Consider the following 60788-nt stretch of genomic DNA (forward strand, 5'->3'; position numbering starts at 1 on the left):
GCCAGAACTTAATAAACTAGTTTTTGCTAGAAAGAAGGGAACAGAAAGGGCATTCCAGGCAGGTGACCATCAGTGACCTGGGTGCAGAGATGAGCCTGGTGGGTATTGGGCAAGAAGGAAAGAAGCAGTGCGTGCACAGTGACAGTGTGTAACCTAATCTGATTTGAAAAGAGCTTAGAAGAATCCTTTCTTTCATTCCCATCTACAATGGATTATCTTAAACAAGGACCTTTGTCCTTTTTTTTTTCCTTGCTTCACCAGCATATACAGACAAATAGAATTTCAGCCAAAAGCTACAGGTCCCCCCTAGGGCTTCCTGGTTGGCATCTGCTGCATCTATCTCTTCCCACCACAACCTGGACTGGGGCAAGATGTGGAGGGATGAATATCACTTAACACACATTAGAGCCAAAATCCTGATAACCAAGTAGACACTAAAGTGTTATTCGATAACTTATGCCATAGGCTACCCACGTCCTTAAGACTGATTTCCAAAGATAAGAAAATAATAAAAACAAAAATAGCCTCAGTTATGAATGCTACCCCAACCACACTTTCTAGAATTTGTTTCACTTTTTTTTCAAAAATAAATAGTTATTTTTATTTTATAGAAGAACCCATCTTTAAGAAGAAAACTCATGATTTTGCTATTTGGGGCAACATTGCTGAAGATATAAAGGCATTTCGTTTAACAATTACTCCTATCAAAAGATATCTTTAGGGCTTCCCTGGTGGCACAGTGGTTGAGAGTCTGCCTGCCGATGCAGGGGACACGGGTTCGTGCCCCGGACCAGGAAGATCCCACATGCCGCGGAGCGGCTGGGCCTGTGAGCCACGGCCGCTGAGCCTGCGCGTCCGGAGCCTGTGCTCCGTAACGGGAGAGGCCATAACAGTGAGAGGCCCGCGTACCGCAAAAAAAAAAAAAAAAGATATCTTTAAAAAAACATTGTTTATTACAAAATCAAGAAGGAAAACTGAGAGGAGCAACGAATAGGCATTTTCAATTTGTAGATGTCAACCATTCATAAGCAGAAGAATCATAATTTGATATTAATGAAAAGGTTTGTTGGTCTACTAAGGTTAGATGACAAAGACTTCTTTGGACAACTCTGTATATCAATTGATGATATATCAAAATAGTGCCAACAGATGAATCAATGAAAAAGAAAAGTTAAAATAGGTTAGCCTCAGCACTGGAAATCCAGCAAGCTCACGAATTTGAAAACAAAACCCACCAAGGTTCATCTTCTCCTTAAACAAATTTTTCCTTGTCAAATGTATAATATAATTTATTAAGAGAATTTTATTAACCTTTAGGCCCCTAATAATTGAAAGTTAGAGGAAAATATTTTAGTATACATTTAACTTTCTATACTAAACAAAACGTTTTTAAATAAAGACGTTCAAAAGGAAAGTTTAGACTGTAAATAGCCTGGCACTTATAGAACATAAACACAGAAAGTTCACATCTCAAACCCTAAGCTACTTATGATAAACACCTGTATAAAGAACAAAAACATATCATTTTACCCAGTGAAAGATGTAAGATACATCGCTGAGGCTATTATTTATGCCATATAGAATTTAGGTCCTTGGACCAGTCAGAAAGAACACATAAAAAAGTAAAATATGCCTCCCTAAACTTTTTATTTTAAGAATGTAGAGTTTTGCTTGTTTCCTCTGCCTAAGATAGTTATGTTCATTTGTTACAAGGTCACAGGAATGTAAAGGGAAGTATCAAACAACGGTTATAAACAATCATGGTTAGAAAAATAGAATTGAAACCACAAAATAAAAACATTGGTCCCTAATTTCAGCTTGTAACCTATAACTGTTAGGAAAAGAGAAAAAGACAGAAATTTTTCAAATAAATATTAAGAGTTGGTGAATTTTAAGAGAAATGCCATCCCAAGATATTATCTAAGTACTAAAAATGAATCAGCACAAGTGAACAGTAACAAAGCAGTAGTATTATGGCGCCACCCACTGGCTAGAAGTCCTCATAGCAAACATGAGACCCAGTCATAAAATAGAAATTATTGGAACCGGAAGGGAAATAACATTGATAATTCTAATTCATTATAGCATCAGGATCTTCTAACAAAACAGTACCACCCATATTATTTTATTACCACAAGGACAAAGAATAACTCTTAAATATATTCACAAGAGTGAATTTTATTAATTTTGAAATGCAAGTCTACAATCTCCAAAGGCTAAGACAACCTCAGAGTCAAAACAATTAGCATATAGAATGCCATTTTAGCTCTGTAGCTGAATATATAAAGACACTCTTAATCAGAAGATGCACACTTGCATTTCACTGCTAAGAAAGAAATTATAATATTAGTAATATATTTAAATGTTAATGAAATGGTGTTAGCCCTACTTTCACCTTTACCAGGGAAGTAACAAAATACATGAAACAAAGGATACGTCCAAAACACTGGACCGAAAAACATGTTTCCAAAAAATTTTTAAGAAAGGGGGTAAGGGGACAAAAATCCTAAAAAAAGACCATTCAGATAAACTAGTAAAAATAAATGTTTTCTTTAAAGTACCACAGCACCTTTATAGTCCAAAATATATTTACATTAATACTATCTGCATTTTATCCTATGACATCTTTTATGTTTTTCCAAACAGTTATTTTCTTCCATGCTAACATTCTTAAAACTTCAGCATAAAAAATATTTGAGTCATTTCTCCTCAAGTACAATCTTCCCTTTAAGACTCAGAATAATACGTAAAAGCTTGACATCAGTTTGTAGCCCATAGGACCCTAGTGAATGTTGATCTCTAAAGGCCAGACTTCTGAATTTCTCTACAGACATGGCCTGGTCTTCCTAATTAGAAGTCATGAATACGCTCCAGTCGATACAGGCATCAAGTTTTTTGGCTTGATGATAATTATCACCTGGTCTGCAAAAGCCAAGGTCTTCGCTCGCTCATAGATGGTTGATTGCAGATAAGAACATAGTGAGAAAAGTCAAATTCCCACAGACGTAAATTGCTAACACTGCCTTTTTAAAAGCATAACCCTGAAAGAAAAAAATTGAGATATGAAAAAAAAGAATAACTATCATTAAGTTTTGTGTCAATAAAGAAGAAAAAAAGACTTACTTCTGCTTCAGCTGTAGTAAGTGACTGGAGGATCTGAATTCTATCATCATCCAATATTTCATCTGTCAAGAATAAGAACATAAGTTTGTAAGGCCAGTGGGTATGCAGATAAACTAATTCTCAAAAAAAAAAAAAAAAAAAAAACCTGATTTGTAGCGTTTGCTGATTTCCAGGATGTTCATTCTCCCATTTCAAGTGACCAAATGTTGCAAACTTCTTGAATACTTAAGGCTCTCACAAATTAAGTCAAGCTGGCTACAGCATACACTTGTTAAAAGACTTTCTCCTAGTCAATAAACACCATACCAAGCTCCTAACAATCCAAGTTTTAAGTACATATGTATTTTAAATAGCAAGCCATAATCTAGCGATCAAAAGTCCTTTAAGACTCAAAACCCATACAATATTGTAAATCAACTACACTTCAATTAAAAACATCAAAAAAAGACTCAAACCCTATGTATGTGACCCTATCAAGAACCAAAAAATGGTAGGACAGATATTTAGTACTCAGTTCCTAAAAGCTGCCCAGGCTCCTAGATTCACAGCACACACACTAGACAACAAACAGGTTTTGTTTTTAGAAGGCCACCTTTACTTACTTGAGGGGCTGAGAACTAGATAGGACACAAAAGACAGACTAGAAATCAAGCTAAAATATCACTGATTCTCTACTAATCTCTTCTAATGGCTACAGGTATCTTACCCTGCCTAGAGGTGAGACCAAAACAGACCTTGCCACTAGAGAGCACCGGCAAAATAAATCCTTCCTATCTAGCGCGCTGGTTAGCTAGCTACATATGATGTATAGGGCAACCTAAGTGACAGCACACAGGAAGTTTGTCAAATAGGTAAAATTTGTCTGCAGCTTTGCCCTGTGTTGACCATGGGCATCTCTTCTTCCTCCATCTCAGGGGTCTCTCAGCTCCAGGCATTCAGGGCTCTCAGTGTATTCTAGCCCCAAGTCAGACCAGCATGAAAAGTAAAAAGTACCTACAAAGAAGGCCTCTTCCCTAAAACCTCTTTCCCTTGCATTTTACTCACTGATTCTAATACTAATGAATATAAAAAACAAACGCCGAAATTTTCCACTATTTTTACCACAGACTGAGTAATCAAAAGAGAAACTTTTAGTAAGCTACCATGTAAGGGTCAACCATTAGTGTCAAGAAACTAATTACACTCCAACAGTTTGTATAAAAGTGATTCTACATAACACTGCTCTTTCAACAGGTTACCTTTTCTAGAGAGTCGGTAAGTGTGCACCTCCAGAACAATCTCTGTCCCAACATGCCAGGCTACAAATCCAATCATTGCATAGGTTTTCCATGGCCCAGGAAGATTCAATCCTGGTAAATCCATTCCCAGGAACATTGTTGCCACTACATTCATAAGGAATAAATACATATACTCAAAATGCAATTCAAGAGGTAACTGTGTATGCATGTATGCATCTGTGCTAATTATATCAAGTAAAATATACTAGAAGAGTTTATGATATCAATTAGATTAATATTTAAGACCAAATAGTTAATTTAGTCTTTTTTTTATTTTAACACCAGAAAGGCTAAGATGGGAAATTATAATTACAATCTACCAATTGTTAAAAAAGAGGTACCCAAACTTTTCAAAATGTTTTAAGTCTGCAATGTAGGAAGGGAGAAATGTAGGGGAACCATTTCTGATTATACCTCCCCTTCCACGAATTTCTATAGACTGTAGAAATGTGAGGGTAGGAGGTGTCAGCTTAGGTATTTATTACATAAAGCATCAAAGTACACTGGATAATCATACTTGACTTTTGAAAAACACCTTTCCCTGGAAGGTACCATCCCCAATGGAGAAAACCTGGAGACAGAGGGCTGGGACCCTGTAGCCCACTTCAGCCCAACCCACGACTGACCCTCAAGTTGAGCTGCTTAAATGTTTGGTCATCAGCATAGCTTATTCTGTTGGCAAAGGCAAATGCTAAAAAAATGTCTCAAAAGGAGAGTTTTAAAGTCATTTTAAAAACCTTGAAACTGAAGTAATGGCTTAAATAGTTACCTCTAGAAATTACTTTCTGGATTTCAACGTTTGACTGATTTCTCCTCAACAGCAAATTACTCCAATTACTAATGCATCTAAAAATCATTTAAGCCAAATTACAACTTGCAATATAAACAACCTGCAATTATATATGAATAAGTAGCATCACAATTACTTACCTGCTATTATTCTAGCAGCTGTTCCCATACTCCAGTGAGTCCACCTAAACATTTGCCTTCTACCAAATAAAGAACCAGTCAGTATTCTTGAAAGTGATGGAACTACAATTAATTCCCAAGAGAATAAAAAGCATGTAATTTCCCTATTGCCTAGGAATTAGATATCTGAAATACATTTTAAAACCTTTTAAAGTAAGTATAATTTATCACTGAATTTTATAAGATGCAAAAAAGAAATTGGTTTCCCAACTAATGACATCTACATTAAAAGCATTTATAAATAAAGACTTAAGTACCTTGGGTCATGTAAAGGTGGTCTGAAGGCTGCCAAAAGAAGCTGAAGAACTGCTAAAATCATCACTATACAACCAAGGTAGGGGTGATAACCTGCATGCTGAACAAAGTTATATCATTTTAATGGTCTCAATCTTGCCCATCGATTAAACCCTCAGGTTAAAAATAATACACACAGATGTATTCTTAGCGTTTTTCTGTAGCTTTAAACATTTAATGATAGTTATAATAACAGGCACCATTCACTGAGTGTCTATACCAGGCACATACTTTATACACATTATCACTAATGTTCACTATGATGCTTGACAGTTAGTTATCAATATCCCACTTCTACAAATGGGGAAACTGAGGCTCAGAGATATCAAGTAATGCATCCAAGGCCACACAGTGTGTAAATGGTTGTGGTGGAATCCATGCACAGAATGCTGCCTCTTCCTATCAGGATGTTAGATGACCACCAACACCAGCACAGCCATCTGAAGCCCATCTAGGACTAGTTAGTATCTGCATGTCAGGAACAACCAACCCAGTGTATTTTAATTACTTGTTCAGACCTCTATGTTTCCTGGAGCTGAAGGTTCTACTTGATTCCTTGTAACCCATATGCTTAACAGAGCCTTAGTCACTCAATAAATGTTTGCTGATCAAGAGAGCAACCTGCACAACCACTGTGTTAAAATCTCATCTCCTCTGTTCAGAACAGAGGTCTAAGCCAAGAAAAATCATCAACACAATACCTCAACAGTTTCGGCTACACTCCTCCCTCAGCGATGTGTGCGTGCTGAAAACAGCAGACAGTTGGATTAGACCACTTTGCACAATTATTTCATTTAAAAACTTAAGAGAAGAATTAAGAAGATGCTCTAATACGTTACACGTTTAAATAGAGGGACATCACAGTCTGTTGTCACTGATTCCCATGCTTGGGAAGGCTCTAAAACCTGTGATCTAGAACAAGGACATAGTGGTTTCCAAGCCAAGATAGGAAGATTTTGCAAATTAGGAACTAAAAGTTGACAGAAGAGCACTATAAAACTTTCAAGTCATGGACTCAGTTATACACAGATAAGTTATAACCTGGACCCTGGAGATGGAAAGTGCCTCTCTCTAATAAAAAACAGTAACAGCAGCAACAAAATTCTTATATATTTAGAATGTGCTGGGATTATCCTAAGTGCTTTCAGTTAATTAACTCTAAACCCTCAGAAAGCCTATAAGATAGATACTCTACTATCCCCACTTGAGTAAACTGAGGGACAGAGAAGTTAAGCAACTTGCCCAGGGTGTCCCAAGTAATAAATGATGACATGAGGATTTGAATCCAAGCAGTCTGGCTGTACAACTGTGCTCTTAACCTTTTTACTACCATAGTCATAAACTGCAAAGACTACAAGCTACAAAGTTTACAAAATAAGTATTAAGCTTGTCCAAGTACCTGGATAAAATAAAGTTTCAATATCTTGAGTCATCTCAGAAAATCTTCATATTTTCCTTTAAAAAAAATTAGGTTGACCATGGAGTTTCCTTAGAAAACTGAAAATAGAGCTACCATACCATCCAGCAATCTCACTCCTGGGCATATATCCAGAGAACACCATAAATCAAAAAGATACATACACCTCAGTGTTCATAGCAGCACTATTTACAGTAGCCAGGACATGGAATCTAATCTAAATGTCCATCAACAGAGGAATGGATAAAGAAGATGTGGTACATATATACAACGGAATATTACTCGGCCATAAAAAAGAATGAAATAACACCATTTGCAGCAACATGGATGGACCTAGAGATTGTCATACTGAGTGAAATAAGTCAGAGAAAGACAAATATCATATGATATTGCTTATATGCGGAATCTAAAAAAAGGGTACAGATGAACTTATCTACAAAACAGAAATAGAGTTACAGATGTAGAAGATAAACTTACAGTTACCAGGGGGTGGGGGAAGAGGGGTAAACTGGAAGATTGGGATTGACATATACACACTACTATATATAAAATAAATAACTAATAAGGATCTACTGTAGAGGACAGGGAACTCTACTCAGTACTCTGTAATGGCCTATATGGGAAAAGAATCTAAAAAAGAGTGGATATATGTATATGTGTAACAGATTCAATTTGCTGTACACCTGAAACTAACACAACATTATAAACCAATTATACCCCAATAAAATTTTTTTTAAAAAAATAGGTTGATCAATCTATAAACTACCTAAAAAGCAGAAAAGAGGTTTCCTAATAATATTGTGACCCAAGAGTCATCAATCTTAGCCCTTGTAGCAACAGCCCAAACTGAAATATTAAATTTTAATATCAAATTCTGACTGGCTCTTAAACTAGAAGAGTATAATGGAAGCACAGGCTCTGACCTTAGGTACATCTCCAATTCTCAATAAGCCTCATTCATTCATTCCATAAATATCTACTGAATATCTCACGTACCAGAATCTGTTCTGGGTGTTAGAGATACAGTAGCAAACATACCAGTAAATATCCTGTCTTCTCATGGAGTTCACATACTAGTGTGAGAAGACGGACAAAGAAAACATATAATATTTAAGTAAATTATCTAAAACGACATAAGGTAAAGATTGCTTCAGGAAAAAAAAATGAAGCAGAGCAGGGCTCTTTGAGAAGCTATTATTTGCGCAAAGACTTGAAGAAGGTGAGGGAGTAGAGGAGGCATGACCAAGGCAGAAGGAAGAATCTTTGCAAAGACTATAAAGCAGAATAAATAAATTAATTAATTTTTTTAAAAAAGACTATAAAGCAGGAGCATACCTAGCATTAGCCCAGTGTGAAATGAAATGAGCTATTGGATGAGGAAAAGAGCAGATCAATTCAGAGAGTAACTGGGAGCCAATCATGGAGGACTTTGGTTTTAACTTTGAGAAAAACTGAGAGGCATTAGAGAAGCCAGTTTGGGGCACAGGAATGACATCATCTGATTTACATTTTTTAAAAATCACTCTGCTTCTTGGTTGAAAACAGATTGTACACGAGCAAGGGTTGAAGTAAAGAGACCAATTAGGTGCCAACTGCAAAAAAGTCCAGGCAAAAGATGATGGTGGCTCAAAGCCACATACTAGTGCCAGTGATGGTGAAAAGTGTTGTATTTGACATGAAAAGCCAATGGGATTTCCTGATGGATTTGACATGGGGCGTGAGAGCAGAGTTAAGAATAATTCCAATGTTTTGGCCTAAGAAGGGAACTGCAAACAACTAATATGGGGATGGCAGCACATGGAGCAAGATTGGGAGGAGAGGTCAGGAACTCTGTTTGAGGTGCCTTAGACATGCAAGTTGAGTTCCTGAGTAAACAGCTGTTTGTGTGAGTCTCAATCAGGGTAGAGGTCCAAGCTGGAGATACACATTTGAGAATAAGCCTCAGTTTCTTCATTTGTGACATGGGATTATTATCAATAACAACTTCATTTGTAGTTTAAATTTGATAACACATGTAAAGCACTTAGCACAGTTTGTTCAGTAGGAATGCAACTGATGTTAGCTTAGTGATAGTCATAGTATTAGTTAGAGAAAACCACTTACAGTGTTCATGTTCCTCAGATATAATGCTTTCAATTTGTACCATTCTATAGCAAGAAAATTTATTAAAGCTATATAGTGTATATTTAAAATTTGAGGCAGGCTAAAAATACATTCCATTACCAAGTAATCTGCACTTACATTCTCACTTCATCCCTGACCACCAACCATGTGAAATAGTCATCAGATGATTCAAAAAGGAAGGAAAGAGGGATACATGCAGAAATATCTTTTTACCCATCATCTGAGAATAAAACAGCAATCTCCTTTGGCACCAAAATGAATTTTAAACGTATAAATAGAATAAAAACATACTTTTTAAGATCTACTTACCCAATTCCAGCCTCCTCTGTAAATAAAAGGCAGAAGAAAAGCAATGAAAGTGAGGGCAGAAGTAGTAAGCATGAGCATTCGATGTACCTGCAAGGATGAAATCACAAATGAGAAGAGAGTTAACTACATAAGAGAAAGGAGTTGACGTCACTATGAAGGTCACGGGATGAGATTCACAGAAGGCATGCATTCAATTGACACCTAGCCACAATTTGTGGTCAGTTAAAAACAAAAATCTTACTATTCCACTGAACTTTAAAGAAAAGCCTAAGCTGCCAACCTCATCATTCTAAAGCGTCTGCCAAGAATTCACCTGCCCAGAACAGCAGGAATGGATATTTCACACACACAGAGCACTTACTTGCCAAGTCCATCATTTTCTTCCAAACACATTTATTAAGTTCCACCACCAAGCACAGTGCTTGGATGCAAGGAAACAGAAAGTACTGTTTCCTGGGGAGTCTGGGATCTAATTGAGCAGATAAGAGAACATATTTGAAATGTGTAATTCATTATCCAAATGAGGAGAATACCGAGAGTGAAAATGGGCACTGCTAGTTGATTATGTGAGGATAACTGGTGCAAACAAAAACTATCCCAGAGAATGTAGGACATATAATCACTATATACACAGATAGATAGATACACACACACACACACACACACACACACACACACACACACAGACATATATGGGGTGTGTGTGCATATATATATATACACACATCAGCAGAAAGTAGAACATAGTCACCCTATATACATATAGACACCATAGTTTTAAAGACAGTGGAGGGTTTGAATTGGTAAAGAGGAGACATAAAGAGTTTTCCAGTTGGGAATATCCACATGAGAAGAGGGGAGAGAGAGAGAGAGAGCAATCAAAGGCAGAGACAGGAGCAAGGATGTAGCAGTCATTACTGAGAACAAATAGAACAGATTAACACTGCCAGCCAAAAGCGAGAAACAATTTTAGATAAGGTAAATCTTAAAAGCTACAAATTTATATAAAGTTTCAAGAATACCTCTTATAAAGTCAAAACTGTTCCAATAAGCAGTATTTTTTTCTATAAGCAGACATGTACATTCTATCTCAACACATAGTCATTGATCTTCCACTATATGTGCAAATATCTATACTCCATGACAAATGAAAGATAAAGGTTTGTTTTGTTTTGTCTTGAGGGGTATTTATTGACTCTTGCTCATGTTTCTATTAAAAGACTGCCTCCTCATCCCACGGGAAGGGACAGCATTAAAAGGGACACTTTTAATTTCTCTTCCCATCCACACAGGAGATACATGATCTTGACTGGTGAGCTAGGGACGGCCTAACATTCACTGGCCCATCAACCAGAGGACAGACCACTGCTTCGCAACATAGTAAGCACCCACTATTTCTTCCTTCTTCTCTGCTGTCTTCCTCAACCCATCTGTACTCAACGCAGTGGGTAAATGTTCTTCTAGTCTCTTCTTCTGCAACTAGACATGTAACTCAAGATCGTTTGGGTCCCAAAATCCATGTTCCAAAGAAACGCACATGGCACTGATACATTCTCCAATCCAGCCTGGCCCTTCATAGAGCTGTCTTTATTTTTTTTCCCATCAAGTACCTTGTGTCTATTCTCAGTTGGTTAGGAAACCAAAGAGCAAAAAGAAATTATGAGGATTCCAAAATTACAACTATAACCATACATAAACAAAAAAAAAATCCGCTTACTTCATGTGTTTTCATGTTGCAATGTTCAAATAATATGGAAATTGCATTAACCTTTTTCTCCACCTACCTGAAACCAAGCTGCATCACCAAATAAAGCCTTTAACCAAACAGGTTTGAAGAACCGGGCAATCAGTACACCTACGCTAACTGTAGTCATCCATGCCACAAACATTAAGGCACCTACAGGTGAGAAAATGCAACGGTTGACAACACAGTCTAATTAAGCTGTCTCTTAAATGACCAAGCCAAATGCGTAGAAAATGTAAATAGCCAACAAAAATACATTCAGCTGACATAAACATAACCTAAATATCAATGCTTTTACCACCACCACTACTACTTCTAATAGCTAACACTTCCAAAGCTCTTATTTCGTGCCAAGCACTGTCTCTGAGTGCTTTATGTGTATTAATCTAATTGATCTTTACAACAATTCCTATAAAGTATAATTATTATTCCAGTTTTGCTGTATGGAGAAGGAAAGCACAGAGAAGTTAAGTAACTTGCCCAAGGTTACTGAGTTGGAATTTGAACCCAGGCTGGTTTGAATAACTGTGCTCTTAATCATTATACTGTCTGAAGTTATACAGCCTTTCTGAACTTATCTCAGAATCTTCTCACATTTCACTCCAAAAAATAATGGAAAACAAATAGGCACATTATTTCTGAATCCAATTACTGTTCAACTAGAGCTACTGGTAGAAGCAAAATAGCAACAATAAAGAAAGCTCCAAGCTTTATTGAAACTCTCACTAGAATGGATAACTCTGGAGAATATAAAGGAAATATATCAATTAAGGAAAGTTCCCACCAATATTAATACACTACAATAGTATAGTATAGTATACACTTACACTATTTCCCTATTTTTCAATCCCGTTTTTCAATAATCAACTGGACTACTTTTCAAATGGAATCAACTTTCACTTGTAGAACCAGAGTACATCAGAGCCTTACTTCTAGGCTACTGCTCTTCCAACTTGGTTCCCTTCATCACTTTAAGTATATAATACCTAAGTATAGCACTGAGTTCTTTGTATACCCTCAAATACTTGTACATTGATCAGTTCTTCAACAAAAAAATTGTATTTTTGAAACCAAACTACTATTACATTAAACAATCACAATCACAAACCACTCTTTTATTAGCAATTTTTAATAAATGGTATAATTAATGTCTCATAAAAGTTAAATTAATTAACCCAATGATACTCAATCCTGGCTGCAATTAGAGATGACTATCGTACTTTTTTAAAATTACAGATGTCTTAAAAGCTCCTCTGGTGATTTTAATGTGCAGTCAGGGTTAAAACCACTGAATTATCCCTACTCTTCATTTTTAATAAAAATTATCAAACATTAAAATAGATAATGCTACCTGCAAATGTTATTGTTTATGCTACCTACAAATGTTATTGATTTATGAACGTTTGCTAAATTATGCCTGGTACCATTCTCAATCTAGCCAGCACTAAATTTATTCCACAAAGTTAAGTATATTCCACAAAGCACTAATAATATTACACATGTAACTTACCATGAACCTTCAGAAGGAGTAAAGAATGGGATCCTCCTATGTTCTCTGGATAGCCTGTCACATTGTATTTGTCATATGTAATCAAAGGTTGCTGAGAATGCTTATGAATCCGACCTGAAATTTAAAAACAAAAAAAAAAGAAGAAGATGAATTACTTTCTCAGGAGAGAAGGAATGGAGAGACAATGGCATGGCATGGAAACAAAATTTCTTAAGGTAATAAAAAATAAATAAATTTCAATAGACATGATATATATATATACTATTATACATTGATATTATATTAGTACACATGTATTAATATAATATAAATATATGTAGTATTAGTATATAATAATATTCATTATGTATAAAATTAAATCTGTGCATGTATAGAATTATCCCAATTAGTCTGTGTATATGGGTATGTATGGGTGTGTGTTCATTCTGGGGATCTATCTTACAGAAATATTTACCAAAGGTATATTTTTAACCAAAGGTATATCTATAAGCATGTTAATAGATACTTTCTTTTTACACTGGCTAAAAAAAATTTAAAGAAGCTAAATGTCCATCATTAGGAGAATGAGTAAATAAATTATGGAAAATACATTGTTTTTAGAATACAATGCAAGTGTCAAAAAGAATAAAAATAATTAAGAAATTTGATATGAGATATATACGAATCTTTGTTTCAAACAAATAAGTGTTAGACCACAGACTACACCTCAATGATTTCCAAAAAGAAAGATTTATATAGGTTATATTATCTATCTAAAATGAAACAAATTAACAACAGAAAGCTAGGAAAAAATGGTCCAGCTAGATATTTAAGAAACTCCTCTTCTAGGGCTTCCCTGGTGGCGCAGTGGTTGAGAGTCCGCCTGCCGATGCAGGGGACATGGGTTCGTGCCCCGGTCCGGGAAGATGCCACATGCCGCGGAGCAGCTGGGCCGGTGAGCCATGGCCGCTGGGCCTGCGCGCCCGGAGCCTGTGCTCCACAACGGGAGAGGCCACAACAGTGAGAGGCCCGTGTACCGCAAAAAAAAAAAAGAAACTCCTCTTCTAAATAACCCTTGGGTTAAATAGGAAATCAAAACTTAAATCACAAGTCTTCTTAAAACGAATAACATTGAAGGCACTTCATAGCAAAACACATGTGATGTAATTAAGGTACTATTCAAAAGAAGTTTTTAATCATCTTAAAAGCATTTCCTGAAAAAAATATTAGAAGACTTTAAAGTATTGAAATAATCATTTAAGTCAAGATGTGTTTAAAACAAAGCATAACCCAGAAAACCAAAAAGGAGGATTGATTAAAAATAAAGATAGAAATTAACAAACCAGTAAGTCTAAAAATGAGAAAAATCAATTCTGTAAAAGGCCAATAAGATCGATTGATTTTTTGACAATCTGACCACAAGATAAAAAGAAATATCACAAACAATATTAGAAATGAAAACAGTGACATAGCTGCTGATACCGAACATATTCTTTTTTTTTTTTGCGGTACGCGGGCCTCTCACCGCTGTGGCCTCTCCCGTTGCGGAGCACAGGCTCCAGACGCGCAGGCTCAGCGGCCATGGCTCACGGGCCCAGCCGCTCTGTGGCATGTGGGATCTTCCCGAACCGGGGCATGAACCCGCGTCCCCTGCATCGGCAGGCGGACTCTCAACCACTGCGCCACCACGGAAGCCCCGAACATATTCTTTAAAATTATGTGAAAATGCTATATACAACTTTAAGTCAGCCAAAAATATTTCAAAATCTAAATAAAATGGATGAATTTCTGAGGAAATCTAGAATTACAAAAATTGATCAAAGTAGTAGTAAGTCTGGAGAATTATAACAATAAAAATTTATTTTATTAGTCAAATAGTTCCATTCCTAAAGTCTCAGGCTGTTATGTGGATGAGTTCTATCATACCATTTAAAAATTTTTTTAACTTTAAAAATTCATATTTATTTAAACTCTTCTTGAGTTCTTTCTATGAGATTATCATAACACTGAAACCAAAATGAGGCCAACATGCACACACACACAAACGCACAGAATCCTATGACCATACACCAAAATCATTTATGAATATAGATGTGAAAAGCTTAAATAAAATATTGGTGAATTAAATCAATTATGCAATAATAAGAATAATAAGACATGACTTTCATCCCAGGAAAGTGAGGATTGTTCACCATTCAGAAATCTACAAAAGTAATGATAAACTTCAGCACACATCCATGACATGAACTCTTTGTAACATTAGGAACAGAATATTTCCTAAACACAATAAAATATAACCACCAGAAAAACACGACACTGAATATCAGAAGCATTCCCATCAAAATCAGGGATAAGATAAGAATACTTACCATATCACCACTGCCATTCCACATTTTTCTGGGAGAAGTAAGCAATGCAGTGAGACAAGGAAAGAAAGAAAATGAGGGCTACTATGCCTGTCATTATTTGCACAAGATATGATGTTTCATCTAGAAAATCCAAGACCATCAACTGGAAAACTAGGTGGCTACATTCAAGATAAGCATTCAAAGATCAATAACTTTCCTATACACCAACAAATTTAGAAAATGTAAGAAAAAATAATCCCATTCACAATAGTTTGTATTAGAAATCTATAAAATACATAGGAACAAAGTAACATAAATAAATAAGCCCTACAGGAAGATATGAAGAAAACCACAGGATCTGAATAAATGAAATATCCCAATATACTCCTGGATAGGAAGACTCAAGGACGTTGATTATTCCACAAATTAATCTAAAATTTCATTTCAATTCCAGTCATAACTCCAATAGGATTTTTAATGAAATTTGATAAATCATTTCTGAATTTTATCTAGAAGAGCCGATACACAAGGAAGAGGCAAGAATTCCTGAATTCCTGAAAAAGAAGGCTAGGAGGGGTATCATGCTTTATCAAAATTCACAACCTATTATTAAGCTATAGTAATTTCAACCAGTGCAGTAACAGACAAACAGATCACTGGAAGAATAAACTATAAACAATTTGATTTACTGAAAGATTTTTAGTGTATAATAAAAAGGCTTTTGAAACAGTAGAGATAAAATGGACTATTCAAAAACTGGTGTTTGGACACCAGGTTATTCATTTGGTGAACTATTATATCATGGCTTGTTATTACAGAGAAGATCCGAGGTAAAGCAGAAAACGAGAAGAGTTTTATAGCGTGAACACCTAGAGACCTGTGTCAAGAAGAAAGAGACAATAACTATCAGAAGCTACAAAAATGTCAAAAAGAAAAGAATGAAAAAAACTATTGAAAATGACAAGAAACGCACTGAAGAATATAAAAATACTGTATTAGTAGAGTGGTAGTGATAAAAACCAGACCACATTCCTAACAGCCTGAGAGTCAAGTTGGAAAAAAAGTGTTTTTAAACTCTGATTCACCATGGAGCCATGGGCTAAGATGAACTTAACCTTCATTAAAGCAGAAGTCCATCATAATTTTGAAGTTCCACTGTACGGCTCCATTATAATTTAGATGTTATGCTCTAAGGAACGTTGGGTTCATGTGTAGTACACGGCTCTACAGTATTATTCCTAAATTGTCAAAATAACAGGTCATGTGATAACAGGGTCTCTACTTCATTAATTATTTAAATTGGTAGATTTCCAAATTGGGAATTACTTATTCACCCAAGTGAGTTCTATCTTTCAGTTCAAACACTCAGCATTTCACATGACTGCTTATTTCATGATAGGATAAAGTCAACTTTCTGGGGGCAAAACAGCAGTTACAAAAACGTTTTAAATTTGTTTTACTAAATATGACAGTACTTTCAACTCTCAGTTATCTTTAGTTTGCTTCTGACCCCTCTTCCTAGGTGACTTCTCCCATTGTGGGCCATTTCTCAACATTTTCTTTTTAAAGGAAAATACATATCTTGTTTCTTTTCATTGATCAGGTCTGTAAATGTGTGCTGAAAAAAAAATCAGAGTTTATTTATAAACAGAATAATTTACTCACAGGGAAGGTTTTTTTCCTCACTGACTTTGTGTAATGCATTAATTCCATTTGTCACCAATGGATTTCACCAGCCTTGTTTACAAGGGAATCGGGTAAAAATTTATACTGTTTTGTTCGTTGCATTTAGTAGACATGAATGTTCAATAGTTATTAAATTGTGATGTAAAGAAATGTGACAATATTCAGGTATCTGTTTTCTGAATGTTTCAAATTCCAATCTATGAGCATTGTTGACACCCAGAGAAGAGAATAAAATTACCTGTGAAAGGGTGAAAAAAAACCTCAGCAGTTAGAAAAAGAACAGAAAGATAATTATGTGCTAGCTTACAGCAAAAATAAGGGTAACATGAAAAATTAGTAGAAAATGAAAACCTGAAAAGTTATCTGAAATCTGAAAATGTTAAGCAACTTCCCTTGTATTTTAGTTTTGATCACTCTTGCTGAATCACTTTTGCATATTTGGATGAAGAAAGTAGTTAATTTTTCTATTTTTACTAATAATGTAGCATCCTTCAGAGCTTGGCATAGTCTTTAAGAATCATCTGAAGCATCTGACTCACCATGGTGTTCCCTCTGACCTTCAGACTGCCAGTAAACAATGCCTCCTGAGAAACAGATTTGCCCAGGACAACCTCATTCTACATTAACATGGGTTACAGAGATTATATGACTGCTTTGAAAAATGGTTTCAACCTCACAAAGTCTCACTGCTTTTAAGCAGTGCACAGCATATAAATGATCCACATACATATGATTAGATATCAGAAGCGACAGTTGATTTATGTGGTGACTGTACTTTGTTCCCCAATACAAGGCAACTAGAAAGTGAATTCCCTGAAGCGGTAACGTTTAGATTTGGTTTTTTGAGGTTTTGTTTTGTTGCTTTGCACTCCACCAGTTTAAAAAAAAAAAAAAATGGGTTTCCCTCGTGATGCAGTGGTTAAGAATCCGCCTGCCAACGCAGGGGACACAGGTTCGATCCCTGGTCCGGGGAGATCCCACATGCCGTGGAGCAGCTAAGCCCGAGCGCCACAACTACTGAGCCTGTGCTCTAGAGTCCACGAGCCCCAACTACTGAGCCCGCGTGCCACAACTACTGAAGCCCGCATGCCTAGAGCCCGTGCTCCACAGCAAGAGAAGCCACGACAATGAGAAGCCCACACACCGCAAGGAAGAGTAGTCCCCGCTCGCCGCAACTAGAGAAAGCCCAGGAACAGCAACAAAGACCCAACACGGTCAAAAAAAATAAAATAAATAAATTTTTAAAATTTAAAAAAAACAAAAATGAGTCTGTGACATATGTATATTTATGTTAATAAACGTATTTTTGTACTATTGTTTTAACACATTATGAACACTATTAAAATAGAAATTTTTAGTGAGATAAAATAAATCTAAGAAAAAAGTTCTGGTATTGTTTTCTGTATCCCCTGGACTACCTTACAATATGTACACCTTCATCGGAAGAACATTGTCCTAGAGCAGTAAGTTATTGAACCACAGTATACAGAACAATTACCTGAAATGCTTGTTAAAATGCAGATTCCAAGCACAAACAACAGAGATTCCGTGAGTGTGGGATGGAGCTAGGGAACCTGCCTTTTGAGCAGTCATTCCAGATGGTTCTGAAGCAGGTTATTTGAGCCCCATGCTTTGGGAAACACCACAAAACACAAGGTAGAGATTCTCCCTACCATGCCACGAGCATAGCAACACCAGCAGGAAAGGGAGATAAAACAGTGCTCTTTTCTGTATATGAATCGTCCACAAACTAGGTTTTTCCAGGAAAATGTTAGAACTATTACTTAACATATTGTTTCTATCAGAAAATGCATTCCAAATTCTACAATGCTGGCCTAAGAAATTTTTGGCATCACCATACACCCAAAACCACACATAATTTATTGCACAACAGAATTCACCCATTTAAATGACACTGCTTTTCTTTTAAAGTATAAACTTTTTAAGTATAAACTTTTTAAGTATAAATTTTTTTAAAGTGCAAATGCAAACTGTTAAAATCTCCTAGCAATTTGTCATCCATTCAAGTCAGTAATCATTTATGGAGCACCTATAACATACTGGGCACAAAAGGAAGCAGTTTGATATGATGAAAAGGGCACAACTCCTGTAATTGCAACAGAGTTGGGTTTAATTCCTGACTCTGCTACTTGTTTGATTTTGAACAAGTTACTTCACCACTCTAGGCTCCAGTTCTCTTATCTCTACAATGGGCAACATAATATCTATTTACAAAGCCTCTGTGAGAAATAAATGAGATATATGTCATATACAATAAGTGACAGCTGCAATAATAACAATAAGACAATAACCTGCACTTTAGAAGTATTTGTTTAAAAATGCAAATATTTGACCTTCTCCTTAAAAATTCATTTCCCACATTTCCCATGTTAGAAAGTGAAACACTTGGGCTCTGAGGTCAAAGAGTTCAGGTTCAAATTCCAACTCTACCATTTACTTGTCTGGGCAAATGACTTAACCTCTCTAAGCCTGTTTCCTGCCAGACAAAATAAGGTTAATAATAGTACTTATCTTATTTAGGTTTCTATGAAGATAAAAATGAAAACCTTAATGATAGTGCTGAGCCAGCAACTGGCACTCATTAAGTACTAAGTAATTTTTGTTCATTATTATCATTTAACCAGGAAATTATTTCCAGCTACATTTGCTGTTGCTGGTGCAAGTAAGAATACATGATTTGACTAAGATAACCAAACATATCATCCACAACTAAAGCTGCAAATATTCCTAAATTTTCTCTAACGCTGAGCTGATATTTTGTCCTGCTTTAAAACCTTTTGAATCCATACTTTACTTATAGTACAAAATTTAAACCACATGAGAGAATATAAACTACTATATATAAAATAGATAAACAACAAGGTCCTACAGCATAGCACAGGGACCTATATTCAATATCTTGTAACAAACTATAATGGAAAAGAATCTGAAAAAGTATATATATATATATATATATATATATATATATATATATATCTGAATCACTTTGCTATACACCAGAAACTAACACAACATTGTAAATCAACTATACTTCAATTAAAAATAAACCACATGATTGGGCTTCCCTGGTGGTGCAGTGGTTGAGAGTCCACCTGCCAATGCAGGGGACACGGGTTCGTGCCCAGGTTCGGGAAGATCCTACATGCCGTGGAGCGGCTGGGCCCGTGAGCCGTGGCCGCTGAGCCTGCGCGTCCGGAGCCTGTGCTCCGCAACGGGAGAGGCCACAACAGTGAGAGGTCCGCGTCCAGCAAAAAAAATAAAAAATAAAAAAATAAACCACATGATAGAATACGCAAGGCTTTTCACAATTCTGCCTGTACCACATTTCTGTTCCTGCTCCTCTTTTACCTCACCCTCATCCTTCCATTCTATATGCTCAGCTTTTCACCATTTTCAAAGTAGGCCATATGCTCAAAGTTTGGGGGTAGTATTATCTCCAGGGAGATGAGTCAATAAATATTACACTACCTTGGCATTTCCTGCAGTTCTTCAGAATATCATTAGCCAAGATCTTAAACAAAATCTAATTATTCTTATTAATATGTGTTGCAGTACCTACCAGGGCAGTCTTAAGTATAAACTAAACATTCAAACTCATAAAACTACCTTAGGCTACACTTGGCATCAGACTGATTGAGAAGGACGTGGGACAGGAAACACAGCACACCTGCAGGGCACCATGAGGCATTCTTTTTCAAAGGGAGGTCCTGTGGAAGCTCACTCAGCTGTCCAGGAGCTATTCTCTTTACCCCTCTCTACCTCCCTGGAGAAAGCTCAGGTCCAAGGCAATGAGATTCATACTGGATAGGACATCCACAAGAGCCGATATCTTCTGCAATAATCCCGAAGTCCTGCTTCTAGCATCCCTGCAAAGGATCTGCCAATGTCACTGCACTCAGGGAAGCCCAAAGACATGGCTTCTTCCTAGGTATTTACTCCTGGTCCAAATGCAGTCTACCAGCCAGAAATCACTTTTATCCTAAGCAGATTGCCTTATAACCCAGTAAACACTACCTTTACCTAGTTTCCAGGGGAACAAAGCTAGACAGTCAACCAAAGTCAAATTGCCAGGCAAAAATGGAAGAGGGTTTAATAACTCTTTACCCACAAATGTATATCTTAAAAAAGAGCAATTACCATAGTCTCCCCCAAAAAAGAGGGAAAGGAATAAAGTGAGCGAAAAAAAACTTTAAAAGGTAGTTTTTTATCAATATACTTACCATGATCAGCTGCACCATCTGCTAGAAATATGTAGTAGCTTGCATTTAGATCAAATCTATTCTTAACCCCAGGAAAGGTAATGTTTCTTCTGAAAGAACACTGCATAACACCATCTGCCAACCTCCAAGCCATATCCTCAAGAGGATCCTGCAAACACATACAATGGGTCTTCTCAGCACTTTCCAAAGATTTGCTAAAAATAAGATATGATCAAAATCCTGACCTGTTCAATTTCCTTTCCCTAAGTTCCCCTGTTCATGTTTTGTCTGCAGCGTCATTGTTTTCCCAGTTCCTCTTTGAAGAGTACAAGAAACATATTCTCCCAGTTTATTTGTCTTTATCCCACTTGGCAAAGATAGTATTTTTACTACCTAGGCTAGAAACTTTGGCAGATGTACTAACTTCATCTGGCCACCAATATACAATCAACAACACTGAAGAAACACTTAGCAAGTAATACTCTAGTGGCCAAAATGCAACATGCAACTGGGGAGAAGTTCCAACCCCATGAGAAAGCTATGCAGAGAACAAAACATGTCATTAGATGATAGCTACTGCTCCATCAGAGCTCATTTGCTTGTCAGTTGCCATGTGAAAATGACACTTCTCTACCAGAAATAGGCCATAACAATGGGCACTTAAGACATTTGCCCAAGGCACTGAACCAGTACCTACCATATGTGTACCTCTTTCTCACCAATCAAGAAATTCTGTGTCACTTACATAAGCCTCTTAAAAATCTGTCTGTACGTTTTTGAAAAGGGGCTGATGACCCTCTTAATAAACCATAAAATATTTTTTGTAAGATGCATTAATAAAAGGATTTAAGTAACACAAGCAAGAATTCATCTTTTCCTCAAAGAGAAACTTTTCTTATGCTTTCTAAAGCATAGAAAAAGGGCACAGTATCTGTAGTTAATACTGTACCATATACTGGAAATTTGCTAAGAGAGTAGATTTCACGTGCTCTTATCACAAAGAAAAAGTAACTATGTGAGGCAATGGATACATTTATTAGCTTGACTCTAGTAATCATTTCACTATGTAGAAGGATATCAAAACATCATGTTGTACACCTTAAATATACACAATTTACATATATATATGTTAAAAATAAAACGCAGAAAGGCTTCTCCCAGATTATAGTAAGAGAGGAACCCTGCTGCCAGGCCCCTGCTTGGTCTCTGCTGCTAACTGCAGGTTTGGAAGCTATCTTGCAGCATAGCCATACCACTGTCAGCCATAGAGCCAGAAGGTGGACCGGCCAGATGGAGATTCTCAGAATTTTCACACCTACCCTGGAGTCCATTACAGGGTGACTTCGCCCTGTCAGATGGGAAGGTTGTATGTGCACAGTCTGATCTTCAAGAATACACAGATAAGCATCATCATCACCCTGAAAAACAACTGCAAGTGAGAAAAAGTTCAAGGGAATTTCATTTCTTTAAAAAAGAAACGTCCCTGGGGCTTCCCTGGTGGTCCAGTGGTAAAGAATCCGGCTTCCAATGCAGGGGATGTGGGTTCAATCCCTCGTCAGGGAACTAAGATCTCACATGCCACAGGGCAACTAAGCCCGCGCGTCACAACTACTGAGCTTGTACGCCTCAACGAGAGAGTCCACGTGCTCTGGAGCCCGCACGCCACAACTGGAGAAAGAAAACCCTCATGCCATAACTAGAGAGAAGCCCACACGCTGCAACTACAGAGAGAAGCCTTCAAGCCACAATGAGGACCCGACGCATCCAAAAAAATAAAAGTCCCTAATGTTATCAAATAGTATTTGATGCTTTTAAAACATAATTTACTGACTCAATCTTAAAACGATACCACAAATTCTAAAGAATTGGCTGTCTGATATATTAATTAAAAATGATTGTTATCATGCAAAAGCAATAAAATTTCAGTGTATTAAAATAGACATATAACATGGTTATATGCCCATAACCCATCATCAATTCAACACCACTGTTAATGCATTTGTATATATTCATCCAAACCTATTTGTATTTATAACCTATTTTTCTCCCCAAATGGGAAAATATAAAGTTTTGTTACCTTTTTCACTGAACTTTTCATAAACATTGCTCTGGATATTTATTTGTAAATAAATGTGACCTACAATTTTCATAACTGTAAGTGCACTGCATTCTATTGGATTTGGGGGGGTAACTTTTAAGATGTAAGACACTATAATCAAATATTGCTAATATTGTACACACTTAATAGATTTACTACTGCATATTGAGACCACAGTATCTGAGCTCAAGGGGGCATTCTTTGTCAGTCTAATTTTTATCTATCCTTTAATCTCCAACATTCCTTAGCTCTAAAAATTAAATCTTATTTAAAGTGACTATCGGAGGGCAGGCTGCATCTTTAAAGCACATTTAAGTCACGGTACAAAAGAATAATCTGGATTTTAAATTCTTGCGTATAGTTTTGGTTCTTTCATCTATTCTAAACTGCTCTCCATAAACTATCTAACAAGGTCTTTTATGTGCTTTAGTCACTAAACTCCTTAAACAAGATCCAGGACTAACCAGTTATGATTTAAATTTTGCTATGAATACCAATATGATATTCTAACACGTTTTAAATTTATTTTTAAAAGTTCCATTTTAACTCTCAAGTACATAACCTTAGCAAAGAAATTATACCGTTACACATCTTATATTCAAATCAGAATTAGTGCAACTCAAGATAAGAAACTTGTAGTCGTCATAATTTAAACCTCTACACACTACAGCTCACAGACCAACTTCAGCCTGATGCCTGTTTTTGTACAGGCCACAGGCTGAGGATGGCGCTTACATATCTAAATGTGTTTTTTTTTAAATAAAAGGATAATATTTCATGACAAGTAAAAATATATTAAATCCAAATTTCAGTGTTTATAAATAAAGTTTTATTGGAATACAGCCACCAATTTACGGATAATCTACAGCTGCTTTAGAGCTATCACACCAGAACTGAGTAGCTGCAACAGAGACCATATGGCCCACAAATTCCCAAGTGGGTGCTATCTGGACCTCTGCAGAAAAAGTTGGCTGATCTCTGATTTAAACAAACAATGTGTGTTTTCTAGAATGTTTAGTATCAATGAGGTATAGGAATTTTCTTGTTATTTAAAACAAAATTTAATATAACAGAATGGTTGATTTTGAAGCAAACTGATGATAAGAAGTCGACTGAGTCATTAAGGCAGACCTCCCAAATACTGGAGAGGATGACAGGGATGGAGAAGAGGAAACTCTGAATTCTCACTACTCTACAATGAGGGTAAGATAAGGTGCTATGACAACCTTAGGCTCCAGGCAGCTGTAGAAACCCCAGATTTGGAGCATGGAAGGACACACATGAGGAGCTTCAACCAAATCCCTGAATTGGACAGAACCTCTTACCCCCGTTTGTTCCTCTCATTCCAGCATTTAGAATGCACTCTATGAGAAAATATCATGTGGAGGAAATAAAGATGACGACATAGTTCTTACAATCAAAGACTATGTTTTAATAGAGGAGACAGTTAAAATAGTACATGAAATGTGATAAAACAGAGATTTAAACACAGTACTATGGAAAGGCAAATTAGGTAGGGCCAAAGGATTGAAAAGGCTTATCAGAAAAGATAGCATTAACTAGGCCTTAGAGAATAAAAAATATATGTGGATAAGGTAGAGCTGCGATTAAGAGAAAAGTTTTTCAAACTGAGGAACTTCTAGGACCAAAGATACAGAAATATAAAAAATATAGGGAAACTTTAGGAAACAGGTAGTTTTGTGAGCTAAAACATATACAGGGTACGGCCAGAAATGGACTTTGAAGAGTTTTGAAACTATGCTAAAGAAAAAAACATTTTCCTGTAACTACTAAAGTTTCACCTTACCTACTAAAGGCTTTTGGGGCTAGGATTGAGATTAACTTAAATGTGGTCAAAAACCATATTAACCTGAGTCTATTGTAAAAATTGTGGGACACTCTACAAAACAACTGGCCTAAAAGAAAAAAGGTAGGGTAACAGTTCTAAAGTGAAGGAGATTAAAGAGATATACCAATAAAATGCATTGAGTGATAACTGATTAGTCTGTATCAGAAATTTTTAAAATATACATATACATATGACTTTACTGGGATAATTGGGGAAATTTGAATATAGGCTCTATTGCATAAAATCATTATATATTGTGATAGTGATCTTATAGATAATTGTAGGAGAATATCCTTCTTAGGAAACACATGCTGCAAACTAGACTTAAAATGTCATGATATCTGCAACTTAATTTTCAAATAGTTCAGGGAAAAGAAATGTGTGTTAATATACAGTGAATAAGTCAATCTACACATACACACAGAGAGAGAGAGAGAGAGAAAAAACAACAAATGTAGGTGAAGGGCTTACTGGTGTCTCTCAACTTTCATGTAGGTTTAAGGCTTTTCAAAACAAAAAGTTGGGGTGCATGAGAGAAAGAAGCACCTGAAAGGTAAATAAAAAAGAAGAATCTAAATCACAAACGAAGTTTCCTTGAACACCAGAGAAGTTGGTGGCAGCAATGAATGAGATAGTCCCTAAGTTGCCCCAGACAGTATCTGAAAAGAAGAAAGAAATCGATAATAGTAGTCGCTTTTTTTACTATTGTTCTTGATCATCAAGAATGGGAAACACAAAAGGACAGCAGGAGGGTAGATAATAAATTCAGTTTTACAGATGATGGTCTGTGTTGTCCAGAGTACTCAGCTGGAAGAGACCACCCAGCAGCTGGAAATTCCAATCTGGACACACACAAGAGAGGTCAGGATTGGGAACGTTGTGGAATTTGAGTGTTGAGAAATTATGTATAGAATAAGACGACACTGGGCAGGGGAACGCAGAGAACGGAAGCTAATATAGTGTATATACTTGAATACTCTATCTCATATAGCAAAATTTCTGAGATGAGGAAGAGGTGTGTACTTTGAATTTCAGTTAAAATTCAGATATTAGCAAGTCACTGTTAGCAAAAATATGGATAGTTGTACTTTCACCAATTTTAGCGATGAGCTCTAATACCAAAACAACTGCTATCATTAATTTATAAACCAAACTGAAGAAGCTATAATTTAGCTTTTTCTAGCTAAATTTATCTAGTCAGTATTTAGCTTTTATCTAGTCAGTATCTAGTCAGTATCTAGCTTTTAATTTATCTAGTCAGTATTCATAACATCAGATACCTTCAGTATTTAAATTTACATTACATACTGATAAGAAATAGCAGGTCATAAAAATATCCTAAGATTTTTTAAATAATCAAAAATAGAAACAACCACTTCAAAAATATTTTTGACGATGATTTATTTTCCCCCCAATTTAGGCAAACAGGTGTACAGATGATTTTAATCATCAAATAGGGTTTCTCTGTAAATCAACTGCACCTGCATAATTAAGTCTTTTTTATAAACACTGTTGATGAGTACTATACTAGAAACATAAGATTTCTAAGTAAGATAAATATATCTCGAATTAGAGATAAAGGTTTTTGTGTCATCTATGCCTACAACTTAGAAATAACTGGTCTACTTGCAGGCGCCCCATCACAACACTCACTGCAACAATACTGTCTTTTCCTCTGGCTGACAGATTTTATGTGACCGGAAAAGGAAATGTGTTAGGATACTTTTGCATGAAGTTTGGCTACAAAGTGACTAGAATATTTTTAATGAAGTGACTAGAACACCTATCTAAATGTGTACCCTACCTTAGACATGCGCCATAATGAAGCTACACACTTATTCCAACAAGGCTACCATTGTTAACCCTTGTTGGATTCATCTTCAGAGTTTCCTTCAGAGCCAGTTCCATTCACACAACAAGCCACCAACTTTCCTTATTGCTTTACAGTCATATTTTATTTTTAACCCAGCCCCCTTATGCACCTCAGGCATAAGGTTCATTTTTGCCAGAATTGAGAATACCCAAAAGGATATGCTGTAGGTCTGATGGTAATTACAAAACGGAAATGGGCAAAATGTTTTGAACAATTGCAACATCATTTGAACAAGTATAAAATTTCCCATAAAATCAACTTTAAAAAGGAAAGAGTCATAATTTATATGCTCTTTTTAGAAGTCGATGACATGTCTTCTATCTCATAGGTTTAAGGTATACCCTTCATTGAATGAAAAAAGATAATGAGCGCATTCTGGAACTATATAGTAAAATATACAGGTCATATCGTATATTACAATGACATCCCCCTAAAAAAGTTACACCTGGCTCCCTGCAATATTTGCAGCCAGCGTCACAAGGACCACCATGATTAGAGTGCACTTTGAAGGAAAATATTTGTTCTTCTATCACAGATTCTCAGAGTTCCTTTTCTCTTTTATTGAAATAATGATTTCCTTAAAAAGTGATGTTAAGTTTAAAACCTGACAGGAAGAAAACTCTCAGGAAAAGACTCCTTGCATTTGCTAATGTGGCAGTAAAAAGCCTTCTCCATTTGTAGTCATCCCCCTCCACAGCCAGCTCCGCTGGAACGGGACTGTCACATGTCCTGGCCTTTACACCCTTCTTCCCTCTCCCTGGGAAATCAGAACGCTAATGCAGAACTCTGCTCTTCCACACCACAGCACAAGGCTGCCACCTACAGAATCTTTTAATCCATTCTGCACTACCCAAGGTGAGGGAGAATCAGGTGAAAATAAATGCTGCCTTCTGTAGACCTGGTAAAGGATCCATTTATGCCTGGACATGCCAGGTTTAATTTCCTGTTTGGGAAATGTGCCGATGGTGGGGGGCAAGAAGATGAGCACCCCATGCTGTCGTTGCTGGCCACTTGAGAAAACTGGGAGTTGAAAAACATCACAAACAACATGAGATTGTATGCAGAGCAACTTTTTCTTAACTGCACTTCCTGTTTATCACAGAGATAGACAGACAGATAAAGTGGCAAATCCACTGAAAATACAACTAACTTTCCTAATGTCCTAACTTTCCTCAGGACAGCCTTGTTCTTAGAGGTATGTAATTGCCCAACTCAAAGCTGCTTAAACTTAGAATCTAAGTTCGTTTCTCTGCCCTCCCTTTCCATTCCTCCCTTAAGTATGATAATTTGACTCTGGAACAAACAGCTAAACTGCTATTGATGAGAGCTCACCCCAGTGACTCTCATTGCATTACCACTTATGTAAGTGAAAGGTACAAACCATCCATTGGTCGTGAGAAAATGCAAAGGATAAATAGCCTTTACTGGGACCGCTCATTTCAACCATCACTGACTTGGCATCTCGTGTGAAGGACAAGAAGACACAGGCAAGCTCTTTCTCCGGGTCACAGTTCAAAGGACTCCTAATACAGAACTTCTTGTTCCCACAATCTGAAGCATTGAACTAGAAAAATGACAGGGGGAAAAAGTCAATTATCAAACAGGCAGTTCATTTCCAATGACAGAAGAGCTACTACTTTGAAGTATGGGTTTTAATAAGGATACGTTTTCATAATAAGGATTCAAACAAGGGAACAAAGACACATCCCAAATTAGAAATTATCAAAGCAGTAGTTAGGCTGTGAACTTTTAAACTTAATTAATTTTAATTAAACTTTAGAAGACACAACATTAATTGTACTGTAATTATGCATGAGTATTAAAATCTCTTGAATACACAAAATACTTCATGTTAATTATGTTCTGGAGCAAAGTTTCTGGTAAATTTTGAGAATTTCTTAGGGAATATTTACATCCACATTGACATTCTTGCCTAAAGGGTGTCCTCTAGTTTTCAGAGATGAAATTTTTAAAAGCAAACAAACCAACCCTTAGCAAGTTTTATATTTAGATCCTGGACTCTGCTTCTAGAATTCAGGTTCAAATTTGACATTAAGATAATGTAAAAAAAAATGGTTACTCCTGGGCTTCCCTGGTGGCACAGTGGTTGAGAGTCCGCCTGCCGATACAGGGGGCAGGGGTTGGTGCCCCGGTCCAGGAAGATCCCACATGCCGCGGAGCGACTGGGCCCGTGAGCCATGGCCGCTGAGCCAGCGCGTCCGGAGCCTGTGCTCCGCAACAGGAGAGGCCACGATAGTGAGAGGCCCGCGTACCGCAAAAAAAAAAAAAAAAAAAAAAGTTTACTCCTATATATACCACCACTCCAAATAATAGTAAGAACAATTTAGTGGGGGAGAAACAAAAATAACCTACAATGATTTAATTCAGAGCTTCTTGGTGTGGCAAATAAGAAAGAGTATTGAAAAATGTCAGCTCTACAATCTGACAGAGCAAACAAGCAGTTATCTTGTGTTAGAATGAGCTGTGACACGACATTTCAGAAGAGAGCTAAACATTACTTTAAGTAACTAGATTCAATGGGAACTGTACAGAAAAACTCTCATTTCTTCTTCTACTCTACCAATACTTCTGGCCACCAAGTGGGTGCGGCTATTTCCCACACTAAGCAATTCTGCAATTCTTTGGAGACATCAGCTGTGTGTCCTACAATTCAATTCTGTTCTGACACTATCTACCTGAAGTTAGTGTCAGATCCCACAAGTGAAGGGCTCAGTCCCACAAGCCTGCACCCACTTCAGATGCCAATCACAGATGCCAACCACAAGTCCCAGGTTGTCACCTGTACTTCTGAATGGTCGGCCATAAATTGGAGGTTTCCAGCACCTAATCCTCAAGTTGGATAATTTACTAAGATGGCTCACAGAACTCAGGAAAATAGTTTACTTAGTAGATTACCAGTTTATTACATTGATAAAAAGATAACAACCCAGGAACAGCAAGATGGAAGAGGTGCGTAAAGCAAGGTATGTAGGAAGGGGCACAGAACTTCTGAGGCACCACCTTCCCAGCACCTCCACGTGGTCAGGAACCCAGGAGCTCTCTGAAACCCATATTTCTGGACTCATTATGGAGGCTCCATCACGTGGACATGATGGATGTTTAGCTCAATCAGCCTCTCTCCCTTTTCTGGAGAATGGGGGGAGGGGGCCTGAAAGCTGCAAGCTTCTAATCATGGCTTGGTCTTTTTGGTGACCAGCCCCCATATGGGAGCCCACCAAGAGTCACCTCATTAGAACAAAAGATGCTCCCATCATCCAGGAAATTCCAAGGGATTTAACAGCTCTGTATCAGGAACTGGGGTCAAAGGCCAAATATTAACAGAAACCAGGCAGAAGCTGTTTTATTTTTTTCCTTATTTATTTCACAGGAACTTAAAGAGAAATCCTAGTCGAGTGGAGAGAACAAGCCACGAGGAGCTAGGAACCATGGGTTTTGATCTCTGCTCTCCCCTTTACTCCATCACGTTTGCTAAAGAACTTATTCTCTCAGGGTCTCTTTACCTTTAACTATGCAGCAGTGACCCTGAGGTCTCTCCTAGTTCTCTACAAATGCCATCATCCTGTGACTCTGAATGAACCTCTCTATAATTAGAGATTATAACCTTGGTGCAGAGATACAATCAAAAGCTCCAACAAGCACTAAAGCCTTTTATATGAATTTATGGAAAGATAATAATCCTGTCAACAGATTCCTACTGGGAAGCTCAGGTCCAAACTGACTGTGGACTCGCCTAAAGCAGCTTTTAAATAAATAAACATTAACACTAAATAAACTGAGAACTAACGCAAATAATAGATCGAATTGTTTGGTCAAACAAAAGTTCATAATAATGTAATCAAATGGCTCATCATATATTGCATAATGTAGAAAAGAAGGAAAACAAAATGAGACACTGTATTGGAGTACAAGAGAAACAAAGAGTTATATGGCTTCCCTGGTGGCGCAGTGGTTGAGAGTCCGCCTGCCGATGCAGGGGACACGGGTTCGTGCCCTGGTCCGGGAAGATCCCACATGCCGCGGAGCGCCTGGCCCGTGGGCCATGGCCGCTGAGCCCGCGCGTCCGGAGCCTGTGCTCCGCAACGGGAGAGGCCACGACGGTGAGAGGCCCGCGTACCGCAAAAAAAAAAAAAAAAAAAAAAAGACAAGAAAGGGAAGGAAGAGAAAAAAATGAACTAATATTTACTGAATATCTACTAAGTACAAAGCCATTAGAAATTAGTTCTCATAGTAATACTATGTAAGAGCTAGATATTATTTCTCATTTTACAGGTGAAAAGACTGAGACTTTAGGAATTAAGTAATTTTTCCAAAGTCAAACAGAAATTAGACAAATCAGGATTCAGGCCCAAATTTGTTCTTGCAACTGTAATAACCTACTTTAAGACATTTTTCATTATATTTACTTCTGAATTGATAAGTATAATTTATCAGAATTGCTTTCAGTAAAACCTTTCTAATGTTTCTAATACGCATCACCCTTGCTAAGGTATGTTTTTTTAACAGTAATTCTTTTGAATCAGAGGGCTTAAATGGAATTCTAGCTGATAAGCTTGCAAAAGAGTTTCTGTGGTTCAACACACAGAATTCTCCAGTACTCATTGGCCTTAATCAAATAAGATTGAAGAGTTATATCACCATTTCAAGATTCTCCTCCAAATCTTGTCTAAATTTAGCTTAAGCTTTAAGTTCCCTCTCCGTGTGTGATATTTGGCTGTGTTTTTTTGGTTTTCTAAAAAAAAAAAGAATGGAAGAAAGCTGCTGCTTCAGATTTACTTTCAAATGAAAACATATCCACTGCTAGTATAGACTACATGTGAATGTCATAACCACACTTTGACCATGCAGGGTCTTACACTCCTCTTATTCTAACCTATAAATCATAATGTTACAATGAAGACTTCCTCCTGATTTCCTGAAGGGAATTCAAAAACTTGCTACCACAACCCAGGACAGCTACTTCTCTACACATGTTGCCAAGCACAGAACCACAATTTCTAAGGAAGCTGTTCCTTTAGATTGCATTTGGTGAAACCATAAAAATGTTACTTACTGATTTCGTTAAATGGGAGACTGGAGGTAATGTTGGCATAGGTGCTATTGTAGCTTTAGGTGTTGTAAAAGGAAGGACGTTTGGTTGTGAAATTACAGGACCAGGAATCTTCACCCAGTAGATATTGTACTTCTCAACAACTGTGGCTCTGAAATGCAGTACCAGCGAGAGTGAGATTAGACAGAACCATGATTGTGGCCCACCATAATCAAATCGAAAAAAAAAAAGTAATGAACTAGGGACATACCACTTAATACAGGTATACCTTGGAGATATTGCAGGTTCGGTTCCAGACCACCACAATAAAGCGAATATCACAATAAAGTGAGTAACAGAATTTGGGGGTTTCCCAGTGCATATAAAAGTTATGTTTACACTATACTGTAGTCTATTAAGTGTGCAATAACACTATATCTAAAAACAAAACAATGAATATACCTTAATTTTAAAATACATTATTGCTAAAAACTACTAACCATCATCTGAGCCTTCAGCAAATTACAGTAGTAACATCAAAGATCACTGATCACAGATCACCATAACAAATATAATAATGATAAAAAGTTTGAAATATTACAGCAATTACCAAACTGTGGCACAGAGACACAAGGTGAGCAAATGCTGTTGGAAAAATGGTGCCCACAGACCCACTCAATGCAGGGTTGCCACAAATCAATTTAGAAAATAGTGCCAGGCCAGGAAAGCAATTCTCCCTTTAAAATATGTCTATAACACCACTCAGGAATCATTGTATGGCTTTAGGACATTCCATTTCCCCCTTGCATGTAAGATTAAGAGAGAAGTACTATTCTAATTCTACTGAATTTCATAATTCTGAGGAGCACACATGATCTTACTTTTTTTTTTTTTTTTTTTTTTTGATCTTACTTTTTTGACAGTCTAATCTGCAAGTTGTGACACTGCAAAAAAAAAGTCATCCAAATTTCAGGACTGCTTCTTTTCATATTCTCATACTAATACAGGAACAAATCTATAAAAAAGTATTAGTCCATATACCATATAGACTCAAGTATTAATTGATGGCTCTTATTAGTGTGAAGGCACTACAACACTTCATTCACTCAACAGATGTCTATTAAGTGTCTATTAGGTCCTTGGTCCTGTGCTAAGTGCTCAGTATATATGCTGAAAAAAAAACAAACAAAAAAGCAAAACAGCCACTTACATCAGTAAGTTTACTACATTATCACACCACACCGCTGCCATACAGGTGAATGTCCAATAGGTATAAAATAGGTATAAAAAAAGATACAGACTATCATTATTTCAATTATACTAGTTACAGAGTTGTAAACTCTTCTACTCACAGAAACTTTATGTGGTTTGGGGCACTGCTTGGAGCATTCCAATAGACTTCAATTTCTGCTTTATTGGATGGACTTGTGTGACTCACAGCTGATCCCTGAAATAAAATGGAAAAGAACTACCATTCAGACACTCAATAGCTCAACATAGCTGGAACTACAGCCATTTTGCAAAGTAATTTACCATTGCATGACCTTGGCATTGTGGTAAAGACTTTTATTTAGAACAGGGACTCAGGTGCTCAATAAATACATGTTGATTGATTGACACCAAATTAGCAGCCGGCTCTATGAACAAATTAGCGTCAGCAGAAATTTAAGAACTGAAGAGAGTTATGAATACTGAGTGTGTTGATGTTATATAAAGCCTGCTCATTATTTCATTTATACTGTAAGTTTATTTTTTTATTAATAGATGCAAACAGAATGCAGAAGATTCATCAAAAGAAAAAATTCCTGCCTCCAAATATGCAATATTATATTTTAGTAATTCCTTTCTCTTGAACAATCTTGTTTCCCACATTCTTTCACCTGGCAAATTCCTACGCATTCTTTGAGGTCTAGCTGAGATAATCTCCTCTCTCTCAATTCCCTCCAGCCTGTGTGCAGCACCTCTGCTATGCTTCTCACCCACCCTGTGTATGGTTCTAATCTAAGTCATCATACTATTCCATTTATGTGTCTGTCCTATATCCATACGTTCTACTTATGTGCCATACAGCATATGTCCATATGCTTTACTTATGTGTAAGGCTATGAGCTCTTCAAAGAACAAGTCCTGTTCATCACCATAATCCATGCAGGAAAGTTCCTGGTATAATAAATGTTCATTAAATTAATTAATTACAAAAATTAGACCTCTGTTCCACTCTAGAACTCTATCTTCAATATTAACATCTTTCGAAATTCCATATAATAGGAGTCTATACTATATAAAATATCAAAAGCTATAAACTCCTCAAGCTGCAACCCTACCTTTTCTAGGATGTTGTATAAAAATATCTTGCCAGTAGAAAAATTAGGGGGAAAGTCTGATCAACATGAATGTACTCAGATGTCTGCAATGCATGGGTAATGTCATTGTTTATCTTGCAAACACCACCTTGTAGTGAAAAGACCCATGGAAACTGACAGAAATCAGTTTCAAACTAAGCACAAACCTGTATATCTTCACAGGTCAGAAGCTGTGACACTTGACTGTCAATCAATGTGAAGGAGCCAATAGGAGGGCCAGTCAAATTCTCATCACGTGCTTCTAAGAGAAAGCCTTTAAATAGTGGCCCTGACAAAGTAACTAAGAAACAAACAAAAAGATAAGTTAAGAGTTTAGCAACATCCCCCAAAAAACACTGTTTAAAGGAGGTACATCACCAAATCGGGTGTACATATAGAAAGCTACTCCAGGAGAGAAAACAGTAGAGATCATCCTATAGTCAAAGAAATTCTAAACCGTGTTCCACAGGACATTATTCCATGAGATGTAATAGCCATTCCACAGGGAAGAAAAGGTAGGTTATGGTCAGAGCGTGGTCCATGGGGCCAAAGTAGTTTGAAAAATGCTGGTTGAAAGTAAATACTTTTGTCTTTACTGCAAACGTCTCAGGCCCTTTAACATTCTACTGTGCAGTATGAAACTCTAAGAAATATATATAACAGAGTGTTCCAAATTTATTTTTCCATATACCCTTTTTGCTAGAGCGTATCTATTAATATTCTGCATTTCTAAAGTTGCAGAAAATAGAATTTGTAAAATGCTTTTATAGATACAACCTTAATAGACTATTAAGTTTCAGCCTACCTTTTGCCAGAATTAGGGAAACACAAGAGATTATACTATGTCAAGAAGGATAAGGGTTTAACATCTTAAGCCAGATAAAATAAGCTTTATTTTATGTATTTCTATTGAGTAAATAGTACTGTTAATTAAGATATATTAAATAATGACAAAAACATATTTTCAAACCTATTCTGGGGAATTCCCTGGCAGTCCAGTGATTAGATTTGGTGCTTTCACTGCCAGGGCCGGGTTCATCGCTGGTCGGGGAACTAAGAGCCCGCAGGCCATGTGGTGTGTCCCAAAAAAAAAAACACCTATTCTGAATGGATAGTAAATATACTACTTAAGTAATATAGTCATCTGTAGTAGTTAAACACAAAAATGAGAAGTATAAGATCATGGTATCTTATAAAAGCAGATGAACAGATTAACTGAAACTGTATAAATCCAACAGTAATAAAGATTCAATTTACAGTAAAAAAGTGAAATTCAAAATGTAAATTGTTAATACCAGCACAGTACCTTTGATCTTCTCTCCTGGCCTGAATGTCATCTGACTCACTGAGATGTAGCAAGGGGGATCAGACTGTGGAGTATGACCATGTTCAGGAATCATTCCATGGCACGACTTCGTTACTTTTCCATTGGGATAATTAGCCACAGAACTAACGAGCAACAGAAGTATGAAGGCACCAAGGGTAAATCCAGGAACTGCCATCTCAAAAAGAAGATTAAAAGCACAGTCTTTTTAAAGGTAATTCATTAAAATATAAATGCTTTCACATCACAGGATAGTAGGTTCTAGACAACTATTTACTTTCATAGTCAGTTAACCACATTCTCAAATACATGTACTACAAAGAATGTGATGTGTGAAGTCTGTCCTGGATTTGAATCTCAGCTCTACCAATTACCAACTGTGAAACTTTAAGCAAGTCATTTAGTCTCATTCCTTACCTGAAAAATAAGGAAACGAAAACCCTCCTTTCAAAACTGTTTTAATAAAATTTAGATACAGCCAAAGGTCTGACAAGGAAGATAATAAATGTTAGCTTTCATTAGCATGATGGGGAAATAATAAAATAATCCAGTAAAAGCAAAAGGTTTTGCTCCACTTCATCCTAGAAAGCTTAAAGAACAAATAAGAAATGTTTCTTCTGGATTTAAATATCATCACCTGAATAAATCTCTGATATGATTTCTCCCAACTTCCCATTAAACTAGTCATGGTGACAATTTAATTTGCAACACTGAAAACTGAGGCTAACAACCAATTGCAAGAGACAGTATTTCTATTACCTATAGCCCAAATACTTCTGAATTAAGAAACATGATTGCTAACCCAGGCAATTTTCTTCTCTCATCCAGTTTATCTGCCTCTTACCATCTGCCTAACAGAAAACCAGTCCCACCCTTGTCTAGCTCACTTTGTGCATATATGCAGAACCTGCAAATCATAGTATTTAACAAGGCTAGAGGTAGATGGGCAGGGACATGTTATATGGCAGTAAAGTCCACACGGTGGACAGGCTGCAGATGGGAAGAGCTCAAGAGGCAGTTCATTCTCCACAGAAATGGGCGTTTTCTATACATGGTCATAGACAAAAATAAAAGCACCCTTAGAATCACTAGAACAAATTATCCTTTTATAGTCATGTAAATTATAAACCCCACATTGGACCAGAGCTAAACTATAGAAATTCCTGCTAGACACCAGAAATTGTGCTGGAGCTATACTCTTTAACCAGCCCTGCACATTACACCAGTAGCTACCAAGTAGATGGCTTTGGGTCCAACTCTATACCCCTGTCTTTCATCAAACATTGATGCTAGATAGAATTCTTCTTATTTAAAGATAAGCAAAAGGAACAAATGAACCATTCAAGAGCTTCTGAAAAATTCTATATCATAAGAGCAGCATAAGATTTCTCTGTAGACTCAGAGGAAAAGCATAACCCTGAAAATAGTTAATTACTATAGGAAACAATATTTAAGAAAATAACTGCTAAGGAATGGAGCAATAGAAAATCTTCTGTTCAAACATGGCTTCCAGGTCCTTTCGTTAGGGGCAAACCTGATTTTAGGACCATACAAGGTTTACTGGAGAGGATCAAGGTAATTATTTTAACCATGTGATCTTGGCCAAGTTATTATGAAAATTAAATGCAGAAATGTGCCTCACTCAAAGAATGGTACAGTGGGAAGAGTTAGTTTGCTTTAACAAATATTTATTTGGCACTGACTTCCTGCCAGGTGAAAGTGGAAACAAGACTTTATTTCTAGTCTCTGCTATGCATTAAGTAGCTGAATAACATCAATCAGGTCACTTAATCTCGCTCTCAGTTTCTTCATTTGCAAAATATAACAGATGAACTGGAATAAATTCAGGGCAATACTAACATTACGATTTTAGGATAAAGCAAAGTGGAAAAGCATACTGGGAATTATTAGAGCATGAAGTATAAGATGGGAAAGGGAAGTGACAAAGACACCACTACCTGTCATTCATTAGGAAAATATAACAAACAAGGTCAGCGAGAGAAGTAGACAACAGCAATTACTTTGTCCTTAGTCAGATACTGACCACTCAAGGTAAAGTTCTATTTTCATAACAATGGCCAATGATGGTTTCCCAGTTAATGATTTAAGGACACTTTTTCAAATGAATACATTAATTCATTAGGCAATCTATGCCAACAGATTGCATAGTTATGAAAAGGAATAAAGAGTTATACATGGAAACATTTAAGCTAAAATTATGGAATGTGGATATGAGCTATTATATTACAAGATCATTCTTCAAGCCCTGGAAAAACTTGTATGATTTTTGTATTTTGTATGATTTTTACAGGTATGTATAATTTTGTGTGATTTTTGCAGGTTTTTAATATTTTGTATGATTTTTATAGGTTTTTAATATTCACATTCTACCATGAGTATAATATAGAGAAATAAAAGAAAAGATATCATAACTTGCATTTTGTCATCCCAGGACAAAGACAGACCTATTAGTTTAAAAGGTTAAAAGAGAGGTTATCCTGATTCTCTAACTGAAATATTACCAAACCTGATGAGATTTATACAGTTTTCTTTCTTGCCTGAAAGACAGGCACTTAGTAAAAAGGTATAACGACTGCCTTTACCATACACTACATACATCTCACATGAAGATAAAGCTTCAAAACGAGTGTATTCTTTATTATCTGAATACCAGATATTGATAGGCCACTCAATATGCAATTACTGAACTAGACCCAGTTAACAGTAGCCAAAAGTCTCCAGACCATCTGTCTTACTAGTCTGTTATGGTCCAGGAAATGGTTCCCTCTTGTTGCTTCTTCCCACAGCTAGAGTTACACTATTACAATCATTGATCTTATAGTACTATATATTTGGTCAATTGTTTCAGGTTTCCTAATCATCACTAAATGTATCTGAGGTTCAGCCACACGTTGGTAATGCAAGAAACAATAATCGTGTAAAATAGGCAGAATACAAATAATACAGCTAGTAACATTAATAAGGTCATAAGTAAGAATTTAAGCTAAGAACTTCCATTAGGTATAGCCCAGTATCTCCCCAGGTCACCTGACCAGTTTGTTTTACACCAATCACTATCTTTAAGGGAAATAATATATTGGCATCATACATAAAGTTCACCAAAGATGTCTGCATGTACAAGGTGTGTGATGGGTAATCAACCCCTTACTGGATTGAGAAAGGAATGTTATTTTTCAAGGAGTTACATGACTGGTGCCAGAAGAAAAATCGATCTTTATGGTTGAGCAGGTATTTCTGCCTTTGGGGAAGTCTGGTTAACCCATAATACAGATGCATAGTGCACACTAGGGGGGAGGGAGGGGGGAGTGCACACACAAAGGGGCAGAGAAAAAATATTATGTTTAAATTTTTCTTGTATTGCCTTAAAATGTGAATATTTATTTCATCATAACCATAATATACAAACACTGCAATCCCTAAAGCACTTAAATGCTCCATTCAAAATTTCCATCAAGTACATACTACAAACAATGTATAAAATAAATAACTACTTATTCAATATTGTTTTTATTTTATTTTATTACTAAAACTGCAATGGCATTATATTCTTTTACTTTGTTATAAGTATAAAATTTTCAATTAACTTATGAGTTAAACATGCTTTAGTTTCTGGGCTTTTGGCCTAGTGACAGAACCACCATTTATAATATTGCTTCCATTAAAAAATAGAATTGAAATTCCAAGCTGAATTAAAAGTTAATTTTGGGACACAGCACATGTGTAATTTCAGCATTTCATCTAGGATCTGGGGCAAACCTGGTAGGCCTGTGACCGAAACCTAGATGGACTGTGGTTAGAGGTACAAATAGATGTTCACTTGTACAGTGAGAGAATTAGGCAGAAAGTTTTAGAAAAGTAGGTAGAACCAGAGAAGGATAAGGAGGTTGATAAAATCAGAAAAGTTAAGACTAAGCACAAGAGATATACAGAAAGCAATGAAATTTCTATAACAATAAGAAAGGAAAGGATTACATTTTAATACGGGGTGGGGGCAGGGGGAATAAAGGGGTCATAGTGTGAATAAGAAGAAAAAGAAACAGACATTTGGTGGGAAACTGGTAGATAGTACATCTAATGTAATCCTTACAACAAGCAGATATTATCATCATTTTAGAGATGAAGAAACTGAGACCAGGGAGTGTACCCGAAACCGTGTACACTTTTAGGATTAGAACCTAAATCTAACTCCAACATTCTCATTCTCTTCCCTCCACATCATTGCTCCCTCCTTGGAGAGAGAAGGATGTGGAAAGTAAACAGATACAGCAAGAATCCAAATTTCACAATGAACAATGTGAGTGGGGGCATGCTGTGACAAACGTGAAATCCAAATTAGCCTACTTGGGCTTCCCTGGTGGCACAGTGGTTGAGAGTCCGCCTGCCAATGCAGGGAACACGGGTTCGTGCCCCGGTCCGGGAAGATCCCACATGCCGCGGAGCGGCTGGGCCCATGAGCCGTGGTCGCTGAGCCTGCACGTCTGGAGCCTGTGTTCCACAACGGGAGAGACCACAGCAGTGAGACGCCCGCGTACCGGAAAAAAAAAAAAAAAAAAGTAGTACAATGCCTAAAAACACTAAGTTGCCAATAAATGGTAATTGCCATTATTTATAATCACTAGCAACTTTCTGCATCACCAGTATGTGCTAATTTCTTCTGAACACTATTGTGGTTAAACAACGGAGGTTTCCATATATTTCTTTCATCTGCATTTAACTTCTTCAGGCCTTCTGAAATATTTCAGAAAATTTGCTCCCCTTCTTTCCAGCAATTTAACTTTACATTCATAGAAAACTTCCACATCAAGAGTTAAATTGACTTTGATAGCTGGATCTCAAATTATAGGGAAATTGAAAAACAGGTCAAGTATTTCCACTTCCCCAGATAAAAATGTTTCAGACTCCATTTTCACAGCAGGGAGTACAGAGAAAAATGATTTTTTAAATTAACAATTGGAGTTATGACATTTTCAGTAAAGATTCTAAAAAACATAGAGCATAAAAAATGGTGAAACAATGAGATCTGTCAGGTCTGACAACCTAAAATGGTTGAAAAGAATTCTGAAAAGAATTTAGAGTTTAAGTAAAAGGAAAGGTAGAGGAAACCACTGAAGAAACAGGAATTGGGAGCTCTCTGATATAATTCTGATTCCTCTAATCACAGCATCATCAGAAAGCAATTTTTCCACTTTATTCATTCTCTGGAAAAATGATTGGAAGCAAATATCTTATTACACACAGAGCTTTCTTTCATCTGGATCATTCCACATGGCCCTCACAATAGTCCTGTCCTAAAAACAATATTAGGTGCTAAGTGGAATGGTCCCTTCTCTAAAGGCACAAAACTAATAGATGAAACAAAAGCAAATACCATTAATATATCATTTAAATGATGTTACTATTTATTGAATGCCTGTTCTATTCTAGTCAACATAGTAGGTGCTTCACATGTATGAACTCTAATCCCTGGAAAAAACAAAAACGTATTTTTATTGCATGGAAATTGAAGCTCACAGAGGTTATTAAAAAGAAAAACAAAAAGCTACTGCCTAAGATCACATAGGGACAGAACAGGAAAAAAACTGCATTTGATTATGGTAATTGAGAGGTAAAGGATAATATGATAGAAGCACTAAGGGCTCACAACATATTAGGCATCATGTCAAGGACTTAGCACACATTCCTCAAAACAACCCAGGAAGGTGTGAGGGGTATTATTGTCCCCAGTATGTAAAACAGGGCACTTATTAAGATTCTTGCCAAAGTCACAGCAAATGAGTGGTGAAAAGTATGATCTCCAGTCTAGTCTGTGAGGTTTTAACCACTAAGTCATCCACAGCTTCAAATCAGACACTAAAAGCTGACACAGTAATCCCACAGGAAAAGGGATTCAGAATGAGCACAGTTTGGGAGCAATAAAAGAAGTAGAGATAGAAAGAGCAAAGTGAGAATGGACTTTGGAGGGCAGTGAAGAATAGCCTAACTAGGTCCAAGGTCAAATGTTAGAAACAGTCGTTATAAAAAATACTATAAATCTGGTCCCTCTTCATGACCCTTACATGAAGATATCCATCCCCAAGACTGTTTTCCTTGACCCCCACATTTCTCTACAGGCTATCCCTTCCATAGCTTCAATTATCACGCCTAAATAATATTTCCCAAGCCTTTCAATTGCCCTCATCCCGCATCTCCACAATGCTTCAACTCAAATTTCCAACTATACATAGATTTCTGTTTGGATGACATTAAGCTCGATTTTTCTGAAATGAAATTCATTATTTTTTCCTCCAAACTAGTTCTTGAATCTGACTTTCCTATTTTGACGGTGGCCTATCAACACATTTCTAGTCAACAAGATTTGAAACCCCAGGACTTTCCTGGTGGCGCAGTGGTTGGGAGTCTGCCTGCCAATGCAGGGGACACAGGTTCAAGCCCTGGTCCGGGAATATCCCACATGCCGCGGAGCAACTAGGCCCGTGCACCACAACTACTGAGCCTGCGCTCTGGAGCCCATGAGCCACAGCTACTGAGCCCACGTGCCACAACTACTGAGGCCCACGCACCTAGAGCCCATGCTCTGCAATCGGAGAGGTCACCGCAGTAAGAAGCCCGCGCACCACAAGAAAGAGGAGCCCCCGCTCGCTGCAGCTAGAGAGAGCCCGTGTGCATCAGCGAACACCCAACTCAGCCAAAAATTAATTGATTTAAAAAAAAAAGATTTGAAAGCCCAAATTCTCAAGATTTGACTCCAAACACTCTTTGGGACCCCAATTTCCAAATAAGTTCAGCAGATTCGACCTCCACCCTTCCGGACATCTACCTATCCCTTCTGTTTCTCTCTTCTACCTTCCATTCCCTCTATTACATCTGTCTGCAGTTTTCCATTCCGACACCACGTTCAAGCACAAAGCCTTCATTATCTGTCACCCAGATTCATGAAATACTCTCAATTGGCCTCCCTGTTTCTGTATCTCCATTCGAATCCTACGCAACACCACAAGACCATTTTCCTAAGGCACAATTCTCATCATATCACTCCGCTCACCAAAAACCTTCAACAGCTTCCCTGGAATTATTCAGTTAAAGACAAAAGCATTAGGCATTTAATGTGCATTCAGCCCAATCCATGTTCTATCAACAATGTACCATTTGTACTTATTTCTGGAACAAGTACCTCACTTTTTTTCCTCCCCATGTTCTGTCTTCTAACTGGGACCTCCATTATGCCATCCATCAAATACCTACCTATGTAAAAACAGATATATGTTAAATGGGAAAAAAAATAGATACAGAAAATATCTGAACACTGTACTTAAACTATGTTAAAAATAAAGGTACATTGCCTATCATTTCATGTAAAATGCAAAAGACTGATAATATCCAATATAAGCAAGCATGTAGAGAAATAAGTGTGCTCATACACTGAAGAGTGTAAATTGCTGCAATATTTTTGGAGGAAATTTGACAATTTCCTACTAAACTAAAATATGTTTAATCTTTGACTGAGGAATTTCACTTCTAGGAATTTATCCTATAAAAAACCCCACACAACAAACAGCACAGGGAATACAGTCAACATTTTATAATAACTTTGTATGGAGTATATTCTATAAAAATGTGAATTACTATGTTGTACACCTGAAACTAATATAATATTGTAAGTCAACAATACTTCAATTTAAAAACAAGAAAGAAAGAAAGAAAAAGAAAACCCCCACAATTATGCAAGGATTATTTGTAATAGCAAAAGTTTAAGACAATTTAGGTGGTTACAAAAATATACTATGCTATACCCAGACTCTAAAATACTGTGTACCCACTACTACAGGTAACCAACAAGGATCTATATATAGCACAGAGAACTATATTCAATATTTTGTAATAACCTATAAGGGAAAAGAATCTGAAAAAGAATAGACATATACATATGTGTGCATGTAAGTGTGTGTGTGTGTATATATCTGAATCACTTTGCTGTAACACCTGAACTTAACACATCACTGTAAATCAACTATACTTTAATAAAAACAATTTAAAAATAAAATACCATGTACGCATTTAAAAGAATGAAATGGAGTAGACAATGACCGAAACAACAGCTAATAATTCCTGACTGCTTTCTAACAGCTAGGCATTCTTTTAAGTTCTTTACGAGTGTTAACTCTTTTCAGAAAAGCTTAGGACGTGAATCTGCATGTACTTAGGTGGAAACATGCTCTTGTCACAATGAGGAATGAAAACAAGCAAACTACAAAATGATACATAATGTACCAAGTGCATATAAAAGAAAAGGGAAAAGAAAAAACACCATGCTTTAACCGTTCTCAATAGTGGTTACCCCCTAGGAAAGTGTTTTCAATATGGGAAAAGAAGTGGACTTCTTCTTTTTAATCCTCTTTGAATTTTGCATATTTTTTAAAGCCTGTAGTGCTTTGTAATTTAAAAAACACTGCAAGACATGCATATTTAAAGACTGTAAATAAACACATTAAATTAATTGTAAGGTGTTCAGATTTTTTTCTTTTTTCTATTTTCAAACATTCTATATTACTTTTACTGTTATTGTCATTCAAGGTCCATTTAAAATGCTATCAACTACTCTGTCCTATGAGACAGTATGTGGTAAGGACTTTGAAATCACACAGACCTAGGTTTGAATCCAGCAGGTACCACCTTAATGACTGACCTTGGACAAATTATTTAATCTCACTGGGCCTAAAATTTCTCATTTTGTTAGAGACAATGCTACCAATATCAAGGGATTTATGTGAAGATTAAATGAAATAACATCTATGAAACATTTAGCACAGTGCCCACCGTAAAGGTCTTCCATTAAAATCCTTTCTTCCTTGGAATTTTGCCTAATTCCACCAACTTTAACCAGTCTCTTCTGGGACGCTCCAAAAGCTTTGGGTTTTTTGCTAATAAAAAAATTTTCGGCCACAACTGGTTGACTTGTCTTAAGGCAAATTTCTGAAGGCAGCAAAGGCATCCTACTCCTTGATTTCCTTTCACAATGACTAGCAGACAACCTTGAAAACAGCACTCAGTGCAATGTACTACAATGTGATTTCCAGGGAATCTGACATTACCTAAGTGGACAGCTGTGAAACAGAAGGTACAGCCAGCAAAAAGAATCCACATACTGGCTTATTAAAAGACTTAGTAGAACACATCCCTTCAAACAAAACCATCCTTTAAAAAGTCTAGCTCGTTGTTTTCAGTAAATCAATAGACCAAATTTTAGCCTCCCACTTCTCCACTATCCAAGTAGACATTCAAATCTTTCTACTTTTTCTTTAATTCAGAGAAAAAAGAAAATATCTGAACTAAGAAGTTTAGCTTTATAAAGAAATACTTCTAATAATACATTTACAAACGGAAAACTCCCCTTTGTCCTTAGGGCAGCACAAGACGTAAACAAATTAAGGGCAGAGGTAACACCTAGTCACCCCAGAGAGTCTCTGAAATTCTAAAGGCACACCAGAGGTGGGGGTGAGGGGAGCTAAGATTTCTAAATTAAAAGACACTTTAAAAGCCAAATAGGGCTCTAAGTAAACTCCATATAGGTAATTACGCCATTAGCTTTAGATAAAAAGGGAGTTTCCGTTGCTTAAAATTAAAAACAAAAAATAAAAACACTGATGCGTGAATAAAGTCAATGCTTTTCATGATCCCAGACACGTCTCTACTTACAATCACCCTTTTCATGGGATTAAAGCTCCGTAGTCAAAGTCACGTGACTTATCATTAATCTAACTCGTTCGTGAGCACTCATTAGCTCAACACAAGCTCGCAAGCTCCAGAACACAGTTTGTTAATAAAGCATCCATCCTGCGTCGCCGACCGCCCGGGTCAGCACAGGCGCCTGCTCTCTCAGTACTGTCACCGAGCTGGATTCAATTTGTAAGCGCTTTGCGAAGAGCTCGGACATAAAGAAAAGAGGAGACACTTACCTCGAGAAGCAAAGGCAGCCTATCCAACTTCCGGTTTTGTTACAACTTATATCTCATTTCAGCAGCTGGGTGGAGCCAGTTTACCCATGAAGAAAAGAGAACGTTTCCCAAACTGAAACGGAAAACTGGATTTGCAAGACCAGTGCTAGTCTTAGGACTCAGTTTCTGAGAATTAACCATTCTATTTTACACAAAAGAACACTTTTTTCCAACTAATAATTGTTTCACTGAGAAAATTAAGTTCTTGTCTTACTATAAAACCATTTGAAAATACAACCTGTTCTATATAATGCTAAGTAAAGACAAACTAAAGAACCTGTTTGTGCTTAGGTTAGGGTTGCCAAATTTAGCAAATTAATGTATAGGATGTTAAATTAGAATTTCAGATAAACAACAAATAATTCATTAACATAAGTATTGCCCTATGCAATACTGGGGATATACTTATATTAAAAAGTGATTCATTGTTTTCCTGAAATTCAAATTTCTATTTTATCTGGCAACCCTATCTAGAGAATAACAGTAATTAGCAAACTATTCCAATTAACTACAAAATGTGTAATAGAATCAGACTGCGTAGAAATGAAGCCTTTGAAAGTGTAAATGACATAATGCAAAAGAATTCTTTTATTATGCAAAATTTACCTTGGAATTTAGGAGTTCTATTTGTTTTTGTTTCTTTTTAAGCCTTTAATCATTGTTTTTTCAAGATTCTTTTTGCAAAAAAAAAAAAATCAGGGCTAGGAAAAGATAATGTTCTGAAAATATTAAACACTTCAGACCATGACTAACATGTGCAGACTGGAAAACAGACTTTGTCACAGACGCCGTGACCTGTGATCATTGGTTGGCAATCACACTAGTAAACTCTCTAGAACCATTTCTAAAGGGGAGAAAAGTAGGGAAAGAACACCATCACTTTAATCTTTCTCTTCAGGAACTTGTCACAAGTAACAAAAGCCCTCTTTACAGGATTTTAGAGAGAAGCTTTATATAAAGAAGATGCAGCTCTGGTTTTCTATCCTAAAGCTGCTTGGAACGCGAATGAATTTAAACTAAGTCAGTTGATCTTCAGTCCTTCTATATAAAGCGCCAAGTGGTGACATAACTTTCTCTAGTTTTAGTTAGACTCTTTCCAGTAATAGTCCCCAGTGGACACTTTACATGCCAAAAGCATGATAAAAAGTCTATAAAACAAATAATTCTTAGAATATACTATCATAATCTTTAATCCTAAAGTACAGTAGAAAAAACTGAAAGGAGAGGCTTAGCACTATCTAAAACTACCCTTTCCAGGCCTGTCATTTCCCTGAAAGTCCCCAGTTATAATTCCCCTTATCATTCCCTCCCAGAAGTTCACCTCTACGGGGTTCTTCATCAGCTACTTGTCAGCTGCCAGAAAGGAAACCCAATTTATTAAAGTTTTCAATGGACCTTGGACTCTGAGAAGTACATACTAGCCTATTGGAGCCCGCTCTCATGTCTCTAAATTAGCAGTTCTCAAATTTTTTTGGTTTCAGGACCCCTTTGCAACTCCTAAAAATTACTGCAGCCTCTAAGAGATGTTTGGTTATGGGGGTGATGTCTGTCAATATCTATTGTATTAAAAAAAATAAAGTGAGAAATATTTAAATACTTATTCACAAATTCCACCAATTTATTTATGGACAAATGACAATAATGAACTCTACATGTTGACATGATATTTTTTTACTCTTGCTTTTATAAATGTTTTTCAAAAATAAGAATTTAGTGAGAAGAGTAGTATTGTTTAAATTTTTACAAATTTTACAAATTTTACAAATTTCTTCGGTGCCTGAAGACAGCTGAATTCTCATATCTTCTGTATTCAGTCTGTTGCAATATCATATAAGCACATCATGCAGCCACTGGGAAAATCTACTGCATACTCATAAGAGAATGAGAATGAATAAGGCAAATAAAGTATAGCAAGAACAATAATAACGATCTATTGAGCTTCTGTTCTGACCGAGGCACATGAATTATCGTATCCAAGTCTCACAAGGACTCTAGGTAAAAGGTATTTGTTATGGACATTCTGCAGCTGAGAGGGCTAAGGATGTGCCTGGCTAAGTAAATAGCCCAAGGTCAGGCAGAGAAAAGTGACAGACCCGGTTCTAAGCCAGAGCTATTAACTCTCTACACTGTCAAGTGTGAATGAGGGCTGATGGACCAAGCTTAAAAACGGGAGCGGTGTGTTTCACTGGTGGCGCAGTGGTTGAGAGTCCGCCTGCCGATGCAGGGGACATGCGTTCGTGCCCCGGTCCGGGAAGATCCCACATGCCGCGGAGCGGCTAAGCCCGTGAGCCATGGTCGCTGGGCCTGCGCGTCCGGTGCCTGTGCTCCGCAACGGGAGAGGCCACAACAGTGGGAGGCCCGCGTACCGCAAAAAAAAAAAAAAAAAAAAAAACGGGAGGGGGAAGGGTAAGCTGGGACAAAGTGAGAGAGTGGCATGGACGTATATACACTACCAAACGTAAAATAGATAGCTAGTGGGAAGCAGCTGCATAGCACAGGGAGATCAGCTCGGTGCTTTGTGACCACCTAGAGGGGTGGGATAGGGAGGGTGGGAGGGAGGGAGATGCAAGAGGGAAGAGATATGGGGACATATGTATATGTATAATTGATTCACTTTGTTATAAAGCAGAAACTAACACACCATTGTAAAGCAATTATACTCCAATAAAGATGCAAACAACAACAACAAAAACCTTCCTATTATAGTCAACATTTCATTAAAAATTACATTGAAGTAAAACATCTCCAATTGATTAGACCCTGCCTCAACTCAATAAAACCAAACCCACTGTCTAAAATGGACTCATTCTCACTCGGCCTTTAATTATGGCCATCTCATCCAAATTCATCCAAATTCATCCCCCCTTCTCTATCTCCACTGCCATCACTCTGGCTTAGGTCCTCATTACTTTTCAACTGGACTATGGTCATTATCTACTAAGTGCCTCCAGTTTCTCACCAACCTAATAAGCCATCCCACATGCTACCATATTAATCTTTCTAAAGTATAACTAACATCATGTAATTCTTCCGCTCAAAAAACCTTCACTTACTACTTATTACTGAATGAATGAATGTCCAGATTCCATAGACAGATGGTAAAATGAAATAATATCTGTAAATCACAGTGCCTGACACAGAAGTGTTTAAAAAATCATACTTAAAAGAAAAAAACTTTTTTTGATTTGTGAATGAGATGCCCCATCTTCCCAGTGCTTCACAATAAATTGTTCCAAAATTACCCATGAACTTCTAACCAAACTCTGTTCACTAAATCCATATTTCACATGTTCTCTGACAACACAAAGCCATTCTCAGCATTAGATTAGTAGTAGCAACATTCTTCTTCATAATTTTCTTTCTACCTGTTCTCGGTCACTTCACATTATTCTCCTCTAAACACAGCCTACTCCTTAAATTACTCAACATAATGTGACTTCTCTATGATGAATGATCCTGAAGAATATCTGCCACTTCACGCAAACCCTGGCTAAAATTATCTGTGTCTTCAAAAGATAACTAACGTTGTGGAAAGTGTCCAAAAAGATTAGCTTATATGAAAAGGTTGTTTTGGGATGGCATTCTTGAGAACACGGAAATGTCCTCGCACACAAGAGACATCTGGCTGAAGGATCACAAATGGTTCCAGCACCTCTTTGAAGTGTTCAGAGAATTAAGCGTCCTGGAACGACTTGTTCATGTTGTTTAAGAACAAGAAAAGATTGAACAATTTAATTACTTTAATGGGTTCGCAAATGTTCTTGTACGAACTTGCCTGCAGGCCGAAACATATTTTGAAGCCGATGATCCATATCTGATTTCTATTTTTTACTAGCTGAAAAACAAGCTCATTGTGTATCCAGTAAATAAATATGTGAAAGGGCAGAGGTTTGGGACTCTTGACTGTTGGAGTCCTGAGTCCCCTGCTGTTCATCCGTTTAAATCCATTCTCCTTGTCCGCCTCTTCTTTGGGACCCGAACGACAAGTGGCGCCCGAACAGGGACCTGAAGAGAGGTTAGTATTGAATTCAGACAACGGAGAACCGAAAGGACTTCGAACGCTCGTGAGCAAGCGACGCTTTCAGGAAATTTCTGGCAGGGACATGGGGAATTCCCCATCCGTAGAGAGCCAATATGTAAGAATATTATGAGCTCTCTTGAAGAGCTCCGGAGTAAAAGTGAAAGAGACTTCTCTTCGGGAATTATTTGCAGTAGTACAGAAGCATTGTTACTGGTTTCATCCTACAGGTAGGACTCAATTAAATTTGAAAGTTTGGAAACAAGTTTTAAGAGCCTTGCGGAGAGCTCATCAGTATGGAGACACTATTCCTGTCTCCGTATGGTCCTTATGTAATTTGATTACTTTCGCTTTGCAGCCTTTTCAGTCAGAATCTGAGTCAGGTCAGTCGGAGATAGTTCCTCCGACTCGTAAGGAGTCTGTCTCCTATAGAGATTATGAATCTGCTGGTGACATACTCTCTCGACCTTTGCCTGCCTTGCCCAAACATAAGGGGGACAGCAACAGGGAGAATTTAGGTCGCTCAGCTCAAATACCAGGAGTGAGACCGGTTTTTGGACCTAGACCATGTGAGGACGAGAGTCCTTCTGACTTGAATCTGTCCCAGTTGTTTGACCATTCTGAAGGTAATGGTAAAAGAGATTTGTCTGAATTCTCTGTGTTGCAAACCAGTTCTTCGGAGTCAGACTCTGATTCTCCATCTGACTCAGAAGAGCCATCGTACCACGTTTTGCTTTCCCAAATTCGATAATTGGCAGATAGGGTGGATACTCTACATCTTAAATCTGCCCCTTTGGAAAGTCTATTGCCTAAAAATTTTAAACCTCCTATTGATCCTGCTGCTTTTACTGGCCCATCTGCACCACCATTGCTTCCTTATGATGATCTCACTTTAGGAAATACAGTTTCCTTTCATAATTTGAATCCTTTGACTAAAATACTGATGGAAGAAAATAATTCTGCTTCTAAGGGGCCAGCAGACTTTTTAATCTGTTCCCTGTTACAGTATAAAATCTGCCTCCAAATCAATGGTTTCCTCAAGGGTATCAGCAGTTTACTCATGAACCATTGTCTTATAAATTGTTAAAAGACTTGAAATTTGCTATTACTTCTTATGGAATGCAGTCTACACATGTGAGAGGGCTTCTGCAAGGGTTAGTCAGTGAGCATCGTTTTATTCCATATGATTGGGAACAACTGGCACGAACCCTTTGGAACAAGGGGAATATTTGCAATTTCGTACATGGTGGGCTGAGGAGGCACAGAATACAGCTAGGAGAAATATTGCAAATAATGTTGATATTACTGTTGATCACTTACTTGCCCATGGACAATGGGCAGGAGTACAAAGTCAGTTGCAATATGATGATGTAACTATAATACAGGTTAGATTAGGTTGCTTAAAAGCATGGGATAAAGTTGAGTCACCTGGGAGAACTGGAAAATCTTTTGTTAAAATACAACAAAATTTAGGAGAACCATATACTGATTTTAAAGATTAAAAACTGCTATCGAAAGGGCTGTTTCTCAACCAGAGGTGCGTAACTTATTGTTGCAAACTCTGGCTTATGAAAACGCTAATGCTGATTGTTAGAAGGCTCTTCGTCCCTTAAGAGCTCAAAATGCTCCCTTAGATGAGTATATTAAAGTATGCATTGATATAGGCTCCCAAACATATCAAGCAAATTTATTGGCTGCAGCTATTACTGGAGGAATTAAAGGGACTAGAATCAAATGTTTTAATTGTGGAAAGCGGGACATATGAAGAAAGATTGCCGTAAGGCACAAAGAACATTACCAGCTCCTAAGAATAAATCCAGTCCCAATTCTCTGTGCAAACAGTGTGGGAAAGGATATCATTGGTCTAATGAATGTAAATCTAAATTTGACAAGCAAGGGAATCGGATCCACGGCAACTGGCCTTCCGGCTTAGCTCGGGGCCCTCAGACAAACAATAGGAGCCAGTTTCCCGTCAGACAGTTTTTGATCTATTTCATGCAACTGAAGGAAGTGCTGCTTTAGAAATATCTGTTCCTAAAGATATCATTATTACTCCAGGTCAAGGTGTTTATAAGATTGCCACTAACATTTATGGCCCAACACCTATGGATACTGTAGGATTGATTTTAGGGAGGAGCAGTCTTACTAGTTAGGGAATTTTTGTGCAAGCCGGGGTTATTGACAGTGATTATCAAGGAGAAATTTAGGTCATGCTCAGTACTCAACAAACTCACACTTTACAAAAAGGACAACGAATTGCTCAATTATTAATTTTACCCTATATTAAAGGGAAATCAGCTCCAGTGAAAGGAACTGGAGGTTTTGGTAGTACTGATAAGGCTATATTTTGGCAAACCTTTCTAGGGATTCAGCGTCCTTTTTTAACAGTTAAAATACAAGATTTTTTTTTTTTCAAGGGTTAGCTGATACAGGAGCTGATGTCTCTATTATATCTACTGATCATTGGCCGTCTCAGTGGCCGATACAAAAACTCTCTACCACTTTTATAGGAGTTGGTCATCTTCATGAAGTATCTCAAAGCCTTGATATGTTACGACTTGAAGGACCCGATAGGCAAGTTGCTTATCTTAAACCCTACGTTGCATCCATCCCTATCAATTTGTGGGGTAGAGATTTGTTAGAGCAATGGGGAGCTTTTTTATCTATCCCCTCTATAGCTGAACAAAGTAAGAAGATGATGCTACCGATGGGATATCACCCTGGTCAAGGATTGTGGAAGAATAATAAGGGTATAACAGAGCCTATTGTTTTATCCAATAATCCTGGAAGACAAAGTTTGAGATTTCCAAATTTAGAGTAGAGGCCACTGTCCGATATTATGCTCTCCCCCTTACCTGGTTAACAGATAAACCTGTTTGGGTTGAACAGTGGCCTCTTACAAAGGAGAAGCTACAAACATTACATCAGTTAGTACAAGGGCAGTTACAAGCTGGACACATACAACCATCTACCAGTCCTTGGAATTCCCCTGTATTTGTTATCAAAAAGAAATCTGGTAAATGGTGTATGTTAACAGATTTAAGGCTGTCAATAAAGTAATACAACCTATGGGGCCTTTGCAGCCCGGGATTCCTTTGCCTTCCATGATTCCTATGAATTGGAAACTTATTGTAGTTGACCTGAAAGATTGTTTTTTTTTTTTTTTTAACCATTCCCATACAAGAAAAGGATAGTGAGAAATTTGCATTTACCATTCCTTCACTAAATAACGAACAACCTGTTAAATGTTATCAATGGAGGGTCCTTCCTCAAGGTATGTTAAATAATCCTACTCTTTGTCAACATTTTATCAATCAACCTTTAGATGAATTACATCATGAATTCCCTTCCTCTAAAATTATTCATTATATGGATGATATTCTTTTTGCAATGAATGACGAAGAAGGATTGCAGCAATTGTTTCTCCGAGCTACTCAATTATTACCAAAATATGGATTGGAAATAGCCACTGAAAAGGTGCAACAGCAATCTCCCTATTTGTACTTAGGTTATAAGGTAGAAACTTCTAAAATAGTCCCTCAATGTATACAGGTAAGGAGGGATAAGCTTGTTACTTTAAATGATTTTCAAAAACTTTTAGGAGATATTAATTGGTTGCGCCCTGCTTTAGGTATTCCAACTTACATGTTACAAAATCTTTTTGCTATTCTAGAAGGTAACCCTGATCTTAATAGTCCTCGAATTTTAACTCCTGCTGCTTTGCGTGAACTGCATTTAATTGAGCAACATTTAATTGATGCATATTTAGATCGGATTGATTTAATATTGCCTGTTGATTTTATACTATTTCCTTCAGATCATTCTCCAACTGTAATTTTGTATCAAGATCAAAAAATTCTTGAATGGATTTTCTTGCCTCATAAAACTGTAAAAAAGAATGACTACTTATATTGATAAGTTATGTGAGCTCCTTATTAAGGGCCGTCTTCGGTTACGACAACTAATAGGAAAAGATCCTGACTCTATTATAGTTCCTTTAACACTTAAGGAAATTACTCATTTATATCAGATAAAAGAAGAATGGCAGATAGCCACTGCCGATTTTGTGGGAGAAATCCACAGTCGATATCCAAAAGAAAAAAGATTACAATTTCTAAAGCGAACTTCCTTTATTTTAGGACGTACTGTCTCTAGTTCTCCTTTAACAGCGGAAACTTGGTATACTGATGCTAATAAACATGGCATGGCGGGATATTCTAACGGAGACTTTTCAAAAGTCATTCAATCTCCGTATACCTCAGTGCAAAAGGCAGAATTATTTTCCATTATCTTGTTACTTACTGATCAATCTCAACCATTAAACATTGTAACTGACTCTCAATATGCTGAATTTATAGTAAAGCATGTAGAAACTGTTGTAATACCTCATACAACAGATGAGTTGCACAATTTATTTCGACAATTACAATTGCTTCTCCAATCCAGAATAAATCCTTTTTATATTACACATATCCACTCTCATTCTGACTTGCCTGGCCCTATGGCTCACCTTAATAATTATATTGATCAATTTTTTTTTTTTTTTTTTTTTTTTGCGATACGCGGGCCTCTCACTGCCACGGCGTCTCCCGTCGCGGAGCACAGGCTCCGGACGCGCAGGCCCAGCGGGCATGGCTCATGGGCCCAGCCGCTCCGCGGCATGTGGGATCCTCCCGGACCGGGGCACGAACCCGTGTCCCCTGCATCACCAGGCGGACTCTCAACCACTGCGCCACCAGGGAAGCCCTATATTGATCAATTATTGATTGGATTTGCTTCTGCCAAAGAAGCACATCAAGTTACACATATAAATGCCAGAGGCATACAACAACAATTTCAAACCCCATTATCTCAAGCTAAAGAAATAGTACAAAAATGTCCACAATGTGGTCCTGTACATGGAAGGGCTTATACGGCAGAAGTCAATCCACGGGGTGAATCACCTAGTCAACTTTGGCAGATGGATGTTACTCATGTTTCATCTTTTGGCAAATTGGCTTATGTCCATCATTCTATTGATACCTACTCAGGATTTACCTGGGCCTCCTCTTTATCTTCAGAACGAGCTGATGCAGTTATTCTGCATTTGCTTGAAGCTTTTAATGTTATGAGAATTCCATCTTCCATTAAAACAGATAATGCCCCTGCATATATGTCCCAGAAATTGCAACATTTTTTCCACACATGGCATATAAAACATATTACCAGAATCCCTTATAATCCACAGGGTCAAGCTATCATTGAACGGGCGAATGCAACTTTAAAACAGATGCTTTTAAAACAAAAAGGGGGAGAAGGGAGCCTAGAATCACCAAAGATAAGAATATTAAGAGCTTTATTCACATTGAATTTTTTAAATCGAAACGAGGACAATTCTACTGCAGCAGAAAGGCATTGGATCAAACAAGTTTCAAAGTATTTAGATCAACCCATTTATATAAAAAATATCGAGAATAATATATGGGAACCTGGATTGTTATGAAAATGGGGAAGAGGATATGCTTATGTCTCCACAGGATCACAAAAGCTTTGGGTACCATCTCGGTTGATCAAGCCTCGACATGAGCCGCAAGAGAGCATTTGATGAAGACGGTCTGAAAAGTTGGACGGAGAAACTCACTCTGGGACCTACAACGCGACGGAGACCCAGAATGAGTACCAGAAATGCAAATATTCTGACCTGGGGAGATATTAAAGGATTGACCTTAAAAGCTGAGCAGGTGGTTAAGGAGCAAGGCCAACCTGTTACAACATCTTATCTTTTTCTGGCCATGTTGGCACTCAATTACCGCCCAGGTAACTGTAGTAGAGGGAGAAAACTATACTTATTGGGCTTATGTACCTAACCCTCCGTGAAATCAAGCTATTCATTGGTTTAGTAGTCCCGTAAATGTTTATGTTAATGATTCTTCTTGGTTACCTGGTCCGTACGATAACCGAGGACCCTTGAAGCCGAGAGAAGAGGAGATGAATATAACTAATTATACAGTTGGAGTACAGGGACCACCTGTATGTATAGGGCATGAAGCACACTGTTTAAAAATAATGTCACAAGCATGGTTAGTCATAATTAAGAATACAACGAAGGAAGGAGGACCGCGAATGTTTTATCTTTTGCATGCCTATGGTTTTGAGGGTAATAAAACTAATAGTACTTTTCCCCCTGATTTGCCACATTGTATGCAGTCTGTAGTCAATAGTTTTGTGGACTGGGTACATTGGACCAATTGTATTGGGAATGAAATGTGAGTCTTAGTTAATACTTTCCATGGAAGCGTCATAGATTGGAGCCCTTTTGGCTCTGCTCGCAGGAAGGTAGATGGTAGTGAGCTACGGTGGCACAAAGGAAAAAATCATACCATTTACACAAGCGTTAATGATACTTCTGGAAATAGTTCCATTTACTGGCATGGAGGCGGCATGTCTCCTCCATCTCCACATATGCCCATGGGGCCTTTGCAAACACATTTATGGAAAATAGGTACTGCTTTAAAAGGAATGAATTCATGGAAAGGTCATATAGGGAAAAATAGTACTACCAATAAAACTGAAGTTAAGTTTACACGGAATGATACACATTTTTTACAAGCATGTGTATGATTGCCATATATCTTTATGAGAGGGCCTACAAGTTGGAATGAATCTGAATATTATGTACGTTGTGTAATTGTACCTTTTTTACATGTTTTAATAGCAGTATACTTTTTAACGCTTCAACAGAAAGCATTTATATTTTAAAAGCAAGAACAGGTGTTTGGTTACCAGTACAGATGCAGCGTTTATGGCAAGATTCACCTTCTATGATGCTTTTCCAACACGTGATTGATGAAGTGCTAAAGAGAGGAAAGTGCATGGTTGGACTGATTATTGCAGTCATTGTTGGACTTATAGGTATAACAGCCACCGCGGCAACTGCTGCTGTCGCATTACAGCAGTCTGTTCAAACAGTGGAATATGTTCAGAACTGGCGTGAAAATTCTTCCAAATTATGGACTGCACAAAGAAGAATAGATAGTGAGATTAATTCACAATTAGCCGACTTACAGCAAGCCGTGGTAATGTTAGGAGACCAAATTGTAAGCCTGCAAAGGCAAATATCATTGAAATGTGATTGGAATATGCCTACTTTTTGTGTTACCCCAATCAAATATAATGAAACACATTTCCACCGAGAAAGTGTAAAGAAGCATTTATTAAATCATGGTAACATGACACAAGAGATTTTAGATTTACAGGAGCATATTGCTAATATGTTTAAAGAACAATTGAGGATGTTAAGCGGGGAAAACATTTTATCTAGTATTTCGGAAAGCCTTAGTAATATGAATCCTATGAAACAACTAAAAATATTTGCAGGATCTACAACTGGTTTAGCCATTATTGTGGTAATAATTTTATTTCTGTTCTATTTAGTCTGAAGAAGACAGGCCTCACAACGACAAGTGAACTCACAACAAACCGTAGTCTTTAATGCTGCACAAGCTTCAGCAAAAACAAAAAGGGGGAAATGTGGAAAGTGTCCAAAAAGTTTAGCTTATATGAAAAGGTTGTTTTGGGACGGCATTCTTGAGAACACGGAAATGTCCTCGCACACAAGAGACATCTGGCTGAAGGATCACAAATGGTTCCAGCACCTCTTTGAAGTGTTCAGAGAATTAAGCGTCCTGGAACGACTTGTTCATGTTGTTTAAGAACAAGAAAAGATTGAACAATTTAATTACTTTAATGGGTTCGCAAATGTTTTTGTACGAGCTTGCCTGCAGACCGAAACATATTTTGAAGCCGATGATGATCCGTATCTGATTTCTATTTTTTACTAGCTGAAAAACAAGCTCATTGTGTATCCAGTAAATAAATATGTGGACGGGCAGAGGTTTGGGACTCTTGACTGTTGGAGTCCTGAGTCCCCTGCTGTTCATCCGTTTAAATCCATTCTCCTTGTCCGCCTCTTCTTTGGGACCCGAACGACGACACTAATGTTATTACTGAGACCCAATTTTGACTTCTCTGGATAAAATTAATCTCCTGAAAAAATCTTTACTTTCAGCATAATTTTTTTTACCATAAAAAGAATGGAGATGATCTGAAGTCATAAAAGTCTACTCTAGTGTAAATACATAGAGGATAACTCTTTGTGGCATAGGACATTGCCTTCTAGTAATTATTTTCAATTGAGATATTTCCTTGTTGTAACACACTGTCCTGCTCATAATAGAATGTCTAAGCATTCCATTATTCGAGCTATAAAATACAGAAACCCTGCTCTACCCATTAAGAGTGATAACCCAAAAAATGCCACTACACATTTCCAAAGTTGCAGCAGGAAGCAGATATAAGGTATGAGAGTGGATCCACTGTGTAAAGCTGTGATTAGATGAGTCACTCTGGGTCCCTGTGGAATGAAGCATTTTGCTTTTGAAGAAAATAAATACCAACAGGGGAAAGACCTAGAGTATTACCGCATTTTAGTAATAGTACTGCTTCTTTAGGTTGACAGGTGAACTCAAAAGAAGCCTGGCTTAAAACGAATGTGAAAAGGCAAAGGAGTGTGGTGAAAAGAGCACTAGATCATTCTAGACAAATCACTTATCTTCTCATTTTTGTTACCTCAAGAGTAAAAATGAGACTTCCCTGGAGGTACAGTGGTTAAGAATCCACCTCCCAATGCAGGGGACACAGGTTAGAGCCCTGGTCTGGGAAGATCCCACATGCCGCAGAGCCCGTGCACCACAACTACTGAGCCTGTGCTCTAGAGCCCACGAGCCACAACTACGAGCCCATGTGCCACAACTACTGAAGCCTGCGTGCCTAGAGCCTGTGCTCCGCAACAAGAGAAGCCACCGCAATGAGAAACCCGGGCACCACAACGAAGAGTAGCCCCCACTCGCCGCAACTAGAGAAAGCCCACGTGCAGCAACGAAGACCCAAACGCAGCCAAAAATAAATTAATTAATTTTTTAAAAAAATTACGAAAAGCAAAAGAGTAAAAATGAGGGATTACAACCGGAACTATATATCCTCTAAGGTTTCATGCCAAATTCTGAATGCAGGTTTCTGATGTCCAAGAAGGGACACATAATGGACCAGAAAAATACTAGATTTTTAGGGGAAAGGTCACTTAAAAAAAAAAAGAATTATCACAATCATCCAACAAATATTTTGTCAAGTACCTACAATATGGCAGATATTGTGCCAGGCACTAACCTATATTTGTACAAAATGGTTCTACATCTACTCTAATATACTGTGATTTCTTAGGTGGATGAGAAAGAAAAGAAAAGAAAAGAAAAGAAAAGAAAAGAAAAGGAAGAAAGAAAGAAAGGAATAACAGAAGGAAGAAAGAAAGAAAGAAAGGGAGGGAGGAAGGAAGGAAGGAAGTGGGAGGGAGGAAGAAAGGAAGGAAGTGGGAGGGAGGCAGAAAGGAAGGGAGGAAGAGGCACAATTACCTGGTAAACCCATGTGCCTACACACACGCAGTCTCCAGAAGCTGGAGAGACAAGGAACAAATTCTCACCTAGAGCCTGTGGAGGGTGTGTGCTTCTGCCAACATCTTGACTTTGGCCCAGTGATATTGATTTTGGACTTTTGGCCTCCAGAACTGTGAGAGAATAAATTTTTGTTGTTTTAGATCCCAAGTTTATGGTAATTTGTGTCAAACAATAATCAGTATTGAGGCAGCAAAGAAAAAAGAGCTTTATTTGGGGTCTTAGGAATTGCAATTTGGGAGACACAGATTCAGGGAAAACCGAAAGAGTGTTCTGGGGAAGAGAAAGAGTCAAGGGCCCACAAAGACTAAAGCCACATGGCTGCCAAAGAACCGTGACCACCCCTGATGCACGTCAGGAAACATCTGTCCTCCAGGAATCATGAGCTGCTCTAGGGCAAGGGCCCAAACAAGCAGACAGGCTGCCAGGAGCCACCCTAGAGTAACGGTCCAACAAGGATTCTGAGTAGGACAAGAATCAAAAGACCAGATTTCATCCAGGCCAAGATGCACACAAGTCACACCTCCTCAATGGCCTCCTGGCTCATTTTACAGAGCTCTCTTAGCAACACCAACTCCATTTTTATTTTCCTTTCACATTTGTTACAGTAGCCACAGGAAACTTATCAACTCCCCTTTCCAATTTCTTCTTTATTTTTATCAGTTAGTGGTACCCATTTTCCTCACCACTCAAACTAAACCTGGAGGACTTTCAACTTTTTTGTCTCTTTCCTATTTTATAGCTTAGAGTTTTTCAACTCAGAGCCACAACCCATTTGTCAGTGGACTGTAAAATCTTTAGTGGTCACAATCAGAAAACTGTTAATGAAATAAAATAGAAAAAAAAATCAGAGAAAATACCTTTATATGATAAGGGTAAGTGAATGCTATTTCATGAGCTTTTCTGATTATGAGTAGATATATCCTGGTTTGTGAGATGAAATGCATTTCTTACTGTGGGCAGCAGCCCAAAATGTTGAAACCAATTGCTTTTAATTTCCCCAAGTCAATTATCAGTTCCTTCTGTCTCAATATTGTTGGGAATGAAGAAATTTTCCTCTACCCTTCTAGGCTCTTCTGGATGGTCTAAGAATTAAATTGACATGAAACAGAATAACAAGAGAAAATCAAACAAAAGTTTAATAACATGAACACCTGGGAGAGATCCAGGAAAACTGAGTAACTTGCCAAAATGGCCTAAATCCTCACCTTAAGTACCATCTTCAGCTGAAGACAAAAGAGGATGTTGGGGGTAGTAGTTTGGGCAATTTAAAGAGGAGGAAGGTAATTGACATAGAGGTAGAAAAGTAAATGTTTGGTAAATAAATGTTTGCTGGGCCATGCAGAGACTATGGGACACAGAGTGGACTCTGATCTCTAGGTCCAGCTGAGTCCCCATCCCTCCTCCTCCCCTGACCACACTTATATCTCTGGTGATAGCTCTATTCTGGGAACAGGCCCTTTATCTAAATTATTTAGGCAGCCAAGGAGAATGTAGAAGAGAGACTTCCTGAGTCTTCTGTTTCTTAAAAATAATCAGCTTAAATTAATCCTCATGCCAAAGAGACACATTTAGGGGTGGCAAATTTTGCTCCCCTACAATACTTATATGCAAGCCTTCTTCCCATAGACATTAGACTATCAAGGGCCAAAGGCAAAAACAGAATGTGTAAGAGAAAAGGGATAGGACAAAAAAAATAATAATAATAGGCAGTCTGGAAATAGTGAAACTTTTTGTCC

General features: G+C 37.4%; 1 protein-coding gene across 1 annotated transcript; it reads right to left on the bottom strand.

Annotated features, from left to right (window-relative positions):
- Positions 1-2165: 2165 nt before the first annotated feature.
- On the bottom strand, positions 2166-45624 carry FRRS1 (ferric chelate reductase 1). Its single transcript, XM_065881125.1, has 16 exons — positions 45508-45624; positions 35516-35711; positions 34377-34510; positions 33220-33314; positions 31892-32039; positions 28202-28384; positions 22320-22418; positions 21022-21169; positions 12768-12881; positions 11298-11410; positions 9514-9600; positions 5627-5724; positions 5331-5389; positions 4362-4505; positions 3124-3185; positions 2166-3041 (listed from the first exon to the last, which is right to left on the bottom strand). Exons 2-16 carry the CDS (start codon positions 35709-35711, stop codon positions 2949-2951), a joined length of 1773 nt encoding a protein of 590 aa, XP_065737197.1. The 5' UTR covers positions 45508-45624; the 3' UTR covers positions 2166-2948.
- Between the last annotated feature and the right edge of the window lie 15164 nt (positions 45625-60788).

This window comes from Phocoena phocoena, chromosome 1 (genome assembly GCF_963924675.1).
Source record: "Phocoena phocoena chromosome 1, mPhoPho1.1, whole genome shotgun sequence".
NCBI classification, from domain to species: Eukaryota; Metazoa; Chordata; class Mammalia; order Artiodactyla; family Phocoenidae; genus Phocoena; species Phocoena phocoena.

Excerpts from the sequence above, each read along its gene's own strand:
- FRRS1 (XM_065881125.1), bottom strand. The coding sequence starts at position 35,711 with ATGGCAGTTCCTGGATTTACCCTTGGTGCCTTCATACTTCTGTTGCTC. Across the intron at positions 34,511-35,515 it reads GCCAGGAGAGAAGATCAAAG|TTACTTTGTCAGGGCCACTA; the intron begins GTACTGTGCTGG and ends TTTGTTTCTTAG. Across the intron at positions 12,882-21,021 it reads AGATGGTGCAGCTGATCATG|GTCGGATTCATAAGCATTCT; the intron begins GTAAGTATATTG and ends TTTAAATTTCAG.